We start from the raw sequence: 60,948 nt of genomic DNA on the forward strand, positions 1-60,948 counted from the left end.
CAGGATGTTTCGCAGCAGATGCATGATGAGTCACATTCAGTGAAGCAGCACTGAGAGTGGAGAATGCTCATGAAATGCAGTTTATATACACTCATAAGAGTTTGTCACTTCCCTTCCACAGAAATTAAATTCTATTTCTCAAGGTTTATGACAAAATCTACAACTAGAACTAAACAATCTTAGGTAAAAGACTAGGGTTTTTTTTCCCTTGAACTTTCACATGCAACACTTTTTGTATAGCACTTTTGAAACTTTGAAAATTTCCAACCGTTGGAACCAAATCCTATTTCAACCGTACCACTGGCAAATCTGAACTCTGTGCAAATGCTAACTCCTACATAACTGAACCTACATAAATGTTAACAGCCACAAAATCTAATATCCATAATTCCCTCTATCTTGACTAATGTCCCTGTCCCAACTAAAAAGAATCAGTCCCATAGCATGATGCTGCCATCAATGTGCTTCAGTGTGGTTATGTTGTAGAATTATGCATTATATTAAGCATTACACTTGGTACACATTTTGCCACATTTTTTTGAGGTGTTTAGGCAGGCCTGGATTTTTGTGTGTTTATGTATGTGTGAAAGGGGTTCTGTCTAGTCACCCTACCCCATAGTCTGGACATGCTAGGAGTCACAATCACTTGCCAGATGTTATGTTATTTCCAGGCTCACTGATTTTCAAGGGACATCTTGTTTGTGGAAATGTCACTCTGGTGCCCTATTTTCTCCACTTGTTAATGAATGGCTTTTATAATGTTTTTTTTGTGCATCTAATGTTTTGGAAGTGTTTTGTGCCCCTTTTCTTTTACTACAATGAGATCAGCTATATACAGCACCAAGAAGATGTCAAGAAATCATAGCAGATCCTTATTTGGGATTAATCAGAATCATTTCATTTATTTTATTTATAAGTTTGAGGATTGAGTGACATTGAACTTACTGGATTGAGGTTCAAGAAAACAACAAGTTTTCCATGCATTTTAGTCCTCCATGCAATGGAGCTATTGCAGCAGAGCATGATCCAAACAGATGGTGAAGGTCTAGCAGTTAGTACCAGTGATTAATGACTGCCTACTTATTGTTTCTAAATCATACTGCATTTGCTTTTCTGCGCAGAAAACTTGCAGACATCACAGTCCTTTGGACTGCAGCTGCTACGAACTCAATAGACTCAGAAATGCTTAAAAGAGATTCAGAAATGCTTCCCATTCTCATATTCATAAGTTGCTCATAAGTTCATAAGATCCTGTTTACACAATTGCACTTTTTTTTTTTACTACATAATGGTCTTGTGGGTGCTGGCTTCTACAGGGTTTCTGCTTGATACCTGGGGCACTGCCTTATTTCCACATCCATGCCAGGCCAGAAATGATCTTTAATTTTTTCTGCTGTGTTTCGTGCCCCCAGGCTAGAGGAGCTGAGTGGGCCAAGTGCATGACGGTGGGTCCATGTGCAGGGAACTACGCACATGGACCCACACCGTCCATTAGCTCTTCTTCACTTCCCCGGCTGCACCTGCTCCATCCTGACTGCTGAAAACTTTGCCACCTTTTACAACAAGAAGATTGAGGAAATCTGCCAGACCATCAATTATGCCCCAATTATTCTTACATTACACAGCCAGGACTTCTCTACTCCTTCATTGTTGCATCTGTAAGAAGAAGATTTTGCAAATCTTGCAATCCAATCCCTTTGACATCTGCTCCATGCAGACTCTCCACTCATTAGGATCAGTACTTGGTCCTCTCTTTTTCTCTCTCTATATTCACTCTCTTGGCCAGATTGTATCCTCACATGGGTTCTCTCTCTGTACAACATCAGAAAAATACGGCCATTTTTGTCCACACAAGTTGCTCAGGTGCTTGTTCAGTCATTTCGAGACTGGACTACTGCAATTCTATACTGGCAGATCTACCTCTGAATGCAATTCGACCTCTGCAAATGATCTAAAATGCAGCTGCATGACATGTTTTCAACCTTCAAAACACTGACGTAATTATTGACAGAGACTTCAAAGCACTGATGTAAGTCACATGGTATAAGAGCATCTGTCAAATGTCAGAAATGTAAATGGCCAATAGGAGGGCAACCGGCAGCATAGGAATGACGTTAATGAGTAGAGGCCAACTCCCTGCAGGGAGGTTTTGGATCCGGGCCTGTGCGACAGGAACCTTGAGGATGTCGCCATGCATGCTAAGGACACCATGATGGTCCCTGCTGGTTCAGAGCATCCAGCCATATGGGGTGACTGTGCTCCCCATATCCAGAATTTTTGTAACTTGGTGGCCGTGGAGCTTCACTACAGCAATGGGAGCCTTTGTTGGGCTGGCATTGTGGAGAACAGAACCAGTGAGACACTGCAGCCCTGGGTGCTGAAGTAGTGCCTTTTCTTCCAAACTGTGTGGGATATGGGTACTGATTATCTCCTATGGGTGGCTATGCCTATCACCACAGTAATATACACTTATACACTTATAGAAGGCAAATTATCATTACTATCGGTGACACGCAGATGAGGATGGGTCCCCTTTTGAGTTTGGTTTCTCTCAGGTTTGGGCTGGTTTTAATATTTCAGACACAAAAATATTAATTAAGTCTAATAAAATTCCACAAACAAAGGCGAACAGTACATGCATATGGTATTATGTACAGTACTATTTCAACTGAAAGCTGTATTGCAAGATTGCAATAGGGAAAGTGGGATGTACACACCATGGTAAACTTGTTTACCACAAAGTCTAAACAAAAGACAAAAATTATGTTTTCCTTTTCTGAAACAAAAATATTTTATGCTAGATTCAGGATTTTGTGTGGTTTTGAGACATTTTGCTGAAATCTGGCAACCCTGTTTGCCAAACACTCCTGTTATTTTGAACAGAGTATGCCCAAAAATGTTCAAGATGCTAGATTATATGTTAGATATCTGTGTTCTCAACTGCCTACTACAGGGTAGTAGGTACCTATGTAGTTGCCTATGTCATTAGTTAATTGTGCTAGTCTGTAAATTTATTTTTTAGGCTATATAGTTATTAATTTTGTTCTATATAACCTTAATCTATTTTTCTAAGCTACTTCTTTTGTTGTACATGTTTTGAAGCATGTTTAACTGTTTGCTTTTCACAAATGCTGCAATTTTTGGTCACATTTTGTAATGCTGCCGGAATGTTTGTTTAATGTCCTGTGTGATCGTTGTGTAATCATTTGTTTTAAAACTTGCTCATACAAATTTACTCACACATGCTATAGTGCTAAGAGAATTTAATAACGAGGACTGAACTGAACAGACAGTTACATGAAACTGTTATGAAGCATTGAATTCAAGTTGAATTAAATATGTGTATTTTAACACAGATTCCCCCAACTGTGGACCTCAACTGAGTCCCAGCAGGCACATTGATATCAATTTGATGTCAAATATTAGTCAAGACTTGATCAAGATGCTGTATAACATTATTTTAAATTCAGTTTGGAAGGCAATTTCTTCCAGTGGTAATTGGTTTAAAATAGGAAGTTAATCCTACACTGAAATTGGTTTATTATATATGTAGGCCAAAATGTTTGAAGTTCTATTTACATCAAATCAATGTTATGTTTTAGACGTGAAATCGATGTCATATTGACATCACATTGACATCAATAATTCAGCTGTTTAGCACTTTTTTCTTAAGGCCTCATCATTTGGCATCTGCTGACTTTCCCGTTAATCTCAGTAATTTAAAAAACAACAACAAAAATATTTCGGACTGGTTATTATTTTTTTATTTTTAATGATACCATAATGCTGTGTAATTACAATACTGAAATTACTATATTTTTTGTAATAATGTATTGCCAGTTAATTAATTTACAGTAAGTAGGCCTAATTTTTCACAGTGGAAAAAACCTTGACATTTCTTGTCTGAATAACAATAACAGGTATCCCTCCAAATTTGAAATAAATCGAATATTTATTTATTTTTATTATTCCATGGAATTATTCCTTTTCGCATTGACAAATGCTTTCTCTGCAGTTCACTGCCACACCTGTAGATGGCGCTTTGCAACGGGGGAGGGGTGACGAGATCCAATTGAAGACTCCAGAATCAATCCTAACAATCCCTTCCCTTTCTCATTAACGTGAACTTTTATCAGGCTCACTGACTCACGCTGTCTTTTTATCATGTTGGTAAATGTGTTGACAACTCATAAAAATGTAGAATATAAATTATTTTGGGCAACTTTTAAACGTTTTAATGAAATATGACTCTGTGCAAGGATGTTTGGTACTTTTTGTCTCTTTGTGCTATTTTCCAACGTTTTAATATCCTGTATTAGTTTAGCTTGCTGTGGCTTATGTGAACAGAATCATTTTAATTTTACCTTTTGTGTTCAGACTAAAGAACACAAAAGGTCTATATGTGTGACACTGTGATGGACTAATTCCTAATTAGGAATAAAGCTGGTATAGACAATGGGTGTGTTTGGACTAAAAAAGTGTCCAAAAGGGCCAAATATGTGATAAATAAAATATTAATTACTTTTGTGTCATTATTTTGGTGTTCAAAATAAGACGTCAATATGTGGATGTCAAGTTGATTGACGTCAATTTGATTTGCATTTTTGACTTGTTTTTTGACGTATTTTTGACATAAATTTTTGACATTTTTTGGCATCAATTTGATGTCAATTCGACATCAAATTGCCCACTGTGGTGATTTCAAGAATACAAAAAATGTGCAAAACATTTAAACCTAGCCTTAAACGTACCATATAGATCTAAAAACAAACATTTTATAAAGACCAGGCTGTCCTCCTCACTAGTGCAAGTAACACATAGAAAGCAGCGTTTTTGGGATAAGTGTCTGTAACTGTAATATAGTAACTGCATAAAGAATTCTTAATCTTTTATTTGTCTAGACTAGCATGTTAGGCTTTTTCTATGCATTAATAATTACTGTTCCAAATAACTTTGCAGTCTAAAGTTTGTTTCATCCCCACAACAAAAAAGCAAAGTTATTATGAGCCAGTTAATTTTAGGTACTTACATACTACAAAGCAATTTTAAATCTGAAACCTATTTATAGAAAATTTATTTATTTAATCTATTTATTTCTCTAGACCAAGATGGCTTTATTAAATATTTCACTCATATTATCATTAAATGGATCTCAAACTGAACACTACAGGAAAACTGATGAGAATTGGAAAAATGTGATGTAAGAGGCACTATAAGAGTGTAAGAAGGTGTATGTAGATAAGATGAATAGAAAATCATAATTTCTTATATGAAATAAGAATAAACTAGTGGGCAGTTGCATTTTGTTTGCAAAAGCTACAGCACTGGTACTATACTATATGATACTATTGTCTTGTATTTAATCAAACCAATCATTAATGGTACTGCAATAAGGAAATTATGAAAAGTTCATAAAAAACATCCCAGCCAAAATAATTAAATGTTTATTGATTTTATACACAACAATGTTAAATGACTAAAGAGCTCTGTTTCATTAAATATTTCACTGTCATCATTATTAAATGGATCTCAAACTGAACACTGCAGGTAAAAACTAAACATAAACTTATAATAGCTGAACAGAGAAACTATAAAAAGTTGCAATAAACTCTAAGCAAAGTGTGCCCAGGTGGCTGCTTTTGCAAAAATCTTTCTAATATCTGAAATTCAAGGGGTAAAACCCCATCAGATTACATCAAGAGCAGAACTTTTTGCATACAGTTATTTATAAAAGCATTTGAAATACACTGGTAGGGTAACACTGGTAATATAAGAGTGACTACTTCAACGACAGTAGAGTCTGTTAACACGTAGAATGTCATTGCGGCTCATTTCAGTGGCACGTCCAATGGAAACGTTATTGTCTGGAATAGGGAGGATGGTCGGCTCCCTGTTCTTGGAGAAAACAAACCTGGACCAACACAGTGTGGCATGAAAACAGTGAGATATGGAAATTGAAAAAAAACAAACAAAAAAAAAAAACAAACAAACCATAATTAATTTGTATAATGCTTTACCTTGAATAGTGCATGACAGAATTGTAGTCATATGGCGTGTTCAAATTGTTGGTTTTGATCTTCTTAAAATTGTGCTCTTTTCCTGTAAATACATTAATCATTTAATTGTTATTGTGTTTTTTCTTTTGTCTTCTTTGACTGACAGAACAAAGGCCTTTAGCCTGAAGTGTCTTTTTAAAAATTTATATATTTTAATGTTTTTCACTTTCAAGAGAAAATTTTTTGTGTTTAAATATTGATATTTCAAAGTCAAGTGTACAGTGGAAGTAATCTGACTTTATTAACAAGAAATAAGAAGTGAAAGTCCTGCTCTGCGCACCAGGAATAACATTTTGGAGGAGGATTTTGACATGCTCATCACGGTCACTACGAGTCTGCTCATGACGAAAGCCCAGAGCATGCAGAAGCTCATGCTGGATGATGTGATAGTAAACACAGCCATTGCGTTGTAGGGAAAGAACCTGCCTTCTACCCCTACGACCCACTGAAGAGTAGCACCTGTATAGCAATGAATAAGTGCTTAAGACTGCATTTGTTATATGAGAGTTGGATGGCAGTTATAGCAAATGTTTGACAATATGTTTCTTAAAAATAGTAATTGATATTAGGATTATTGACATACCCCTGCCTTGAGACTATATGTATGTAGTCTTTTTCGTTGGTGCGACGTACAAACTGGACACAGGTGGAATTTTTGAAGGATCTCATCGCACGCTTGATAACACATCTTTCAGAGAATGCTTTCAGAAAGAGAGAAGGTTGTTAAAGCTAGTTAATGGACCAAGCTCACATGTTACTTAGAAACCAGATAAGAAGTCATGCTCACCATACTGTCTGGAAATGACGTAGGGCACTTTAACCTTTCCATTCCTGCCCCTGGGCCACTTGCACCCACGACAAGTACATGGATCTGCATTTTGGAGCCCAGGGTACTCCGCTATGTCACCATGTGTAATGATCAAACCATCCTTCAGCTTTCCTATCCAGTAAAATACAATTGTGTACACTGAGATTTGTAGTACATGCATTATTTATTTATTTTTTTTAAATCTTAGGAAAATGTCTACAGTCTGTTTTATAATGACAGACTGAACACTGTAAGCTAGAAAGGAATTCAAAGAGCTAGCTAAGTTCAGATAAATACAACACAGCCAGTCAACTGTCACTGAGATACCTTACTTTTATTAGCATTATACCTGTAAAATGTACTGCAGTCGTTTACAAACAAAGTTTAGGCCATCATTGGAAAAGCCCAAGAATTATGCTGTACATGTTATTTCATTTCAAATAGCAGACAAAAATGCATCTTTGTACCGTAGTAAAATGTATTACTTATTTTCAGTACCATATTTGCAAAATTTTGTAATATATATGAAAAACATGGGGAGTCCAAAACCTTTTGACTGGTAGTGTATATTTCACATGCAAGTAAATATTAGCAAAACCACACAAAAAAGACACTTCTTGAACTTGTCAGAAGATTTGTCAGACAACTGTTTTTCACAAAATATTGCTGATCTGTAAGTGAAATCTGTCACTGTTACATCACAATGCTAAAGAATTTACTTGCGGTGCCTTTCCACTGCATTAATTCACAACCAGTTACTCTGTTATATCACTCTTTGCCAGGTTACCACATAAACAGATACAACATATAATACAATATATAATACCTCAATCATCAGCCTTATTTTTAAGGAAGTCATAAAGTTAAGTGCATTTTTTCTAAACCTTACCAGCATTCTTGTTGGCTCTTTCAATTATAGAAGATACAGAGAAATAATCAGGGTCATTCATGTTATCTGAAATGAACATGGTGAACTTAGTTAAAAAACATCTTTAAGATATAGATGAATTAAGAATCTGAATCAAGTAGCATCTTACCAGTCTCTTCAAAGTTCACGTTAACCATTGTCTGTTTGATAAATGTTCAAAATGTCTGTGAGCTATAAAAATAAATAAGCAATATGTCACTTGCAATTGTTAACATTTCTTTTAGCTCACCTTTATGGCACGGATTTGAAATAGACTGATGCTGAGCAGAAACAGGATGTTTTGTAGCAGATGCATGATGATGAGAGTCACATTCAGTGAAGCAGCAGAATGAGAATGCTCATGAAGAACAGTTTATATACACTCATAAGAGTTTGTCACTTCCCTATCACAGAATTAGATTCTATAAGGAACTAAACAATCTTACTTAAAAGAATAGGGTTTTTTTTGCTTGACCTTTTACATGCAACACTTTTTTTTAAAGCACTTTTGAAGCTTCTTTGAAAATTTCCATCCGTTTGAAACAAATCCTATTCCAACCGTACCACTGGCAAATATGAACTCTGTGCAAATGCTAACAGCTAACAGCTAACAGCATTAATGCATTACCCATAACATGTGATTTAATCTTCATCCAAATTATAATAACAGACAAATACATTCTGCATGAATAAAACACAAATAGTCACATTTCATAAAATGTACACAGTCTAGGTTTTTTTTTTTTCATTTATTTTTTTTAAAAACATGTGTAAAACAAGCCAGAAAATGCATACAAGGACTTGAAATGCTTGGAATGACAGATGCAAAAAATATATATATTTTAACACTTATTTTTACAAAGCTTCCCAATATTTGGCCTGTAGTTTATAATGTTTAATTTAGGAAAAAGCACTATCAATAATGAAGTCCATTTACATTCTAATTATAGTTTAAATAATTTAAATTATAGTTATATCCTCACATAGAACACTGCTGCAAGACACATTACAATGTAATGTTTCATTTATTTTTATTTCTTTACAGAGCTGCATTCTCAAAGAATGGTCAGCCCCCATGGAGTCCATCACTAACAGCAATGTAGCAATCAGCTTGACCAGAGATATGACATCAACAGGCTCTATGAGTGCTGTAATTACCAATACTTTGTTTTATTTTTTATACCATTTATATGAACCTTTCAGTAATAATACTGTATTTGCCCCATATTTATCTTATGTTAGCAATTATGCTTAAAGACAAAAAGATAAAATATCAATAAAACAACAAGTCTGTTTTTATTCCTCAGGAACATGAGAACATTTAACGCTTGTGGTCTGTTCTGTGGCAAATACCCGAGGACGTATATTGTATATCATACTCAAAGCAAATGGGAGCTCTGACTGATTTACTCTTATTACGTGATAATAAAAAATAAATAAACCACTGAAATAAAATAATACACAAATATTAAAGCCTTGATCATTCTGAAAGGTATACATGTACAAACATATTTCTAATTCACAGGGAGTTTAAATGATTGTCTGTTATAACTTATGCACTTCAGTGCAGATGCATTGGTTTCCAGAGATAAATCAGATTTAAATAGCTTTTTTGTTTCAACTGCATAAACGAATGTGTTTGTGACAACTTCACTGCATCACCGCAACCCAGCCACCAGAGTGAGCCTTCACCTGAGTATTGAGACAGGCTGCACATCGAAGGGCACTGCCTGATTCTGTCCCATCTTAACCAGAAAGTTCTTTATACTGGATAACATTTTGCAAAACCCGGTTTTCATATTAATAAATTAATAAGCAATCCAAACGTATTGCCATTGACATTTACAGGCAGGGTTGGTTTGGCCTACGAAACATTTACACACCACACTTCTAAAAGATTTATAAATGAGGTGCACTTGACTATGTCTGTATATTGTTCCTCATATACACAGTAGATATAAAAAGTCTTTTTCTGTTACATAGGTTTTTGAGATATAAATAAATAATATATAATAACCTGATTGTACAAATGTGCACACAACAAATACTAAGTACCTTTTGCATGTTATAAAGCAATCAGTATTATTGAGTAAGTATCTACCAACTGATTCCACATTATTGCACTTTTCTGGCAAAAATACTCCAAATTTAATAAACTGTAAGCATTTTTCAATTAAATTCAATTGAATATAGTTCTTTTAACAATGGACATCGTTTTAAAGCAGTTTTACAGACATATAAAAATGTAGAAATAAACATTACACAGTTTAAAGCTAAATTTATATTTGTCCCTAATGAGCAAGCCTGAGGCAATGGTGGCAAGGAAAAACTCCCTGAGATGATATGAGGAAGAAACTTTGATTTGGATCCCATCCTCCTCTGGATGACACCGGATAGCTTTTATGAATAATCTCATTTCTACAACTATATATAGTCAAGTGGAATTGTGTAACCAGTTCACCCAATGTTGTTCTTTGGGTGACAAGCTATAGAATAATGCATTATATTAAGCATCACACCTTGGTCTCAACAGACCATAACACATTTTGCCACCTTGTGTTGAGGTGATTTAGGCAGGCCTGGATTTTGTGTGTGTGTGTGTGTGTGTGTGTGTGTGTATGTATGAAAGGGGTTCTGTCTAGTCACCCTACTCCATAGCCTGCACATGTGAAGAATGCGATGGAATGTTGTCACATTCTTGAAGTAACTATCATTTGCCAGATGTTACTACAGCTCCTGCAGTATTTGGAAAGTATTTTTTGCCCCTTTCCTTTTCTACAATGATATCATCCTCCATGCAGTGGAGCTTCTGGAGACTTTAAGATAAACTATAATAAATTAAAAATGCTTCTGATGCTCAAACTCATAAGTTGCTCATAAGTTCATAAGATCCTGTTTACACATTTGCATTTGTAGCGTTATCAGGTGCACCATCCCATCTTCGCCACTGAGGTGGGAGCCCTCGCCTGCTTTTTAGAACTTCTGGATCACTCAGCCACTGCTTGGTTCATGGACATATATACCACACACACACACACACACACACACACACACACACACTCCCCTATCCACGTCCCAATCTAGGAAACAGCTGAGAAAACCGCAGATTATGGCAGAAGAACGTCAGCAATGGCTGGCCCTGCACCTCTGCCTTTATTTCAGGCAACAGGGTTATAAAGCCACCCAGGATAATCTTGTCCACAGCCCTCCACTGGTTCGCCAAATGTCAAGAACGATGTTGTACAACTATAGTCCAAACATCCAAGAGCATATTGCCACTGAATTCCACCACCTGATGAGGATGTTTAGTAAAGTACAGACCACCAAGTTACACAGGCCTTGGGATTGCACTGTCAACTTGTTGCCCATCAGCACTGCTCCCAAGAGCCGGGCCTATCCTCTCTCCCTTCCAGAGATTAAAGCCATGGAAGAATACATTGAAAAAGCCTAAGCGAATGGATTCCACATCCTTTCACTTCCCTAAGGCTTAAACGCCATCACAGGGAAGCACCCTTATGGCGCTTGACCCCTCAACACTGAACACTGAAAGCCAAGATCTTTACCAAGCTCGACCTCAGGAGCACATACAACCTCATCAGAATCAGAGAAGGGGACGAATGGAAGACAGCATTCATTACCACCAGGGTATGAATATTTTGTAATGCCATATGAGCTATCCAACATACCAACGGTGTTCCTCATTCAGTACATTAAGGAGGCTAATATGCTGAACCCTCGCCAGGCCAGATAGGCTTTATCCTTCACTAGATTTCATTTCCTAGTCATTTACAAAAACTCCAAGGCTGGTGTTTGTCCAGGAGACATGACTCCTTTGACCATTACCCATCCTGCTGCCACCGCTGATCACTTACCAGTTCTTCCCTCAAGCCATCAGGCTCCTCAACACCCAGGACTGAACTGTACAAACTCTCTCTCTCTCTCTCTCTCTCACACACACACACACACACACACCCAGGACTGAAATGCACAAAACTCTCTGTCTCTCTCTCTCTCACACACACACACACACTCTCTCTCTCTCCTGTGTGAACAAACTTATATTGTTCATTACCTTTTGCACTACCTCGATGTTGATATTTCACCCGCTGCTCTATTTATGTTTATTTCTATTTGTACTACCTCAACCTCTGCTACTGCTACAGTTTTGCACAATACATGTTGTCAGGCCACTATACATATATATATATATATATATATGTTATAACAGAGCTTCCCAATCTTCAGAGGGGTAAGGCCCCCCAAATACATAGCAAAAGCTCCACGACCCCCCCTCCCAACCTCTTTGTTTAAAAAATATATAGATTAATAGTATAAAGATTTTTTTATATATATATATTTGTATATTAGATATATTTAATAAAGCAGATTGTCTCTTTGCACAAAATTATCAACATTTATTAACCAGTTTGTAAGAATTTCATGTTAATTATGAGAACTACCATAAAATGTAATATTTTTATATGCTGGTGAAAGTAAGATGATGTAAACATTCTTTACAAATATGTTTAAATCCATAACACTACATACTGTCTGCATACTATTTACAATTATGTTGCATCAAAATGTGTAACAGAAGCTACTGTACATAGTTCACAAATCTATTGTAATGAAATACATAACTATGTTTAAAAAAAACCCATAAAAACATCTACATTTAAACTGAGTAAGGATGTAAACTTTGTTAGTTTTAGTAAAAAACAGTCCCACAATCTGATCAGCAGTCTGATCACACATGGAAAACACAGCCGTTGCGTTCTAGGAAAGAACCTGCCTTCCACCCCTGCGACCCACTGAAGAGTAGCACCTGTATAGCAAAGAATAAGTTCATAAGACTGCATTTGTTATACATGAGAGCAGGAGAGCAGCCAATGTTTGACAAAATGTTTCTGAAAAATATTAAATTATATTAGGATTGCTGACATTCCCCTGGTCTGAGAGTATATGAAAGAAGTCTTCTTCACTGTTGCAAGGTACAAACTGGACACAGGTTGACTTTTGGAAGGAGTCCAGCACATGTTTGATAACACATCTTTCAGAGAATGCTTCAGAAAGAAAGAAGGTTGTTAAAGCTAGTTAATGGAGCTCTGACACATGGTTCTTTGAGCGCAGGTAAGAAGTGATATCATACTGGCTGGAAATGACGTAGGGCACTTTAACCTTCCCATTCTTGCCCCTGGGCCACTTGCACCCATGAGAAGTACATGGATCTGCCTTCTGGAGCCCAGGTCACACCGCTATGTCACCATGTTTAATGAACAAACCATCCTTCAGCTTTCCTGTCCAGTAAAACACATTTGTATACACTGAGATTTGTAGTATATGCATTATTAAAAACATTCTTAAGAAAATGTCTACAACCTGTTTTACTAAACTAATGGAAGACTGAACACTGTAAGCTAGAAATGAATTCAGAGAGCTAGCCATACAGTTACTTTAATAAGAAATCTTACTTTCAAAATGTATCAATTTAAAATATGTCCCATGTCCTGAACATTTACCTTCCATGAAAAAAGAACTAGCAGTTGTTACATTAATTAGTGAATAGGAATCTATCTATCTATCTATCTATCTATCTATCTATCTATCTATCTATCTATCTATCTATCTATCTATCTATCTATCTATCTATCTATCTATCATTGAGGTGGTTGGTTTGGCCTACAAAACATTTTCACACCACACTTCTAAAAGATTTATAAATGAGGTGCATCACATTTAAAAAAATGAAGTTAATACATTTACTACATTCACTTTTTTTGGCAAATGTTTTGGGACAACCCTCCAAATCATTGAATTCAGGTGTTGTTTTTCAGGGCCTGGGCTTGGCCATTTAGTTCCAGTGAAAGGAATTCTTAATGCTTCAGCATACCAAGACATTTTGGACAATTTAATGCTTCCAACTTTGTGGGAACAGTTTAGGGAGGACCCCTTCCTGTTCCAACATTACTGTACACCAGAGCACAAAGCAAGGTCCATAAAGACATGGATGAGTACTTTGTAAGCTATTTGTGTACAATGGCTTCAGCACCAAGAAGATGTCAAGAAATCATGCAGAAACAGATTTTGCTTTGGGGTTAATCAGAATCATTTTATTTATTTTATTTATAATTCTATGGATTAAGTGATATTGAACTTACAGGGCTGACAGGATAGTATTCAGAGGAAAAGGTTAGCCAAGAAGAAGTGGGACATGGACAGAGAGGTCAAAGAGAATAGACAGGAATACAAGGAGTTACAGCGCAGAGTGAAGAGGGAGGTGTCTAAGGCCAAGCAGAAGGCGTATGATGAGTTGTACACTAGGTTAGACACTAGAGAAGGAGAGAAGGACTTGTACAGGTTAGCTAGGCAGAGGAAGAGCTGATGAATAAGGAAAATGAGAGGGAAAAAAGAGTAGAAGGGGTGAACTCTGTGGAACAGAAAGTAGATAAGATTAGAAAGGATGAAGTCAGGAAGGCTTTGAAGAGGATGAAAAGTGGAAAGGCAGTTGGTCCTGGTCTGGAAGTGTCTAGGAGAGGCGGCAGTGGAATTTTTAACTAGTTTGTTTAACAGGGTTTTAGAAAGTGAGAAGATGCCTGAGGAATGGAGAAGTGTATTAGTGCCTATCTTTAAGAATAAGGGTGATGTGCAGAGTTGCAGCAACTATAGGGGGATAAAGTTGATGAGCCATACAATGAAGCTATGGGAAAGAATAGTGGAAGCTAGGTTAAGGAAGGTAGTTTAAATTTGTGAGCAGCAGTATGGCTTCATACCCAGAAAGAGCACAACAGATGCAATTTTTGCTCTGAGAATGTTGATGGAGAAGTAGATGGTCAGAGAGAGTTGCACTGTGTGTCTGTAGACTTGGAGAAAGCGTTTGACAGGGTGCCAAGAGAAGAGCTGTAGTACTGAATGAGGAAGTCAGGAGTAGCAGAGAAGTATGTCAGAGTGGTGCAGGACATGTATAAGAGGAGCAGGACAGTGGTACCTGACCACTGTCCTGCTCCTCTCATACATGTCCTGCACCACTCTGACAGTGCTTCAGTGCTGTAGGTCAGACAGAGGAGTTCAAAGTGGAGGTGGGACTGCATCAGGGATCGGCTCTGAGCCCCTTCCTGTTTGCTATGGTGATGGACCAGTTATCAGAGGAGGTCAGACAGGAGTCTCCTTGGACAATGATGTTTGCAGATGACATTGTGATCTATAGTGAGAGCAGGGAGCAGGTGGAGGAAAACCTGGAGAGGTGGAGGTTTGCGCTGGAGAGAAGAGGAATGAAACTCAGTTGTAGTAAGACTGAGTACGTGTGTGAATGAAAGGGAGGGAAGTGGAACGGTAAGATTACAGGGTGAAGAGGTGAAGAAGGTACAGGAGTTTAAGGACTTGGGGTCAACAGTCCAAAGTAATGGAGAGTGTGGGAAAGAGGTAAAGAAGCGAGTGCAGGCAGGTTGGAATGGGTGGAGAAAGGTGTTGGGAGTTCTGTGTGATAGAAAATTTCAGCAAGAATCAAGGGGAAGGTGTACAAGACAGTGGTGAGACCGACCATGCTGTATGGTTTAGAGGCAGTGTCACTGAGGAAGAGACAGGAATCAGAGCTGGAGGTAGCAGAGCTGAAGATGTTGAGGTTCTCTTTGTGAGTGACACGGTTGGACAGGATTAGGAACGAGTACATGAGGGACAGCTCATGTTGGACGTTTGGGAGACAAAGTTAGGAAGGACAGATTAAGATGGTTTGGACATGTTCAGAGGAGGGAGAGTATGAGAATGTTGGACATGGAGCTGCCAGGAAGGAGGCAAAGAGGAAGGCCAAAGAGGAGGTATATGGATGTAATAAGTGAGGATATGAAGCTAGTGGGTGTAAGTGTTGAGGATGCAGAAGATAGGGATAGGTGGAGAGAGATGATTCACTGTGGCGACCCCTGAAGGGACAAGCCGAAAGAGGAAGAACTTACAGGGCTGAAGTTCAAGAAAACAAGAAGTTTTCCATGTATTTTCATCCTCCATGCAGTGGAGCTACTGGTGCACAGTCTGATTCAAAAACAGACAATAAAGGCCTAGGTAGTATCAGTGGTTGAGGACTGCCTACTTGATGGCTAAATACTATTTCTCAGTCATACTGCACTTGCTTTCCTGCACAGATAGCTTGCAGACATCACAATCCTTAGGATTGCAGCTGTTTTACAAGCTGTTTTGCACCACAGTCATCACAAGTGAACAGTTTAACTCAATAGACTTTAAGATAAACTATACTGAATTTAGAAATACTTTCAATGCTCATACTCATAAGTTGCTCATGAGTCATACGATCCTGTTTATACAATGACACACAATGTTTTTAAACACTAATGCTGTGCAGCAAAGAATGAAAACTAATTTCAAATAACTGCTTAAAGTCTATAAATTAAATTTCCAGTTTCAATTTTTATGTTACTCTTATTTACTCTAAAGTAAATAAAATTGGTGTACCATTATAGTTGCCATTAGCAAGGACTGTATTGACATTGAATTGAAGTGATAAAATATCGATTATTTAATTATTACAACTTATGCACTGGTTTAATTGCATTGGTGTAATGGTCTATTTACTGGATTCTTCTTCAGATTTACATTTTTAACTGATTACCATCATGATTACAATCTCAGTAAATAAATAGGATTTCTAAACAAAAACAACAGCCACTACTACAGATCAGTGCAATCCATTCTTTATTTATGGAAGGAAATTTACAAGAGAAATGATTAGCAGCTACTGTGTAGAATTTGTAATCTTGAAAGAATTTGGTCATTTAAAACAAAACACTGTATTTTCAAAATTCCAGGTTTATAATTTAGGATTACTGTGACATTTGAACATTTTATTTTGTTAATTTAGCAATATTTGTTATATATGTGACTAAAAACAAATGAATGTTTCTTGATCTGTGGATTGATATTCTTACAATTTACATATAAGAATAATAAACAAAGCAACTACATGATTTGGAAACCTAGCAGAAGACATGTTAGAATTTGGAAAAAACCTGATATAAGAGGCACTATGAGTAAGAGTGTGTGTAAGAAGGTGTATGTAGATGTTGAGAGGAACAGAAGATGATCTTTGCTTTTATGAAGTGGGCAGCTAGGTTTTGTTTGCAAAAGAGTAAAGCAGTGTTACTATACTATATGATACTATTCTGTGTTTAACCAATCAGAATTCATGGTACTGCTATAAGGAAACTATACATTTCTCTAGATGATGATCTGAGGTATATGGGTATCTTTCTTGTGTGCTGCAGGTGAGGCAGAGCAAGTGCACACGTAGATGCAGCAGTAATGCGAGTTGCATTGTTCACAGGTAAAATCTATATAGAGCATATCAAAGCCAAAATATCCCAGTCTGTCTGGTTTACAAATCAAACAGTTAAATGTTTAGTGATTTTATGCACAACAATGTTAAAAGACTGATGAGCTCTGTTTCATTAAATATGTCACTATCATCATTGTTAAATTGACCTCAAACTGAACACTGCAGGTAAAAACTGAAAAGAAACCCATAATAGCAGAACAGAGAAACTATCAAAGTTGCAATACACTCTAAGCAAAGTGTGCCCAGGTGGCTGCTTTTGCACAATTTTTTTCTAATATCTGAAATTTCAAGGGAAAATCCCATCAGATTACATCAGAACTTTTTCAAAGTTTTTGCATACAGTTCTTAAAAGTATTTTAAAAGCATTTGAAATGTACTGGTGATGTCAAGAGGGGCTAATTCAACTGCAGTAGAGTCTGTTAACACGTAGAATGTCATTGCGGCTCATTTCAGTGGCACGTCCAATGGGAACGTTATTGTCTGGAATAGGGAGGATGGTCGGTTGCCTGTTCCTGGAGAAAGCAAACCTGGACCAACACAGTGTGGCAACAGAACCGTGAGATATGGAAATTGAAAACTTTAAATAAATAAATAAATAAATAAATAATTTGTATAATGCTTTACCTTGAATAGTGCATGACAGAATTGTAGTCATATGGTGTGTTCAAATTGTTGGTGTTGACCTTATCAAAATTGTGCTCTTGTCCTGTGAATACATTAATCATATAATTGTTTTTGTGTTGTTGCTTTTTTTGTCTTAAAAATTACATTAAAATTACCTAAAGCACCTTTTTAAACATTTATATAATTTAATGTTTTTCATTTTCCAATTCCAAGAGAAAATATTTAGTGTTCATTTATTTCAAAGTGTACAATGGATGCAAACCAACTTTATTAACAAGAAATAAGAAGTGAAAGTCTCTGCTCTGCTCACCAGAAATAACATTTTGGAGGAGGATTCTGACATGATTGTCACGGTCACTACGAGTCTGCTCATGATTAAAGCCCAGAGCATGCAGAAGCTCATGCTGGATGATGTGATGAAAAACACAGCCGTTGCGGTCTATGGAAAGAACCTGCCTTCTACCCCTACGACCCACTGAAGAGTAGCACCTGTAAAGCAAAGAATAAGTGCATAAGTCTGCATTCACTATATAAGAGCTGGATGGCAGTTTAAGAGCTAGAAGGCCAATGTTTGAACAAATGTTTCTGAAAAATGATAATTGATATAAGGGTTGCTGACATACCCCTGGTCTGAGAGTATATGAATGAAGTCTTCTTCGTTGGTACGAGGTACGAACTGGACACAGGTTGACATTTTGAAGGAATCCAGAGCACGCTCGATAACACGTCTTTCAGAGAGTGCTGTCAGGAAAAAAGAAGGTTGTTAAAGCTAGTTAATGGAGCTCTGACACGTTACTTTGAAAGCAGGTCAGAAGTGATACTCACCATACTGCCTTGAAATGACGAAGGGCACATTAATTTTTCCATCCCCGCCTCTGGGCCACTTGCACTGGCGAGAAGTACATGGATCTGCATTCTGGAGCCCAGGATTCACCGCTATGTCACCATGTGTAATGATCAAACCAGCCTTCAGCATTCCTGTCCAGTAAAACACATTTGTGTACACTGTGATTGGTTGTACATGCATTATTTAAAAAATGGATGGAAGACTGATGGAACACTGTTCTTTCAATGAATTCTTTCAAAATGTGTCAATTTAAAATATGTCCCATGACCAATGAAATTAGTTCTAGTGAACATGCACCTTCCATATAAAAAAAAGAACTAGCAGTTGTTCAATAGAAATAAGACAGTTATCAGTGGATATTGTATGTTTCATATACCTTGTTGTTAAATTTTATTAATAACTGTTAACAGTATCTCTTATAGTTCTTATAGTAACTAAATACTTACAAAATCACACAGAAATAAAAAATACATTTGTTGAAAGGTATGTCTGACAAAATATTGCTACTTAATCTGTAAGTGAAATCTATCACTGATATATCTCACTGCTAAAGAATTTACTTGCTGTGTCTTTAGTTTTGAATAGAAATTAACAGACTTGATTGGATTATATAACTAGCCTCTTTCTAATGTATTAATTCTAACCCAACTGATTCCACCGTTACAACTATGTCACTTTTTGCCAGGTTACCACATAAACAGATGGCTTATTTTTAAACAGGGATAGGCAGCCATGGTGTCAAGTGAATCTTACCAGCATTCTTGTTGGCTCTTTCAATTATAGAAGATACAGAGAAATAATCAGGGTCATTCCTGTAATCTGAAATGAACATGGTGAAATTAGTTAAAAAACATCTGTAAAATATAGATGAATCAAGAATCTGAATCAAGTAGCATCTTACCAGTCTCCTCATAGTTCACGTTAACCAATGCCTGGAAATGACAAATGATAAATGTTCAAAATGTCTGTGAGCTGTACTTATGCTGGTGCCAAATAAAAAAACAATATATCACTTGAAATACATGTTTTTAAGGATTTACTCAGATTTAGTCATAATTTATTTTATGTTGTTCATATTTTTTTAGTTCACCTTTATGGCACGGCTCTGAACAAGACTGATGCTGAACAGAAACAGGATGTTTTGCAGCAGATGCATGATGAGAGTCACATTCAGTGAAGCAGCACTGAGAGTGGAGAATGCTCATGAAGTGCAGTTTAAATACACTCATGAGAGTTTATCACTTCCCTTTTCACCAAACGCAGACTCTATTTCTCAAGTGTTATGGCAATTCAAAAAATGGAACTGGACAATCTTACGTAAAAGAGTAGGTTTTTTCTAGACATTTGACATGCAACATTGAAAACATTGTTGAAGCTTCTTTAAACATTTCCAACCATTGGAACCTAATCTTATCCAATCATACCATTGACAAATCCATACCCTATGCAAATCTAAATTTCAGTTCAGTGAACCTCAGTAAAAACATCCCAACAATCTACCTGCTTTGATGCATTAATTACCCATAACATGTAAATTAATCTTCATCTAAATCCTAATATCCTGCAAATATATTCTGCATGAATAAAACAATAAATGCTCACATTTCATTAAACGTTCACAGTCTAGGTTTTAAAAAATATGTAATCCTCCAATCTGGCAACTTTTTCAAGGTTTATTGCACTTTCCTATTAAAAGGTCTAATTGCTGACAGTGTCTGCTTTTCTATTCATGTGAATCAATAGTGTAATTAGTGAGCTATAAAACATAGTCAAAGGTATGTTGATACCTTGTTAAATTCATAATAAATTTTTTAAAGATCAAGTTGTTCAAACTTCAGCAGATTGGAGATATAGAAAACTGACCCTTTCTAGTTTCCACATGACATTTTGTGTGCAACTAGATTAGGCCTGGACAAAGTACTGACCTCCAACACCAATTCAATTATATAGATCAGAGCTAAAATCTCCTAATCACTCTGTTATATACAGTAAAAGTGCAATGCTTAGAATGATATGTGCAGAATTTGAAGGGGGGAAAAAAAACCCAGCAGAAACAGTGTCAATGTACCGTCCAGGACCCCTGCCCTACCACGGTACAGGTAACAATCATGGACAAGGATACAAACACAAGGATCCCTATTTATAGGGGTAGACATTAGGTCTAATGGGATACAGGTGACACAATCAGGATTAGAACAATGGGAAGGGCGTAACAAAAGACACACAAAGAAGCAGGCTTCCAGGGTTCACCTGCAAGCACCCTCTCTGGGCCTGGCAGGGAACTGTCCAGCTGTTCCTGACAGTCAGTTAATTGGTTTTCTAGTGGATATTTGATGAGTTATTGTTCATTATCCTTTTAAAAATAGGAACAAGCACTATCGATAATCAAGTCCATTTAAATTCTAATTGTAGTTAAATTAATTTAAATTATAAATCTATATTCTCACCTACAACACTGCTGAAAGACACATTGCAAATTAATGATTTCATTGTCAGCCTACATGTATTTCATTTATTTTTCATTTTTTCAGAACTGCAAAGAATGGTCAGCCCACCATGGAGCCCATCACTAACAGCAATATAGCAATCGGCCTGGCCAGAGATATGAGCCAAAATGACATTGTTAGAATCAACAGGCTCTAGGAGTGCTGTAAGTACTCTGATCTAGCGATCTGTAGAATGCTCACCCCAGCGAACTGTTTATTATTGCCAGAGATTTCAACCATGCAAATCTTAAATCAGTGGCCCATAAATTCCATCAACATGATTTTATTTACACAAACATTTCCGGTGCATACTTGCTATGGTGATGGACCAGTTGTCAGAGGAGGTCAGGCAGGAGTCTCCTTGGACAATGATGTTTGCAGATGACATCTGTTGTGAGAGCTGTTATCTGTTGTGAGAGCAGGGAGCAGGTTGAGGAAAACCTGGAGAGGAGAGGAATGAAAGTCAGTTGTAGTAAGACTGAGTACATGTGTGTGAATGAAAGGGAGGGAAGTGGAACAGTAAGATTACAGGGTGAAGAGATGAAGAAGGTACAGGAGTTTAAGTAGTCCAGAGTAATGGAGAGTGTGGAAATGAGGTAAAGAAGCAAGTACAGGCAGGTTGGAATGGGTGGAGAAAGGTTTCGGGAGTTCTGTGTGAAAAATATTGGCAAGAATCAAAGGGAAGGTATACAAGACAGTGGTGAGACCGACCATGCTGTATGGTTTAGAGGCAGTGTCACTGAGGAAGAGACAGGAGTCAGAACTGGAGGTAGCAGAGCTGAAGATGTTGAGGTTCTCTTTGGGAGTGACACGGTTGGACAGGATTAGGAATGAGTACATCAGAGAGACAGCTCATGTTGGACGTTTGGGGGCCAGATTAAGATGGTTTGGACATGTTCAGAGGAGGGAGAGTGAGTATACTGGTAGGAGAATGTTGGACATGGAGCTGCCAGGCCGGAGGCAAAGAGGAAGGCCAAAGAGGAGGTATATGGATGTAATAAATGAGGATATGAAGCTAGAGGGTGCAAGTGTTGAGAATGCAGAAGATAGGGATAGGTGGAGAGAGATGATTCACTGTGGCGACCCCTGAAGGGAAAAGCCGAAAGAAGAAGAAGAAGATTCCCGGTGCATACTGTGCTGAGCCCCGTTCCCACCTCAGCAAGTGTCAACAACTTACTTTTAGCCTTTAGCTCAGTGTTGTTTTGCAGCTCTGTTTTCTTTTACATAACACTAGGGTCCTGGAGAAACGTTGTTTCATTTCACTGTGTACTGCCTCAGCTATATATAGTTGAAATGACAATAAAAGCTTCTTGACTTGATTTGACTGTTTTATTATTTTTTTTATTCCACTTATTTCAACCTTTCAGTAATAATACTGTACTTGTCCCATATTTATTGGTTAGCAATTATCCTTAAATACTGAAAGATAAAATGTCTGTAAAAAATCATCCATAAGTCTGTTTTTATTTCTCAGGAACATGAGAAGATTTAACAATTGATGGCTGTGCTGTGATAAATATCCAAGGATGTGTATCGCACTCAAAGCAAACTGACTGACTATCAAAGCTCTGACTAATTTTTTATGTGATCATAAAAAATTAAAATAAACCACTGAAATAAAATAATGCACAAAAAATATTTAATTAAATATTAAAATATTATTATCATTCTGAATGATATACTGTCTTATGATATATGAATCAATATATGAATCAATATATATATATATATATATATATATATATATATATATATATATATATATATATATATATATATATATATATATATATGCAGATCTTTTCCACAAGACATGTTTTAGGGAAAAAAGTAAAAGAAATAACATATCTGCTTGTACAAGTGTGCATAACCCCGGACTAATACTTTCATAAAGCATGTTAGAAAGCATGAAAACTCTTATTGAGTAAGTACAGTATCTACCAACATGTTCCACATTATTGCACTCTTCTTGCAAATATACTCCAGATCAGTTACATTTTATTTGTATAGTGCTTCAACAATGGACATAGTCTCAAAGCAGTCATACATAGAAATAAAAATTTAGAATTAAAAATGACAAAGTATAAAATTAAATTTATATTGATCCCTAATGAGCAAGCCTGGGGCAATGGTGGCAAGGAAAAACTCCCTGAGACATTATGAGGAAGAAACCTTGGTTCGAAATAGATCCCATCTTCATCTGGGTAACACCAGAGAGTGATTATAAATAATCTCCTTTCTACAAATATATAGAGTCAAGTGGAATTGGGTAACCAGGAAATTTCAAGTAGCTTATAATTTCTGATTTCTGTATAGATTTAACACTAATTCCTTCCTGCAAAAGCCATCAAATCTATTGTGCACATCCAGGTTTTGTCACATTGTTTTGAGGTGACTTTGGAAAGCCTGGATTTGTGTGTGTGTGTGTGTGTGTATGTGAAACGTATTCTGTCTAGTCACCCTACCACATACTCTGGACATTTGAAGAATCCAGTGGATGGAGTAACTATCACTTTTGTCAGATGTTACTGCAGCTTCTGCCATGTTGCTGTAAGCCTCTTTCCAGGCTCCTTGATAAATTTTGGATGTTTGGAGGGACGTCCTGTTCTTGGAAGTGTCACTGTGGTGCCACATTTTCTCCCACTTGTTGATGATTGCTTTTATAATGTTTACTGATGCATCTAATGTCCTGGAACTAATGTCCTTTTTACTAAATAATATACTGTTATAGAAGGGAAATTATTATTACTATTGGTGTTATCCAGATGGATTCCCTTTTGAGTCTGGTTCTTCTCAAGGTTAGGCTAATTTGAATGTTTCAGAATATTTAACTCAAAATTTACACAAGCAAAGGGAAACAGTACATGCATGTAGTATTATGCACAGAACCATTTCAACTGAAAGCTATATTGCAAAATTGCAATAAAGAAAGGGGGGAGTGGAATGTCAGTCTATCAGAAAGGATCAAGGAAGGTTTATTGTCATTCCAAAACAAGTGTACATGAAAGGGAATGGAATTTAGTACTGAGGTCCCAGTGAAAGCAGCCACAGATTTACAACTTCTATAAACATAAATATAAAAATCTGTAAATATATAACCATAAAAATATAACATAGAAAGACAGGACTAGAGCAAACAGCACAATGGGAAACAGTACAATGATTAAATAATAAAAGTGTACATTTCTTGTTTTGCACACAAGGAATGTAGTGTAGCAGTTATTGCACACTCTGTGGTGTGGCAGAGATTGCACATGAAAAGTCTGTGGTGTATGTTGTTATCACACATGAGAAGTCAGAGTGTAAGGGTCATTACACATTGCACATGTAAAGAGCTTGTGAACCTCAGTGCTTCTGAATAGAATAAATATGTATGCACCATGGTATACTTGTTCACATAGGCTGACCCAGAATAATTGTATTTCCTTTTTTAATAGCAGATTCTTTAGGCAAGTTTCAGGTTTTTCTGTGGTTTTAAGAGTTGGGCTAGAAGTTTTTGCTGAACCTTGGCAACCCTTGTTAATGTTGAACAGTGTATGTCAGAAAAAACTGCTAGATTATATGCGAGATGACTGTGTTGTCACGTGTCAACAGTGTTACTCTAATTCTCTATTTCAGTAGATAGTAGCTTATGTCATTAGTTAAGTGTGCTAGTCTGTAAACTTATTTTTCAGGCTTTATAATTAATAATTTATTTCTAAATCAACTTGATCTATGGTTCTGAACTACTCCTGCTGCCATCGGTTGTACAGTTTTAAACATGTTTAACTGTTTGCTTTTCACAAATGCTGCACTGATACTATCAGTTATCAGTTATTATCTTGAAAGAATTTGGTCATTTTAAAACAAAACACTGTATTTTCAAAAATTCCAGGTTTATAATTTAGAATTACTGTGACATTTGAACATTTTACATTGTACTTTGTCTGTGTTATGTGTAGCACCTTTGGTCTAGGAGGAACATTGTTTCGTTCCACTGTGTACTGCATCAGCTATGGTTGAAGTGACAATAAAGCTTCTTTGACTTGACTTTATTTTGTTAATTTAGCAATATTTGTAACATATGTGACTAAAAACAAATGAATGTTTCTTGATTTGTGGATTGTTATTCTTACAATTTACATATAAGTATAATAAACAAAGCAACTACATGATTTGGAAACCTAGCAGAAGACATGTTAGAATTTGGAAAAAACCTGATGTAAGAGGCACTATGAGTAAGAGTGTGTGTAAGAAGGTGTATGTAGATGTTGAGAGGAACAGAAGATGATCTTTGCTTTTATGAAGTGGGCAGCTAGGTTTTGTTTGCAAAAGAGTAAAGCAGTGTTACTATACTACATGATACTATTCTGTGTTTAACCAATCAGAATTCATGGTACTGCTATAAGGAAACTATACATTTCTCTAGATGATGATCTGAGGTATATAGGTATCTTTGTTGTGTGTTGCAGGTGAGGCAGAGCAAGTGCACACGTAGATGCAGCAGTAATGTGAGTGGCATTGTTCACAGGTAAAATCTATATAGAGCATATCAAAGCCAAAATATCCCAGTCTGTCTGGTTTACAAATCAAACAGTTAAATTTTTATACACAACAATGTTAAATGACTGATGAGCTCTGTTTCATTAAATATGTCACTATCATAATTGTTAAATTGACCTCAAACTGAACACCGCAGATAAAAACTGAAAAGAAACCCATAATAGCAGAACAGAGAAACTATCAAAGTTGCAATACACTCTAAGCAAAGTGTGCCCAGGTGGCTGCTTTTGCACAATTTTTTTCTAATATCTGAAATTTCAAGGGAAAATCCCATCAGATTACATCAGAACTTTTTCAAAGTTTTTGCATACAGTTCTTAAAAGTATTTTAAAAGCATTTGAAATATACTGGTGATGTCAAGAGGGGCTAATTCAACTGCAGTAGAGTCTGTTAACACGTAGAATGTCATTGCGGCTCATTTCAGTGGCACGTCCAATGGGAACGTCATTGTCTGGAATAGGGAGGATGGTCGGCTCCCTGTTCCTGGAGAAAGCAAACCTGGACCAACACAGTGTGGCAACAGAACAGTGAGATATGGAAATTGAAAACTTTAAAAACATAAAAATAAAAAAAAATATTAATTTGTATAATGCTTTACCTTGAATAGTGCATGACAGAATTGTAGTCATATGGCGTGTTCAAATTGTTGGTGTTGACCTTATCAAAATTGTGCTCTTGTCCTGTGAATACATTAATCATATAATTGTTTTTGTGTTGTTTCTTTTGTCTTCTTGAATGACAGAACAAAGGGCATTAAAATTACCTAAAGCAGCTTTTTAAACATTTATATATTTTAATATTCTTCATTTTTCAATTTCAAGAGAAAATGTTTAGTGTTTAAATATTGATATTTCAAGCAAACTGACTTTATTAACAAGAAATAAGAAGTGAAAGTCCTGTTCTGCTCACCAGGAATAACATTTTGGAGGAGGATTCTGACATGATCATCACGGTCACTACGAGTCTGCTCATGATGAAAGCCCAGAGCATGCAGAAGCTCATGCTGGATGGTGTGATGAAAAACACAGCCATTGCGTTGAATGGAAAGAACCTGCCTTCCACCCCTACGACCCACTGAAGAGTAGCACCTGTAAAGCAAAGTATAAGTGCATAAGACTGCATTCATTATATGAAAGCTGGATGGCAGTTTAAGAGCTAGAAGGCCAATGTTTGAACAAATGTTTCTGAAAAATGATAATTGATATAAGGGTTGCTGACATACCCCTGGTCTGAGAGTATATGAATGAAGTCTTCTTCGTTGGTACGAGGTACAAACTGGACACAGGTTGAATTTTTGAAGGAATCCAGAGCACGCTCGATAACACGTCTTTCAGAGAGTGCTGTCAGGAAAAAAGAAGGTTGTTAAATAATGGAGCTCTGACACACTACTTTGAAAGCAGATCAGAAGTGATGCTCACCATACTGCCTGGAAATGAGGAAGGGCACATTAATTTTTCCATCCCCGCCACTGGGCCACTTGCACTGGCGAGAAGTACATGGATCTGCATTCTGGAGCCCAGGATACACCGCTATGTCACCATGTGTAATGATCAAACCACCCTTCAGCATTCCTGTCCAGTAAAACACAATTGTGTACACTGAGATTTGTTGACTGCAAGCTCTCTGAGGAGAAAGGAATTTAGAAAGCTAGCTCTACAGTTCCTTCAATAAAATCTTTCAAACTGTGTCAATTTAAAATATGTCCCATGACCAATGAAATTAGTTCTAGTGAACATGCACCTTCCTTAAAAAAAAGAACTAGCAGTTGTTCAGTAGAAATAAGACAGTTATCAGTGGATATTGTATGTTTCATATACCTTGTTGTTAAATTTTATTAATAACTGTTAACAGTATCTCTTATAGTTCTTATAGTAAGTAAATACTTACAAAATCACATAAATAAAAAATACATTTGTTGAAAGGTATGTCTGACAAAATATTGCTGCTTAATCTGTAAGTGAAATCTATCACTGATATATCTCACTGCTAAAGAATTTACTTGCTGTGTTTTTAGTTTTGAATAGAAATTAACAGACTTGATTGGATTATATAACTAGCCTCTTTCTAATGTATTAATTCTAACCCAACTGATTCCACTGTTACAACTATGTCACTTTTTGCCAGGTTACCACATAAACAGATGGCTTATTTTTAAACAGGGATAGGCAGCCATGGTGTCAAGTGAATCTTACCAGCATTCTTGTTGGCTCTTTCAATTATAGAAGATACAGAGAAATAATCAGGGTCATTCCTGTAATCTGAAATGAACATGGTGAAATTAGTTAAAAAACATCTGTAAAATATAGATGAATCAAGAATCTGAATCAAGTAGCATCTTACCAGTCTCCTCATAGTTCACGTTAACCAATGCCTGGAAATGACAAATGATAAATGTTCAAAATGTCTGTGAGCTGTACTTATGCTGGTGCCAAATAAAAAAACAATATATCACTTGAAATACATGTTTTTAAGGATTTACTCAGATTTAGTCATAATGTATTTTATGTTGTTCATATTTTTTTAGCTCACCTTTATGGCACGGCTCTGAACAAGACTGATGCTGAGCAGAAACAGGATGTTTTGCAGCAGATGCATGATGAGAGTCACATTCAGTGAAGCAGCACTGAGAGTGGAGAATGCTCATGAAGTGCAGTTTAAATACACTCATGAGAGTTTATCACTTCCCTTTTCACCAAATGCAGACTCTATTTCTCAAGTGTTATGGCAATCCAAAAAATGGAACTGGACAATCTTACGTAAAAGAGTAGGTTTTTTCTAGACATTTGACATGCAACATTAAAAACATTGTTGAAGCTTCTTTAAACATTTCCAACCATTGGAACCTAATCATAGTCCAATCATACCATTGACAAATCCATACCCTATGCAAATCTTAATTCCAGTTCAGTGAACCTCAGTAAAAACATCCCAACAATCTACCTGCTTTGATGCATTAATTACCCATAACATGTAAATTAATCTTCATCTAAATCCTAATATCCTTCAAATACATTCTGCAAGAATAAAACAATAAATGCTCACATTTCATTAAACGTTCACAGTCTAGGTTTTAAAAAATATGTAATCCTCCAATCTGGCAACTTTTTCAAGGTTTATTGCACTATCCTATTAAAAGGTTTAGTTGCTGACAGTGTCTGCTTTTCTATTCATGTGAATCAATAGTGTAATTAGTGAGATATAAAACATAGTCAAAGGTATGTTGATACCTTGTTAAATTCATAATAAATTTTTCAAGATCTTGTTCAAACTTCAGCAGATTGGAGATATAGAAAACTGACCCTTTCCCGTTTCCACATGACATTTTGTGTGCAACTAGATTAGGCCTGGACAAAGTACTGACCTCTAACACCAATTCAATTATATAGATCAGAGCTAAAATCTCCTAATCACTCTGTTATATACAGTAAAAGTGCAATGCTTAGAATGATAGGTGCAGAATGAGGAGGTCAGGCAAGAGCCTCCTTGGACAATGATGTTTGCAGATGACATTGTTATCTGTTGTGAGAGCAGGGAGCAGGTGGAGGAAAACCTGGAGAGGAGAGGAATGAAAGTCAGTCGTAGTAAGACTGAGTACATGTGTGTGAATGAAAGGGAGGGAAGTGGAACAGTAAGATTACAGGGTGAAGAGGTGAAGAACGTACAGGAGTTTAAGTACTTGGGTTCAACAGTCCAGGGTAATGGAGAGTGTGGAAAAGAGGTAAAGAAGTGAGTGCAGGCAGGTTGGAATGGGTGGAGAAAGGTGTCGGGAGTTCTGTGTGATAGAAAAATATTGGCGAGAATCAAAGGGAAGGTGTACAAGACAGTGGTGAGACCATGCTGTATGGTTTAAAGACCATGAGGAAGAGACAGTAGTCAGAGCTGGAGGTGTCAGAGCTGGAGGTGTCAGAGCTGGAGGTAGCAGAGCTGAAGATGTTGAGGTTCTCTTTGGGAGTGACACGGTTGGACAGGATTAGGAACGAGTACATCAGAGGCACAGCTCATGTTCGACGTTTGGGGGACAAAGTTAGGGAGGACAGATTAAGTTGGTTTGGACATGTTCAGAGGAGGGAGAGTGAGTATACTGGTAGGAGAATGTTGGACATGGAGCTGCCAGGCCGGAGGCAAAGAGGAAGGTTGAAGAGGAGGTATATGGATGTAATAAATGAGGATATAAAGGTGGCTAGAGGGCTAGAGGGTACAAGTGTTGAGAATGCAGAAGATAGGGATAGGTGGAGAGAGATGATTCACTGTGGCGACCCCTGAAGGGAAAAGCCGAAAGAAGAAGAAGAAGATTCCCGGTGCATACTGTGCTGGGCCCCGTTCCCACCTCAGCAAGTGTCAACAACTTACTTTTAGCCTTTAGCTCAGTGTTGTTATGCAGCTCTGTGTTCTTTTACGTAACACTAGGGTCCTGGAGAAACGTTGTTTCATTTCACTGTGTACTGCGTCAGCTATATATAGTTGAAATGACAATAAAAGCTTCTTGACTTGATTTGACTGTTTTATTATTATTTTTATTCCACTTATTTCAACCTTTCAGTAATAATACTGTACTTGTCCCATATTTATTGGTTAGCAATTATCCTTAAATACTGAAAGATAAAATGTCTGTAAAAATCATCCATAAGTCTGTTTTTATTTCTCAGGAACATGAGAAGATTTAACAATTGATGGCTGTGCTGTGATAAATATCCAAGGATGTGTATCGCACTCAAAGCAAACTGACTGACTATCAAAGCTCTGACTAATTTTTTATGTGATCATAAAAAAAATTAAAATAAACCACTGAAATAAAATAATGCACAAAAAATATTTAATTAAATATTAAAATATTATTATCATTCTGAATGATATACTGTCCATTATATCTTATGATATATGAATCAATATATGAATCAATATATATATATATATATATATATATATATATATATATATATATATATATATATATATATATATATATATATATATATATATACTGTGTATACAGGTTTGTGATACAGGTTTCTGTAACACAAATTTGGTTAAATCATGTCAGATCTTTTCCACAAGACATGTTTTAGGGAAAAAAGTAAAAGAAATAACATATCTGCTTGTACAAGTGTGCATAACCCCTGACTAATACTTTCATAAAGCATGTTAGAAAGCATGAAAACTCTTATTGAGTAAGTACAGTATCTACCAACATGTTCCACATTATTGCACTCTTCTTGCAAATATACTCCAGATCAGTTACATTTTATTTGTATAGTGCTTCAACAATGGACATAGTCTCAAAGCAGTCATACATAGAAATAAAAATTTAGAATTAAAAATGACAAAGTATAAAATTAAATTTATATTGATCCCTAATGAGCAAGCCTGAGGCAATGGTGGCAAGGAAAAACTCCCTGAGACATTATGAGGAAGAAACCTTGGTTCGAAATAGATCCCATCTTCATCTGGGTAACACCAGAGAGTGATTATAAATAATCTCCTTTCTACAAATATATAGAGTCAAGTGGAATTGGGTAACCAGGAAATTTCAAGTAGCTTATAATTTCTGATTTCTGTATAGATTTAACACTAATTCCTTCCTGCCAAAGCCATCAAATCTATTGTGCACATTCAGGTTTTGTCACATTGTTTTGAGGTGATTTTGGAAAGCCTGGATTTGTGTGTGTGTGTGTGTGTGTGTGTGTATGTGAAAGGTATTCTGTCTAGTCACCCTACCACATACTCTGGACATTTGAAGAATCCAGTGGATGGAGTAACTATCACTTTTGTCAGATGTTACTGCAGCTTCTGCCATGTTGCTGTAAGCCTCTTTCCAGGCTCCTTGATAAATTTTGGATGTTTGGAGGGACGTCCTGTTCTTGGAAGTGTCACTGTGGTGCCACATTTTCTCCCACTTGTTGATGATTGCTTTTATAATGTTTACTGATGCATCTAATGTCCTGGAACGTATTTTGTGCCCCTTTCCTTATCTACAGTGAGCTCAGCTATATACTTTGTAAGCTGTTTGTGAACAATGGCTTCTGAACCAAGAGGATCATACAGAAAAAATCATACAGAAACAGCAGATCTTTATTTGGGTTTAATCAGAATTATTTCATCAGAAATACTTACGATGATCATATTCAAAATCTGCATATTAGTTCCTGTTTACACAACTGCACTTTTTTTTTTACTAAATAATATACTGTTATAGAAGGGAAATTATTATTACTATTGGCGTCATCCAGATGGATTCCCTTTTGAGTCTGATTCTTCTCAAGGCTAATTTGAATGTTTCAGAATATTTAACTCTAATAAATTTACACAAGCAAAGGGAAACAGTACATGCATGTAGTATTATGCACAGAACCATTTCAACTGAAAGCTATATTGCAAAATTGCAATAAAGAAAGGGGGGAGTGGAATGTCAGTCTATCAGAAAGGATCAAGGAAGGTTTATTGTCATTCCAAAACAAGTATACATGAAAGGGAACGGAATTTAGTACTGAGGTCCCAGTGAAAGCAGCCACAGATTTACAACTTCTATAAACATAAATATAAAAATATATAAATATATAACCATAAAAATATAACATAGAAAGACAGGACTAGAGCAAACAGCACAATGGGAAACAGTACAATGATTAAATAATAAAAGTGTACATTTCTTGTTTTGCACACAAGGAATGTAGTGTAGCAGTTATTGCACACAGAAGAGTCTGTGGTGTGGCAGAGATTGCACATGAAAAGTCTGTGGTGTATGTTGTTATCACACATGAGAAGTCAGAGTGTAAGGGTATTATTGCACATGTAAAAAGCTTGTGAACCTCAGTGCTTCTGGATAGAATAAATATGTATGCACCATGGTATACTTGTTTACCACACATAGGCTGACCCAGAATATTTGTATTTCATTTTTTTAGTAGCAGTTTCTTTAGGCAAGTTTCAGGTTTTTCTGTGGTTTTAAGAGTTGGGCTAGAGGTTTTTGCTGAACCTTGGCAACTCTTGTTAATGTTGAACAGTGTATGTCAGAAAAATATCTACATTATTATATCTGAATTCTATTCTAGATTATATGCGAGATAACTGTGTTGTCAAGTGTCAACAGTTTTACTATTACAGTGTTACTCTAATTCTCTATTTCAGTAGATAGTAGCTAATGTCATTAGTTAAGTGTGCTAGTCTGTAAACTTATTTTTCAGGCTTTATAATTAATAATTTATTTCTAAATCAACTTGATCTATGGTTCTGAACTACTCCTGCTGCCATCGGTTGTACAGTTTTAAACATGTTTAACTGTTTGCTTTTCACAAATGCTGCAATTTTTTGGTCACATTTTGTAATGTTGCTGTTTAATGTCCTGTGTGGTCATTAGTCGTTGTGTAATCTTAAGTTCTAAAACTTAAGGACTGAACTGAACAGATACAGAACTTATATGAAGTATTGAATTAAATTCAAGTTGAATTAAATATGTGTATTTTTACACAGGTAGCCCACAGCTGTGGAACTCAATTGGTGGAGTGATGCAAATTTCAAGTATACACCTCAGAAGAAATGTGCAATTTTATAAAGCAATATCCAAATATTCAAACACTTTCACACAGATGTAAAGCTAGTCTGAACTCTGAAGAGCTGTATAGCCAGGGCGCTGGGGTGCCGCCCCCTTAAAGTTAGCCAGAGAATAATGCTACTTTAACACGTCAAACAATAATTATATATTTTAATAAAGAAATAAGATAATTTAATCACACTATTCCTCTGTTAGTCATATTATCACTAATTTAAAACAAACAAACAAAAAAAACTCATTTGTGTGTGTGTGTATGTGTATTTGCGTGGGGCACTAAACAAAAGATTGTGTATGTGGTTATGTAAATTTTTGTGACTTGAGGCTGAGCTCTGATTGGCTTGTTTCAAATTTTCTTCGTGGCGCCCCGAACCCACCCACTTTTGTTGTTAGCAAATCAATATTGTTCTTATATATTTGGCCTCGTGATTGGACCATTCTCAACGAGTCTCATTACCGCTCAGCAGATTGTCAGTTAACAGGCAGGTACTGATTAACGTGGAAGTAAGCGAAATATCTTGAGATGAAAGAAAATTCGGTTCTATCTTTACAAAATACCCTTTCACAAGGTGTTCGGATGAAGAAAAGAAAAGGATCAAGGAGCTTGGACCAGATCGACCCAATTAGCAAATTCAGCAGCAGTCAAGTGATTAGGCAACTTTCCAGTGTGTGTGTGTCTGTGTTTTAATGTTTATCTTCATTACTGATAATAAACCCACATTGAACTCAAATTCAATGATTCATAGCACATTTATTGCATGCTTTAACAGTTGACTTTAACAGTTGACTTTTTCAATATTTTATCTTAGCAGTAATGAAACATAATCACCTGATGAATGGTTATTTACTAACAGTTTGATTTTAAGTCTGTTTGTGACCGGTGGCCAGTTGCACATGCAGGCAGACTTTATTGCTTAGTCCTGCAACTCTTCTACCTTTTTTTTTTTAGATTAACACGTTAGTCTGTTTCTATGTATTAATAATAATTACTGTTCTAAATAACTATTTGCAGTCTAAAGTTTGTTTAATCCCCACAAAAAAAAGTAACAACATTTTCTTTTTATTTTACATAATTACATAATGCAAACATAAGTGACTAAAAGAAATTAATGTTCCTTGAACTGTGGAGGATTTTTTTTTATTCTTACAATTTACAAATTAAAAAGTATAACAATTAAAGCTACTACATGATTAGGAAACCTAGTAGAAATGCTAGAAATTGGAAGATGATCGTTGCTTTTATGAAGAGGGCAACTGGGTTTTGTTTGCAAAAGGTAAAGCCCTGATACTATACTATATGATACTCCTATTCTGTCTTTAACCAATCCGAATTTATGGTACTGCTATAAGGAAACTATACATTTCTCTAGACTTTGATGATGATCTGAGATATATGAGTATACTTCTTTGGTGTTGCAGCCTGGTCAGCAGCAATACTAGTGGCATTGTTAAGGTAACATCTATAGACAGGTAGGCATATAGTTTTTAAAATATTTATAAAATCTGCTATAAATTCACTGGTCATGTTAAGTGTGACTCCTTAAACTGCAGCAGAGTCTGTTAACACGTAGAATGTCATTTCAGTGGCATGTCCAATGGGAACATTATTGTCTGGAATAGGGAGGATGGTCGGTTGCCTGTTCCTAGGGAAAGCAAAGCTGGACCAACACAGTGTGGCATCAAAACTGTGAGATATGGAAATAAGAAAAACAACTATAATTAATTAGTATAATGCTTTACCTTTAATAGTGCATGACAGAATTGTAGTCATATGGCGTGTTCAAATTGTTGGTGTTGACCTTATCAAAATTGTGCTCTTGTCCTGTGAATACATTAATCATGTAATTGTTATTGTCTTTTTTCTTTAGTCTTCTTTGACTGACAGATCAAAGGCCTTTAAAATTACCTATAGCACCATTTTAAACATTTATATATTTGAATGTTCTGCATATTTGAATATCAAGATAAAATGTTTAGAGTTCAAAAAATTCATTAACAAGAAATAAGAAGTGAAAGTCCTGCTCTGCTCACCAGGGATAACATTTTGGAGGAGGACTCTGACATGCTCATCACGGTCACTACGAGTCTGCTCATGATGAAAGCCCAGAGCATGCAGAAGCTCATGCTGGATGATGTGATGAAAAACACAGCCATTGCATTCTAGTGAAAGAACCTGCCTTCCACCTCTGTGACCCACTGAATAGTAGCACCTGTATAGCATCATAAGACTGTATTTATTATGCATGACAGCTGGATGGCAGTTGAAGCATATGATTGACAAAATGGTTCTGAATATTGTAATTGATATTAGGATTGCTGACATACCCCTGGTCTGAGAGAATATGAATGAAGTCCTCTTCGTTGGTGCGACATACAACAGGTTGAATTTCTGAAGGATTTCAGTGCACTCTTGATAAGACGGCTTTCAGAGAATGCTTTCAGAAAAAGAGAAGGTTGTTAAAGCTAGTTAATGGAGCTCTGACACATTACTCTGGGACCAGATAAGAAGTGATGCTCACCATACTGGCTGGAAATGACATAGGGCACTTTAACCTTCCCATTCCTGCCCCTGGGCCACTTGCACTGACGAGAAGTACATGGATCTGCATTCTGGAGCCCAGGGTACACCGCTATATTGCCATGTGTAATGATCAAACCATCCTTCAGCTTTCCTGTCCAGTAAAACACAATTGTGTACTCTGAGATTTGTAGTACATGCATTCCTGAAAAAAATTCTTAAGAATTCTTAAGAAGCCTGTTTTACTAAACTAATGGAAGACTGAACACTGTAAGCTAGAAAGGAATTCAAAGAGCCCTACAGTTACTTTAATGAAAAATCTTACTTTCAAAATTTATCAGTTTAAAATAAGTCTCATGACATTAACATTCACCTTCCATCAAAAAAGAACTAGCAGTTATTATATTAATTAGTGAATAGGAATCAGAAAGTTATTAGTGGAAATCTCTCTCTATATATAATATAGTACAGATACCTACAATACATAATACTTCAATAATACCATTAATCATCAGCATTATTTTAAAATAAGGCCTAGGAAGCCATGAATTTGCATTTTTTAAACTTACCATCATTCTTGTTGGCTCTTTCAATTATAGAAGATACAGAGAAATAATCAGGTTCATTGTTTTTATCTGAAATGAACATTTAGTTAAAATTAGTTAAAAAACATCTTTAAAATATAGATGAATCAAGAATCTGAATCAAGTCTACCAGTTTCCTCATAGTTCACATTAACCAATGCCTGGAAATGACCAAGGGCCTGTTTGATAAATGTTCAAAATGTCTGTGAGTTGTACTTATGCAGGTGCCAAATAAACAGCAATATATCAATATATATAATCTATATTTATCAATATATTGAAATACATTTTTTAAGGATTTACTCAGTTTTAGCCATATTTTATGCTGTTAAAATTTCTTTTAGCTCACCTATGGCACGGCTATGAACAAGACTGATACTGAACAAAAACAGGATGTTTTGCAGCAGATGCATGATGGGAGTCATATTCAGTGAAGCAGCAATGAGCATGGAGAAAGTGCAGTTTAAATACACTCAGAAAAGTTCATCACTTCCCTTTTCACCAAACTCAGACTAACTTTCTCAAAGATTATGGCAATCCAAAAATGGAACTAAACAATCTTACATAAAAGACTAGGGTTTTTTCCTAGAAATTTCACATGCAATACGTGAAACATTGTTGAAGCTTCTTTGATAATTTCCAACCATTTACAACCTAATCATATTCCAAGATTTCCACTGGCAAATCCATACCCTATGCAAATCTTAATTCCAGTTCAGTGAACCTCAGTAAATGCTAACTTCCCAATAATCTCCCTGCACAGTCTAGGTTTTAAAAAAATATGTAATCCTCAATTTTAGCAAGTCTATTAAAGTCTGACACTTTCCTACAAAAAGGTCTAGTTGCTGACAGTGTCTACTTTTCTATTCATGTGTATGAATAGTGTAATTAGTGAGCTATGCAACATAGGCAAACAAATGTTGAAACCTTGTTAAATTCATAAAACAAGCAGAATGCAGATATAGAAAACTGACAAGAAAGAATTTGATTAGGCCTGGAAAAAGTACTAACCGCAACTCTTTCTTTCACTGCTGGGAAAGTTTGGGGTAATTATTTTATTTTATTATCTCCTCTACACAGAAAGTGTGTTTCTTTATATATTAATTATATAGATCAGAGCTAAAATGTCCTCTCTAAAAATGGCCAGTGTATTTAAACACTAATGTTGTGCAGCAAAGAGTGCTTCAAAACTAATTTCAAATAACTGCTTAAAGTCTGTAAATTAAATTTCCAGTTTCAATTTTTATGTTACTCTTATTTACTCTAAAGTAAATAAAATTGGTGTACCATTATAGTTGCCATTAGCAAGGACTGTATTGACATTGAATTGAAGTGATAAAATATCGATTATTTAATTATTACAACTTATGCACTGGTTTAATTGCATTGGTGTAATGGTCTATTTACTGGATTCTTCTTCAGATTTACGTTTTTAACTGATTACCATCATGATTACAATCTCAGTGAATAAAGAGGATTTTTAAACAAAAACAACAGCCACTACTACAGATCAGTGCAATCCATTCTTTATTTATGGAAGGAAATTTACAAGAGAAATGATTAGCAGCTACTGTGTAGAATTTGTAATCTTGAAAGAATTTGGTCATTTTAAAACAAAACACTGTATTTTCAAAATTCCAGGTTTATAATTTAGAATTACTGTGACATTTGAACATTTTACATTGTACTTTGTCTGTGTTATGTGTAGCACCTTTGGTCTAGGAGGAACATTGTTTCGTTCCACTGTGTACTGCATCAGCTATGGTTGAAGTGACAATAAAGCTTCTTTGACTTGACTTTATTTTGTTAATTTAGCAATATTTGTTATATATGTGACTAAAAACAAATGAATGTTTCTTGATTTTTGGATTGTTATTCTTACAATTTACATATAAGTATAATAAACAAAGCAACTACATGATTTGGAAACCTAGCAGAAGACATGTTAGAATTTGGAAAAAACCTGATGTAAGAGGCACTATGAGTAAGAGTGTGTGTAAGAAGGTGTATGTAGATGTTGAGAGGAACAGAAGATGATCTTTGCTTTTATGAAGTGGGCAGCTAGGTTTTGTTTGCAAAAGAGTAAAGCAGTGTTACTATACTATATGATACTATTCTGTGTTTAACCAATCAGAATTCATGGTACTGCTATAAGGAAACTATACATTTCTCTAGATGATGATCTGAGGTATATGGGTATCTTTCTTGTGTGCTGCAGGTGAGGCAGAGCAAGTGCACACGTAGATGCAGCAGTAATGCGAGTTGCATTGTTCACAGGTAAAATCTATATAGAGCATATCAAAGCCAAAATATCCCAGTCTGTCTGGTTTACAAATCAAACAGTTAAATGTTTAGTGATTTTATGCACAACAATGTTAAAAGACTGATGAGCTCTGTTTCATTAAATATGTCACTATCATCATTGTTAAATTGACCTCAAACTGAACACTGCAGGTAAAAACTTAAAAGAAACCCATAATAGCAGAACAGAGAAACTATCAAAGTTGCAATACACTCTAAGCAAAGTGTGCCCAGGTGGCTGCTTTTGCACAATTTTTTTCTAATATCTGAAATTTCAAGGGAAAATCACAACAGATTACATCAGAACTTTTTCAAAGTTTTTGCATACAGTTCTTAAAAGTATTTTAAAAGCATTTGAAATATACTGGTGATGTCAAGAGGGGCTAATTCAACTGCAGTAGAGTCTGTTAACACGTAGAATGTCATTGCGGCTCATTTCAGTGGCACGTCCAATGGGAACGTCATTGTCTGGAATAGGGAGGATGGTCGGTTGCCTGTTCCTGGAGAAAGCAAACCTGGACCAACACAGTGTGGCAACAGAACCGTGAGATATGGAAATTGAAAACTTTAAAAACATAAAAATAAAAAAAAAATAATTAATTTGTATAATGCTTTACCTTGAATAGTGCATGACAGAATTGTAGTCATATGGCGTGTTCAAATTGTTGGTGTTGACCTTATCAAAATTGTGCTCTTGTCCTGTGAATACATTAATCATATAATTGTTTTTGTGTTGTTTCTTTTGTCTTCTTGAATGACAGAACAAAGGGCATTAAATTTACCTAAAGCACCTTTTTAAACATTTATATATTTTAATATTCTTCATTTTTCAATTCCAAGAGAAAATGTTTAGTGTTTAAATATTGATATTTCAAGCAAACTGACTTTATTAACAAGAAATAAGAAGTGAAAGTCCTGCTCTGCTCACCAGGAATAACATTTTCGAGGAGGATTCTGACATGATCATCACGGTCACTACGAGTCTGCTCATGATGAAAGCCCAAAGCATGCAGAAGCTCATGCTGGATGATGTGATGAAAAACACAGCCATCGCGTTGAATGGAAAGAACCTGCCTTCCACCCCTACGACCCACTGAAGAGTAGCACCTGTAAAGCAAAGAATAAGTGGCAGTGTGGCAGAATGGCAGTTTAAGAGCTAGAAGGCCAATGTTTACATGAAACGTTTACATGAATGTTTACTGAAAAATGGTAATTGATATAAGGGTTGCTGACATACCCCTGGTCTGAGAGTATATGAATGAAGTCTTCTTGGTTGGTACGAGGTACAAACTGGACACAGGTTGAATTTTTGAAGGAATCTAGAGCACGCTCGATAACACGTCTTTCAGAGAATGCTGTCAGGAAAAAAGAAGGTTGTTAAAGCTAGTTAATGGAGCTCTGACACGTTACTTTGAAAGCAGGTCAGAAGTGATGCTCACCATACTGCCTGGAAATGAGGAAGGGCACATTAATTTTTCCATCCTCGCCACTGGGCCACTTGCACCGGCGAGAAGTACATGGATCTGCATTCTGGAGCCCAGGATACACCGCTATGTCACCATGTGTAATGATCAACCCACCCTTCAGCATTCCTGTCCAGTAAAACACAATTGTGTACACTGAGATTTGTTGTACATGTATTTTTTTTTTTTTTAAATCTTAGGAAAATGGATGGAAGACTGCAAGCTCTCTGTTAGAAAGGAATTTAGAAAGCTAGCTCTACAGTTCCTTCAATAAAATCTTTCAAACTGTATCAATTTAAAATATGTCCCATGACCAATGAAATTAGTTCTAGTGAACATGCACCTTCCATATAAAAAAAAGAACTAGCAGTTGTTCAATAGAAATAAGACAGTTATCAGTGGATATTGTATGTTTCATATACCTTGTTGTTAAATTTTATTAATAATTGTTAACAGTATCTCTTATAGTTCTTATAGTAACTAAATACTTACAAAATCTCACAGAAATAAAAAAATACATTTGTTGAAAGGTATGTCTGACAAAATATTGCTCCTTAATTTGTAAGTGAAATCTATCACTGATATATCTCACTGCTAAAGAATTTACTTGCTGTGTCTTTAGTTTTGAATAGCACTAAACAGACTTGATTGGATTATATAACTAGCCTTTTTCTAATGTATTAATTCTAACCCAACTGATTCCACTGTTACAACTATGCCACTTTTTGCCAGGTTACCACATAAACAGATGGCCACAATTGTACCAACAATATATGCTGCCTTCATCAGCTTTATTTTTAAACAGGGATAGGCAGCCATGGCGTCAAGTGAATCTTACCAGCATTCTTGTTGGCTCTTTCAATTATAGAAGATACAGAGAAATAATCAGGGTCATTCCTGTAATCTGAAATGAACATGGTGAAATTAGATGAATCAAGAAATATAGATGAAATATAGATGAATCAAGAATCTGAATCAAGTAGCAACTTACCAGTCTCCTCATAGTTCACGTTAACCAATGCCTGGAAATGACTAAGGGCCTGTTTGATAAATGTTCAAAATGTCTCTGAGGTGTACTAATGCAGGTGCCAAATAAACAGCAATATATCACTTGAAATACATGTTTTTAAGGATTTACTCAGATTTAGTTGTAAAGTATTTTATGTTGTTAAAATTTCTTTTAGCTCACCTTTATGGCACGGCTCTGAACAAGACTGATACTGAGCAGAAACAGGATGTTTTGCAGCAGATGCATGATGAGAGTCAGATTCAGTGAAGCAGCACTGAGAGTGGAGAATGCTCATGAAGTGCAGTTTAAATACACTCATGAGAGTTTATCACTTCCCTTTTCACCAAATGCAGACTCTATTTCTCAAGTGTTATGGCAATCCAAAAAATGGAACTGGACAATCTTACGTAAAAGAGTTTTTTCTAGACATTTGACATTTGACATTGAAAACATTGTTGAAGCTTCTTTATACATTTTCAACCATTGGAACCTAATCATATTCCAAGAATACTACTGGCAAATCCATACCCTATGCAAATCTTAATTTCAGTTCAGTGAACCTCGGTAAACACTGCATGAATGAAATTCTGCATGAATAAAACAAAAATGGTGAACGTTCACAGTCTAGGTTTTAAAAATATATGTAATCTTCCAATCTGGCAACTTTAAGGATTATTAAAGTCCTGCACTTTCCTATTAAAAAGGTCTAGTTGCTGACAGTGTCTGCTTTTCTATTCATGTGAATCAATAGTGTGACCAGTGAGCTATGCAACATAGTCAAAGGTATGTTGATACCTTGTTAAATTCATAATACATTTTTTAAAGATCTTGTGGTTCAAACTTCAGCAGATTGGATACAGAAAACTGACCCTTTCCAGTTTCCACATGACATTTTTTGTGCAACTAGACTAGGCCTGGACAAAGTACTGACCTCCAACACCATTAGGAGAGTTTGGAGTAATTATTTCCTTACATTTCTGCTACTTTACACAGTGTATTAAGTCAATTATATAGATCAGAGCTAAAATCTCCTAATTACTTTGTTATATACAGTAAAAGTGCTTATCATTGGTATGCTACATACATTACAGGCAAAATACAGGAAGCCTAAAAGCCTGCAGTTAATGATTTTTAAATTTGATTTTCTCAGTAATCAATTTATCTTTGAAACAAATACATGCAAGAACTTAAAATGCTTAGAATGATAGGTGCAGAATTTGAAAAAAAAAACAGGTTAATTGGTTTTCTAGTGGATATTTGAGTTATTGTTCATTATCCTTTTAAAAATAGGAACAAGCACTATCAATAATCAAGTCCATTAAAATTCTAATTGTAGTTAAATTAATTTAAATTATAAATATATAACCTCACCTACAAGACTGCTGAAAGTCACATTGCAAATTAATGATTTCATTGTCAGCCTACATGTATTTCATTTATTTTTTCAGAACTGCAAAGAATGGTCAGTCCATCACTAACAGCAATATAACAATCGGCCTGGCCAGAGAGATGAGCCAAAATGACATTGTTAGAATCAACAGGCTCTAGGAGTGCTGCAAGTACTCTGATCTAGCGATCTGTAGAATGCTCACCCGGGCGGACTGTTTATTATTGCCAGAGATTTCAACCATGCAAATCTTAAATCAGTGGCCCATAAATTTTACCAACATTTGGACTTTGCAACAAGATGGGCGAACATGCTGGATTTTATTTACACAAACATTCCCGGTGTGTACCATGCTGAGCCCCGTCCCCACCTCCGCTACTCAGACCAATCTCTGTTATGCTAATTCCAACATACAGACTGCTAGTCAGATGCTGTAAAATGGTTCTGAAACAGGTGAAAACCTTGACGACAGGAGCCACCTCTGCTCTTCAGGACTGTTTTGAGTGCACTGACTGGCACATGAAGGCTGCAACCAATGGCGACTCTATCAACTCTTCAGAGCAGGGGAAAAGACGGCCTTGAGAAGAGCAAAGGCAAAACTGTCCTGAGCCATCAGAGAGGCAAAGCATGGACATGCTCAGAGAATCCATGGCCACTTCAGGGACACCTGGTGCATGTGGCAGTGCATCCAGGTGATCACGAACTAGAAGACAACTTCACCTGTGACAGTAATGCCTCCCTCCGAGATGAGATGAACAACTTCTACTCTCTGTTTGAGAAGCATTAGGTATGAGGCACATCAAGACAAAGTCAACAGCATTGTGGATGACCCCCACATACCTCTCTATCACAGACATTTACACCACACACTGTATCCACAAAGTCAACAGCATTGTGGATGACCCCACGGACATTTCAAACTGCCACCAACTGTTGCTATACAGAAGTATGTATGTTTGCAAGAACGCTCTTTATTTACAATTCTCCTATTTTTCACATTGCGCTGTATAACATTATACAGAATGTATACTAGTCTGCACTATTTTGTGTATTTTGTGTATCTGTCCTGTACTGTTTTGTCTTTTTGTCTTGTACTGTTTGCACTAGGTTGCACACGTTGTATTTTATGTGGCTACGACAACTTACTTTTAGCCTTTAGCTCTCTGGTGTTATGCAGCTCTGTGTTCTTTTATGTAGCACCACGGTTCTGGAGAAACTTTGTTTCATTTCACTGTGTATTGTGTCAGCTATATGTGGTTGAAATGACAATAAAAGCTTCTTGACTTGATTTGACTGTTTTATCATTTTAAGTCTTCATTTTAATCCTTCATGATGACTCAGTCGTTTCCAAAAAGATTTTTGGATTAGTGAGAAGGTGCTACCAGTGTCAACAATGGCAATGACATAGCTGTCTCTGAGAATAATGGGAAGGGCAATGTTCTTAAAATCACGATGGGCTGGTAAAGCAGCACAACTCGGTTCCCACCCTGGGGTAATTTGCATTGAGGTTCTTGAACAGCAAATGTTTTCTTCTTCTGCTCTTCCCCATTAACCTGATTCCAATATCTTTTGGACTCATCAAAGTCTCTTCCAATTTGGGTCCCAATCCTGACTAACTCTCTCACATCTTTAACAGTTCCACATAGCAAACTAGCGAGTTGCGGATTGCAATTCCTCAGGATTGCCTGAACCACTTATTTTTTCCAATCACAGACACAAAGCCCGATACTGAAATGCAAAGTCTCTGAAACTTTCCTTTGCACCTTGTTTCCTCTTGAGCAGCTTCCTGGCCGCTACATCCTTATAGTCCTCACTTAAGAACAAGTGCAGGAATCTCTCCTTGAACTGCTCCCAGTTGGCCACGCTTTCTCTCTCTGCCATCCACCAGTCTTTGGCGGTTCCTTTAAGTACAGCTGCAAGTGAGGCAAAGATTTCTCCATCACTGAGAGGTCGAACAGCAAAATATTCCTCACAGTGCTCAATGAACACAACTGGGTCATCATCAAGAGTGGTGCTGAAACTAGTGAAATCAAGTTTTACAGGAGGGATATACTGCACTGAAGACTGACTGCTCGGGTTGTAAACAGGGCTGGACTGCAGGCTATATGTCATATTGGATAACATTAACTAGAGGGTTAGGATTTGGAACTACTGGGGTAGATGAAGATGGTCTTAGCTCTTGAAATTGTTGCTTCAGTTTTCAATCTCTTCTTTTCAGACAATCTACCATTGATTGACCCAAGTCCTTGACTAACATTTCCAACTGTTGTTTCACCCTCTTGCACTTACGCTGAACATGGTATGACATCCTATCTTCTATCTTTTTACATTGCTTGATAAATTCATCACAGAAAACTGCCTCACTGAATTGATTTTCTAATGCTGTGATTCAGGGATGGAACTAGTGAACAAGGATTATGGTTTAACTCCTCATTCATCTCCAGTGGTGGGGGTGCGGATGGAAAAGAAGGATCATTCTCAGAAACATTATCCACAGCCCTTCCATTCTCTTCATTCGAATCAATATACAGGTCACTGAAGGTGTTTATCATCTCTCTTACTGGATCCCATCTAGTAGTGAAAGACTCTGAGTTGAAATCTACACTAGGTACGACCTCATCCCCATCCATTGCAGATGATGATTGTGTTACTTGAAAAAAACTGACAGAAAACACTTAGGTTAAGGATCTTGTTGGCCTGAGGGTCCCTGTTTGGGCACCAATCTGTAACGGTCTCCCCACTAACTTGGTGTGGAGACAAGCTACACAAATTTGAGGGAGGGACTCACCGACCAGATTACTAATCAACCCTTGTGATCAATTTTAAATGCATAATCTCAGATCCACGTACAGCAAAAGCACAAGTTTATATGAGAGCATACACAAAACATTATCATAAACAAAAACGAAAACATAACCACTGCAACACAAAAGCCCAAAAGATAACCATTGCAACACAAAAACCCAAAGGCATACCCATGCATTTCAGGCATTGCTGTTTGAAAATGAGTTGAAATAAAGAAAGCCTAATCTGTCCATTGTCGTATTGTCCATCCAGTAATCCGAATGTCCAGCAGATCAATTTCTGTTGCAGCCAGCATGGGCTGAAGTAGGGGCCTATCCACTGCCACCCTGTTCTGCTCCTTTTTCGTAGACTGAAAAACCTTTAAGTCTTTAGAGCAAACATAACCAGACCCTCTCAAAGTAAAAAAACAGCCACTGAAGGAAGAAAGTGCATAGAGTCCATTTGACTAGACTTGAAACCTGAAAGGTTTTCCAGTCAGGACTCCCAACCTCTGGGTAAGCACTCGAGAAGACAATATTTCCCTCTTCCCCCAAACCATACTCATCTTCTTCTCTCCGTTTACCTGGCTATATACAAGAGGGGGAATACAGCATATAGCCCCCTAGAGCGTAGTAGTGACACAGCAATTAAAAGTCTCAGTAACCACGTTCTAGGTGGTTACAGTCTCAAAGCAGTCAAACATAGATATAAAAATTTAGAATTAAAAATTACAAAGTATAAAATTAAATTTATATTGATCCCTAATGAGTAAACCTGAGGCAATGGTGGCAAGGAAAAACTCCCTGAGACATTATGAGGAAGAAACCTTGGTTCGAAATAGATCCCATCTTCATCTGGGTAACACCAGAGAGTGATTATAAATAATGTCCTTTCAACAAATATATAGAGTCAAGTGGAATTGTGTAACCAGGAAATTTCAAGTAGATTATAATTTCTGATTTCTTTATAGATTTAACACTAATTCCTTCCTGCCAAAGCCATCCATCTATTTTACACAAGCCATTTCTTTGTTGACTTGGATTTGTGCTTTCGGTGAATTTTTTCTGACAAAGGCATGCAGGTTTTCTCACATTGTTTGGGGTCTAGTCACCCTACCACATAGTCTGGACACGTGATGGATCCAATGGATTGTTGTCACATGCATGGAGTAACTATCACTTTTGTCAGATGTTACTGCAGCTTCTGCTGTGTTGCTGTAAGCCTCTTTTCAGGCTCCCTGATGAATTTTCTTTGTGTCCTTTTGGTCATGATTGGAGGGACGTCCTGTTCTTGGAAATGTCGCTGTGGTGCCACATTTTTTCCACTTGTTGATGATTGCTTTTATAATGTTTACTGATGCATCTAATGTTCTGGAACATATTTTGTGCCCCTTTCCTTATCTACAATGAGCTCAGCTATATACTTTGTAAGCTGTTTGTGAACAATGGCTTCTGCAACAAGATGTCAAAAAAAATCATACAGAAACAGATCTTTAGCAGATCTTTATTTAGGGTTAATCAGAATTATTTCATATTCATATTCATCATATTCATATTCAATTATTTCATGCAATTTTTTTAAATAAATAATATATTGTTATTGAAGGGAAATCATTAATACTTTTGGTGTCATCCAGATAGGTTCCCTTTTGAGTCTGGTTCTTCTCAAGGTTGGGCTAATTTGAATATTTCAGACTCAACAAAATTATTTAACTGTAATACATTTCCAACAGGCAATGTCAAAAACTACATGCATATAGTATTATGCACAGAAGCATTTCAACTGAAAGCTATATTGCAAAATTGCAATAAAGAAAGGGGGGAGTGGAATGTCAGTCTATCAGAAAGGACCAAGAAAGGTTTATTGTCATTCCAGAACAAGTGGTACATAAAAAGGAACAAAATTTAGTACTGAGGTCCCAGTGAAAGCAGCCAAAGATTTACAACTTATAAGTTTAAATATATCTTGTCTAGTCTTTGTTATATTTTTAAAATATATATACGATAAAAATATAACATATAAAGACTAGACAAGAGCAAACAGCACAAATTGAAACAGTAAACAGTACAAAGATTAAATAATAAAAGTGTACATTTCTTGTTTTGCACACAAGGAATGTAGTGTAGCAGTTATTGCACACAGAAGAGTATGTGGTGTGGCAGAGATTGCACATGAAAAGTCTGTGGTGTATGTTGTTATTGCACATAAGAAATCAGAGTGTAAGGGTATTATTTCACATGTAAAGAGCTTGTGAACCTCAGTGCTTCTCATGCACCATGGTATACTTGTTAACCACACATAGGCTGACCCAGAATAATGGTATTTCCTTTTTCTAATAGCAATTTTTTTAGGTTTCAGGTTTTTCTGTGGTTTTAAGTGTTGGGCTAGAAGTTTTTGCTGAACCTTGGCAACCCTGGTTAATGTTGAACAGCGTATGTCTAAAACTGTTCAGATAACTGTGTTGTCAAGTGCTTATTACAGGGTTGCTCTAATTATCTATTTCAGTAGATAGTAGCTTATGTCATTAGTTAAGTGTGCTAGTCTGTACATTTATTTTACAGGCTATATAATTAATAATTTATTTCTAAATCACCTTAATCTATTGTTCCGAGCTACTCCTGCTGCCATCGGTTGTACAGTTTTGAAACATGTTTAACTGCTTGCTTTTCACAAATGCTGCAATGTTTTGGTCACATTTTGTAACGTTGCTGTAATGTTTGTTTAATGTCCTGTGTGGTCATTAGTCGTTGTGTAATCTTAAGTTCTAAAACTTGCATTCACAAATTTGCACACACATGCTACAGTCCTACAAGAATTTGATATTAAGGACTGAACTAAACAGTTACAGAACTTATATTCCAGTTATGGATCATATATGTAGTATTGAATTAAATTCAAGTTGAATTAAATAAGTGTATTTTTACACAGGTAGCCCACAGCTGTGGAACTCAGTTGCTGGAGTGATGCAAATTTTAAGTATACACCTCAAAAAAAATGCACAAAACATTTAAACCTAGCCTCAAAAGTAACAAATACATCTAACAACAACCATTTTATAAGGGTTAGGGTTAAAACAAATTTCCAGATTTCCAGCCTGTTTATCCTCACACTATAGATTAGCTGTGTTAGAGTAGATAGTCTTTGAGACAGTGTTACAGCACCCCATGCGTTCATACTTTTACACAAATGTATAGTTAGTCTGAAGAGCTGTATAGTGTTTCAAATAGTATGTTGAGGTCTGGGTCTGTTCTGCAGGTTGGCCTACAAAGAATGGTGCAACTCACCTGGTTCATAAACTTGATTTATACAACCTGTGGTTACCTACACATGCAGGGAGACTTTATTGCCGAGTCCTGCAACTCTCCTACCTTTTTTGATGAGGTTGTGTCCTTCTGTATGGGTTGATGAGAAAGTTTCCAGGCCTTCCTCCTCATTAGCACCTGGATCCAGGGTTTTTGGGATAAGTATCTGTATCTGTAATATAATAACTGCATAAAGACTTTTTAGTATTTAATTTGTCTAGATTAATACATCTGTTTCTATGTATTATTAATAGGTACTGTTCCAAATAAATAAAGTTTGTTTCATCCCCACAAAAAAAGGTAACATCATTATTTTTTAATTTTAGATAATTACATACTGCAAATAGAAACAATTATACATTTAGAGATCTATAAAAAGGTTACAGATCAGCGTGTTTACCATAGTACAGTGGAGTTTTTCCATTAATTATAGATCATCCTAATTGACAAATAAGGATCAGAGCTAACAGAGACCACAAAGCTTGTGGTCTCTGTTAGCTCAGAAGAGGACTGGCTAATGAGACAGTTTAGATTTCCAAGAGCCATTGTCTTGAAACTACAGCTGTATTGAAACAGCTAGTTGATCAGATTTCGAGTTGGCATCACTGGGGCCATCTAGCAGGCATATGATTATGTCAGCAATTTCCCGTCCTTTGATTGGATAGTTGGAGTAGTCACAGGCAGCGACCTGCCCATATACAGTGTTTCTATATTCGCTGTGTCTCATTTCGGATGCTGCCTCCTCCAGAGATTGCAGTTTGCTGCATTCGTCATCAAGAATGACTTTTTGAGAAAAGTAACAGTAATAAAACGGACTATTCCTTGTGAGGTGTGAAATACTGTAGACTAATTTCGTTTTTACTTTGTTATTTAATGGTTGATTAGTATCTACTGCCGTTGCCTCCAGGGGCGATTCTAGAATTTTCAGGTTAGGTTTGACTAACATGGTAGGATATATATATATATTTCACACCTAGGCCTTCACTGGTGTCCTTCCTGAATTAATCCACCTCTATACCATCATTAGGACCCCCTGACATTTTCTACTCAGCCCTCCTAAAATTCAGCGATTCTCCATAAACTGTACACAAATTCGTGATCACCTCAGTCCCCTTTAAATTTCATATGAAAACGGCGGCAGACTTCGGCTCCTCCCCGTCTTTCAGTGCGTTCTTCAATCCGCAGACCACGGCGTCGCAGAGCGAAGATCAGAGGACAAGTGTGTGTGTGTGTGTGTGTGTGTGTGTGTGTGAGATCAGGAAAACTCGTATTTGGCTTGTTCAGTACTCAAATGTTATACACATCTATGCAATACAGTGGAATGCTGCAATAAGTTTACCATCCTACCCTATTAGTCAAATCTTTATTTTATTTCATTTATTTATATATTTTTTACTATTATACCCTCATTGGGGGCTGAGCCCCCCTTAAATGAAAATTCTAGAATCACCCCTGAATGCCACAGCTATAGATACTAATCACCTGTTAAATAACAAAGTAAAAACAAAATTAGTCTACAGTATTTCACACCTCACAAGGAATAGTCTGTTTTATTACAGTTACTTTTCTCAAAAAGACATTCTTGATGCCTTATGCAGCAAACTGCAATCTCCGGAGGACGCAGCATCCGAAATGAGACACAGCGAAAATAGAAACAATGTATATGGGCGGGTCGCTGCCTCTGACTACTCCAACTATCCAATCAAAGGATGGGAAATTGCTGATGTAATCGTATGCCTGCTAGATGGCCACGGTGACGCTAACTCGAAATCTGATTGGTTAATGGAACAGTTTCATTGCCACTTATTTTAAGCTCCGGGCGCCTGCACTTTTAATTCTGCAGGCCTTACGGCCGCACAAACCATGATGTTAGCCACTGGCTGAAATATGATTGGATAAATACTCTTATCATAAATATACACTACTGGAAGCAGCGCAACCGAGAGAAAAGCTATGAAATATAGAGAATAGACTATCGGGAATAATTTAATACACATTCATGGAAAATATATTAAATATATTGAAATGCAAGACAGTGATTCAGATCACTGCTGTTTAGGCCAGCAGAGAAGGCCTTGCTGGCCCTGACAGTCCGCCACTGATATAACATTGCATTTCACCCTTTGCATTTAACCATGCATTTCACACCTAAGCCTTCACTGGTGTCCTTCCTGAATTAATCCACCTCTACACCATCATTATGATGCCAAATGACGTTAAATAGCAAAGTAAAAAAGAAACTTGGCTACAGTATTTCACACCTCACAAGGAATAGTCAATTCTATTACAGTCCGCCTTGAAAATGCATTTGTAAGGATGTCCGCAACCAAATCGATTTCTTCTCCTCTGTCAGCCATTGTGAGTTAAAATATATATATTTTATTTAGTTTGTGTGGTTTGCTGCCGCTGACTACTCCAATTATCCAATCAAAGGACAGGAAATTGCTGACGTAATTGTATGCCTGCCAAATGGCCCCAGTGATGCCAACTTGAAATCTGATTGGTTAATGTAACAATTTCATTGCCACTTATTTTAAGCCAGGACACCTGCACTATTGATTCTGAAGGCCTTAAGGCAGATTTCGTTCACCCTGGCAACACATGATGTCAGCCACTGGCTGAAATATGATTGGATAAATACTCTTATCATAAATATACACTACTGGAAGCAGCACAACCAAGAGAAAAGCTATGAAATGTAGAGAATAGACTATTGGGAATAATTTAATACACATTCATGGAAAAATATATTAAATGTATTAAAATGCAAGTCAGTGGTTCAGATCACTGCTGTTTAGGCCAGCAGAGAAGGCCTTGCTGGCCCTGACTGCCCACCACTGTATGCATATACAGTATATATATGTTTGCCTTGCATTCTTTATTCATGGAAGGGAATTTACAGGAAAAATAGCCACTGTGTATAGTATTTGTAATCTTGAAAGAATTTGATCATTGTAAAGCCAAACACTGTATTTCTTAAACTCCAGGTTTAGGATTTAGAAGTACTTTGACATTTGATCATTTTTATAGTAGTACTTGTAACATAAGTGACTAAAAGATATGAATGTTCCTTGAACTGTGGAGAATTTTTTTTTATTATTCTTACAATTTAAATATAAAAAAGTATAACAATCAAAGCTACTACGTGATTAGGAAACCTAGTAGAAGAAATGTTAGAAATTGGAAAATGTGGATGTTAAGAGAAACAGAAGATGATCTTTGCTTTTATGAAGTAGGTAACTGGGTTTTGTTTGCAAAAGGTAAAGCACTGATACTATTATATGATACGATTCTGTGTTTAACCAATCAGAATTTATGGTATTGCTATAAGGAAAATATACATTTCTCTAGACTTTGATGATGATCTGAGATATATGAGTATACTTCTTGTGTGTTTCAGCCTGGTCAGCCACAATGCTAGTGGCATTGTTAAGGTAACATCTATAGATAGCATGTCAAAGCCAAAACATCACAGTCTGTCTGGTTTCCAAATCAAACAGTTATGTTTATTGATTTTATGCACAACAATGTTAAATGACTCATGAGCTCTGTTTCATTAAATATGTCACTATCATCATCATTAAATGGATCTCAAACTGAACACTGTTGGAAAAAACTGAAAATAAACTCATAATAGCAGAACAGAGAAACTATCAAAAGTTGCAATAAACTCTAAGCAAAGTGTGCCCAGGTGGCTGCTTTTGCAAATATTTTTCTAATATCTGAAATTTGAGGGGAAAACCCCATCAGATTACATCAAGAGCAGAACCTTCTAAAACTTTTTGCATACAGTTTTTAAAATATAAAAAAAATTTTTTAAACGCATTTGAAATGCACTGCTGATGATAAGTGTGACTCCTTCAACTGCAGTAGAATCTGTTAACATGTAGAATGTCATTGCGGCTCATTTCAGTGGCACGTCCAATGGGAACGTCATTGTCTGGAATAGGGAGGATGGTCGGTTGCCTGTTCCTGGAGAAAGCAAACCTGGACCAACACAGTGTGGCATCAAAACAGTGAGATATGGAAATAAAAAAACAACTGTTTTAGTATAATGCTTTACCTTGAATAGTGCATGACAGAATTGTAGTCATATGGCGTGTTCAAATTGTTGGTGCTGACCTTATCAAAATTGTGCTCTTGTCCTGTGAATACATTAATCATATAATTGTTATTGTCTTTTTTCTTTTATCTTCTTTTACTGACAGAACAAAGGACTTTAAAATTATCTATAGCACCTTTTTAAACATTTATATATTTGAATGTTCTGCATATTTGAATATCAAGAGATAATGTTTAGAGTTCAAAAAATTCATTAACAAGAAATAAGAAGTGAAAATCCTGTTCTGCTCACCAGGAATAACATTTTGGAGGAGGACTCTGACATGCTCGTCACGGTCACTACGAGTCTGCTCATGATGAAAGCCCAGAGCATGCAGAAGCTCATGCTGGATGATGTGATGAAAAACACAGCCATTGCGGTCTATGGAAAGAACCTGCCTTCCACCTCTGCGACCCACTGAAGAGTAGCACCTGTATAGCAAAGAATAAGTGCATAAGTCTGCATTCATTATATAAGAGCTGGATGGCAGTTAAAGCAAATGATTGACAAAATGTTTCTGAATAATAATAATTGATATTAGGATTGCTGACATACCCCTGGTCTGAGAGTATATGAATGAAGTCTTCTTGGTTGGTGCGACGTACGAACCGGACACAGGTTGAATTTCTGAAGGATTTCAGTGCACTCTTGATTAGACGGCTTTCAGAGAATGCTTTCAGAAACAGAGAAGGTTGTTAAAGCTAGTTAATGGAGCTCTGGCATATATTGCTCTGGAACCAGATAAGAAGTGATATTCACCATACTGCCTGGAAATGACATAGGGCACTTTAACCTTCCCATTCCTGCCCCTGGGCCACTTGCACCGACGAGAAGTACATGGATCTGCATTCTGGAGCCCAGGGTACACTGCTATGTCACCATGTATAATGATCAAACCATCCTTCAGCTTTCCTGTCCAGTAAAACACAATTGTGTACACTGAGATTTGTAGTACATGCATTATTTTTAAAAAAATTCTCAAGAAAATGTCTACAACCTGTTTTACTAAACTGTTGGAAGACTGAACACTTTAAGCTAGAAATGAATTCAGAGAGCTAGCCCTACAGTTAGTTTAATGAAAAATCTTACTTTCAAAATGTATCAATTTAAAATTTGAATTAGCAAATTAGAGAATTGAGTCTATTTTCTAAGGAAGATCTGATCTTTCAATTTCAGTGCAACAAGATGCTGAAGATCTTCTACCAGTCTGTGATGGCAAGCATCATTTACTGTGTTGTGGTCTGCTTTGCAGAATCAGTGCCAGGGATTTTAGCAGTATTAACAAGCTAATTCACGAGGCTGGATCTATCATTGGACACAAACTAGAGTCAGTGAGGAACAGGAGGTCACTGAACAAACTGCTCTCCATCATAGACAATCCATCTACCCTACTCTGCAACAGACTACAGAGTCTGCTGAGCTCATTCTCTAAAGACTGATTCAGATTCATAATCACAGAAAGTGTTACAGGAGGTCATTCGCAATACCACTGTACAACAGCTCACTGTGGGTGGGAGGTCATAACACTCACATTTCACTACTACAACCATTAGCATTATTATATTGTAGAATCTCCTTATTTATTATCTACTGGCAGTTTGCATAAACATTTACAGCATTTGGCAGATGCCCTTATCCAGAGTGACCTCCATTTATCTCATTTATACAACTGAGGGTTAAGGGTCTGGCTCAAGGGCCAAGCAGCAGTAACTTAGTGGTCCTGGGATTCAAACTCTCAACCTTCCGATCAGTAGTCCAAAGCCTTAACAACTGAGCTACCACTGCCGGAATTCACAGGCGTACTGTGATGTAAATTCTGATGTAAATAAGGTTAAATCAATACTTTGCTTAATTTAACTTACTGTATTCTGTTTAAGGTCTAGTCTTATATGTAGATGCATTGTATCTTGTTACTGACTAAGCTGCTGTAACACAAGAATTTTCCTCATGGGATCAATAATTTATATCTATCTATTTATAAACAGGGCCAGGAAGCCATGAAGTCAAGTGCACCTTACCAGCATTCTTGTTGGCTCTTTCAATTATAGAAGATACAGAGAAATAATCATCATTGATGTCACTGATGTTATCTAAAATGAACATGGTGAAATTACTTAACAAAAAAAGTAAATTGTAAATGAATTAAGAATCTGAATTAAGTAGCATCTTACCAGTTTCCTCAGAGTTCACATTAACCAACGCCTGTTTGATAAATGTTCAAATTTCCTGTGAGCTGTACTTATGCATGTGCCAAATAAAAAGCATGCATTTTATGTTGTTAAATTCAACAAATTTATGTTGTTAATTTCTTTTAGCTCACCTTCATGGCACGGCTCTGAACAAGACTGATGATGAGCAGAAACAGGATGTTTTGCAGCAGATGCATGATGAGAGTCAGATTCAGTGAAGCAGCACTGAGAGTGGAGAATGCTCATGAAGCGAAGTTTAAATACACTCAGAAAAGTTTATCACCTCCCTTTCACACTTAGCTTCAGTTTTTCAAGGTTTATGGCAAAAAATAGAATTAAACAATCTTACGTAAAAGACTAGTTTTTTTCCCTTGATGTGAAAACATGCAATACATTTGTAAAGCACTTTTGAAGCTTCCCTTTGAAAATTTCCAACGGTTGGAACCTAATCCTCTTCCAACCATACCACTGGCAAATATGAACCCTGTGCTAACCATATGACTACCCTGAACCTACATACATGGAGGTCCCCCAATGTTGGACATTGGAGTATGTCACTTTCCTGATAAAAAGGTCTAGTTGCCTATAGAGTCTGCTTTTCTTAACATCTATTCATGTGAATCAATAGCGTGATCAGTGAACTATGTAACATAGGCAAAGGTATGTAGATACCTTGTTAAATTTATAATACAATAAAAAAAGAAAAACATGTGTTTCAGACTTCATTGATTTTATGCAGTGGTGGGAAGTAACTGTACTTAAGTTTCTTTTTCCAGTATCTGTACTTTACTTAAGTATAAAAAAATGTTGAAACTTTCTACTTTCTACTCCACCACATCTCTTAACTGGTATAAAAAACACAGTTGTCCAATTGCAGCACAGCAAGCAAACCAAGGTACGTATGACATAGGTAGCTTTTTGGTTTCATTAAATGCAGAGAGCACAAACAATAGAGTAAGATTAAAATTTCAGTGTCACAGCCTGAAATACTGTAAACCAGGATGGAAGAAAACCCTGACCCCATCCTGTCACCTGTACACCCATGGCCTGGCCTGCAGTAGTTGTTTCAAGTTGTAGAACAGAAGAAAGAGTCTTTCATATTCAGATGCCTGCTCTGCCTGCCTCAGTAACATACAGTTTCTTCTTACAAGAATTCTCGATCCAATTTGAGAAAACATGTAGAGGTGAGCAGGTCCTGTGATAATCATAATGCCAATTTTCTATAATATAATATTTCATAAGATATTCTATGATCTAATGTTAGCTTAGACAACAAAGGATTTTATTGTGTATGTGAAAAAATCTGTCATTATCTTAATTATGTCATTATGCTTTAGTCAGCTAAGTAAGCTAAAGTAATCAGTAACTCTTGAGCAGTAGCCTATGCTAACTTTACAAATGTTATACAGCAACCCAATAACCCAATAGGTCAATTGTTATTGTTTATATAGTGTTGCTCACCAATATTATTGACTGTGCTGAATTTCAATTATTTTCTTCTGAATCTGCATAGCAGCAAGATTCTGTTAAAGTAAATCTGCTTCGATCTTTGCTGTCATTTGTTTAAAATTAATTTCCCAGGTCACAGGCGTACCCAATGAGTTACCAAGTCAGACTGTCTCTATGTAGTACTTACAATTTTCTTCTGATGTAATGTTTTTGTTTTCATTTTTAGGTTCTTTATGTAGGAAACAATTTACAAGCCACAGACGCTTTATATAATGGCCCTTTTTTGTTGTGTAACGCCCATGCACAAATACCTGTGCCCTGTAAACAGTGACACACACACACACAAATATGACATTTCAACATCTGGATGGTAAAGAGTTTTATAAGGTTTTAATTTTTTACTATGTGAAGTAATAAATAAATATAAATCTTAACAGGAAAACTTCATTATTCTCAAATCCTGCTATGTTACAGACACCTATGTCCCCCTTGCGTGTCTTGACTGCTCAAAACAATGTTGACTGAGATCTGTATCATGTTTATTTCTCAGACCTTGTATTAACAGGCATGTGTGAGTAGAGTGACAGTTTCTTCTCAAATAAAGTGAATAGTTAATTACAAAAAATGGCAACATTAGAGCTAGGATAAATGTAGTATGTTTTCACTTAAGTACATTTGGTTACATGCACTTTTGTACTTTAGCTCAAGTAGAAATTTAAATGGAAAACTTCTACATTCATTTTAACTAGGGTATCACTATTTTCACTCAAGTACAAAAGATGTGTACTTCACCAACTACTCAATTTATTCACTTTCTGATGAATGGGTGACTCTTGAGTGAATAGGGATTTTGCAGATTTCCCCCATCAGTTAATAATTTTAATTGACACAATGATGACAGAAAAACTAGTATCAAGTTCAAGTATCAAGGATGTAAGTTTTCTTGTGGAGATTTATCGCAAAGGTGACTGTCACTGTCACTCTGTTCCCATTCAATACCAGTGCATGACAATTTCATATTATACCACAGTTAGTTCTTGTCCACTACTCTGATTTGACAAGCAGTGTCCCAAAAGTGCTGATAGCAATGGTTCATTACATTGGAACAATTACTTCTCTTACTGTGAGCTGTCAGTCAGTCTCTATGTTGTCATGGTAATATACAATGCTCTATTTGGCCACATTGTGACTGAAATGTCATTTACTCATTTAATAAGACCTTTTTTAAGGAAGTGCTGTATAAAAGCAATATCACAGTTTAAATCATTCACATGATATTGCCTAAATGTCTCTTAACATCATACTCCTTACGGAAAAAAACAGCCACACTTCCAAATGAACTCAGTGAAAAAATGTTCATTTTGACAAAAAAAAATTTTTTCCCCCACAGAGAAATTTTTTTTTTACAAAAAACTTCTTGTCTTGGATATAATTATTTCCTGTAAACATATAGAAAAAAAAATTAATTTAGTGACTGTTCAACTCCCATCAGTTGAACAATTTTGAAACTCTTCCTTTTAACAATTTGTGTTTTAGTAACAACAAAATTTCTGGTCATGTTTTGTAATGCTGCAGTAGCAGGTGTTTATTTTCCTGTGTGGTCATTAGTTGTTGTCTAATCCTAACGGTTTTCAAGCTTCACACAGCCATCTATGTTGGCTTCAGGTCTGTCTTTGTTGCCACATATGATCCACACCATCCTAACACTGGTGTTGAAGCTGCAAGCTGGTCCAGTTGATTTGTTGATCCCTTTATTGCTTGTATATCAGGAGTCCAAGCAGTTCCTCTGGTGGTGCAAAGAGGTTTGAAAAAGTGAAACTGTGTTGTGATTTTATGATATCCTTAAAATTCACTTTGAATTTGACTGACTGCAAATTCATAGACTAAACCCAGGGTGACTCTTGTAATTACTGAAGCTACCCCACACGCAGTCTGTGTAATCAAATTAATGCATTGTGTCTGTACAAGTTCAATGACTGCAATTTTTTAAGTTCTGGCTTGTTTGAAGATCCATCATGCATTTGCCCTCTGAGTTGAGACAGCTTTTTAACTGCATCATGACATCACACTCCGTATGTCACTGTTCATATATTGTAAATAATATCTCTGCCCAATTTCTCCCTTTTTATTTTTGCTAGTTACTGAACTTTTATCATTAAGTATCTTACATGAGATTTAAAGATATAAGATTTAACTTACATCCAGATTTAAAAGGAATATTTTTTATTTTTTATTATTTTTACATATTATATATGTTTTTTTAATATTTTATTAATTAAAAATATTGTAACTAGACAAAACCTTAATTTTAATGGAAAGATCACTAATTCGAAAATAATTTTTAAGTCCTGGCTTCAAAGGGATCTGAGCTTGGTTGGTAGAGTCTTCATATCCAAACCGTATGTGGATGTTTATTAATGACAAATTAATCAAAGAAATCAATAAGCTTTTAATAAGGGAATAAGGGATAAATATAAATTGACTTTAAACTCATCATTTTTATTCTGGACTTTTATCCACCTCCAAGCCATAAGAGGGAACTCTTCCCTGAGTACTAACCACTTCTAGGTTACACTACCACTTCTGGCCTAGTCTGCATTAAAACCAATTTTAAACCTGCATTTAAAAGGTTTTGTTAACATACAATGCGAAGTATTGTCCCAACAGCATTACCAAGCTTTGTATTTTGTTCTGCAGTGATTTCTCTTGCATATGACATTGTTCTATGTTTTTTTATTTTTTCGGCTTTGGATCGTGTTATTGGTTTGTTTCCATTGCTGACTGATCTTTTGGCTTTTGTTACTGTTTTTGCATCTGCCTGTTGAATTGGATTACTAAGTTCTTTAATAAAACTCTGTGTTTCAACTATTGAAGTGTCAGCCCCCACATTACAGAATACTTCTCCAAATACAAATCCAGAGGCAGTATCCTCCCTCGATTAGCCGATCAGTGTCATGGATTTCTGCACCAGTGTGAGATTTTCTTTAATCACCAGCCTGACGCCTATGGAAAGGAGGCAACCCGGTGTGTGTTCCTAACATCTCTACTCAACGGGAGAGCATTGGTTGCCCCACTGTTTCCTCCACTGCCCTCAGCACAGCTTACCCTGTCGAACCACCTCCATAGAAAGCCTGGAAGTTACCCATGCTGTTGACATTTCACAGGAATACAGTTATCTGAGAAGGGTTTTCAGTAGGAGCAGGTGGCCAAACTTCCCCCACATAGGGCCTGGGACTGTGTGATAGTGCTCTTGCCAAATACCTCCCCACCCAAGAGTTGCATCTACCCTCTCTCCCTTCCCAAAATCCAAGCCATGGAACCGTACATTGAGGAAGCACTAGAAGCCAGCTTCCTTTATCCCTTAACCTGACCTGCAGCAGCTAGCTTCTTCTTTGCTGAGAAGAAAGACAGTGGTTTGCAGCCTTGCATTGACTACCAGGGACTCAACTCTATCACAGTCTGCTATACTTACCCGTTCTGTTGGTCCCCCCAGCCCTAGAACAGCTCGGAGAGCCACAACTCTTCAGCAAACCCAACCTACACAGTGCCTACAATCTGATATGAAAAAGGGATAAGTGGAAGACAGTGTTCCTGACCACAAGAGGACATTATGAGTCATGCTGTACAGGCTTATGAAGGCACCAGAAGTAAGGCACCATGAAGTCCTTCATTAATGAAATATTCAAAGACCTCCTCAATCATTGTGTCATTATTTATATTGATGACATTCTTGTCTATTCTAAAACCTTTGAGGCCCATGAGTCACATGGGCCTCAAAGGTTTTAGAATGTACCTGCTGTGGATGGCTGAGTCCAGTGGAGCAGAGAGCGCTCATGTCCTCCTCCAATGGGCGATTCGTTGACAGTGGCTACAGGCTGACCAACAAAGACAACCTCACCCTCCCTACTGCATCTGGCTATCCACCTGAGTCCCTGATATATAGGATCCTTTTAAAATTATTCCACCAACTAAACCTGGTCACGTAGCAATAACAGCAATAACAGAACATATGATTTAACTCTGATGTCTTTAACACCAGTCTGTAAAATTTTATGAACACAGAACACTAAATAAAATCCCTGCATATGACATAGTAGGCCTGAGTTACACTATATGTTTCCCAGTCAACCTTATTCCTCTTCTTATTAGGATCCTTCATTAAAGAACAATTTAATTAACATAAAATCCAACAGTGTATTATTTAACCGTAGTCACGGGGTGTAACATCCATTTACTTTTTCTCTCTTTGCATAACTTAGCTTTAGATATCCCACTTTACTTACAACCATATTTCGTAATTAGGGCATCCTGAAAATGATTCAAATATATTTACACGATTTTAACAATTTTATTTTTATTTTATCATAGTTGTATCAATCTTTTTTTTTGTTGCTGGAAGGGCTAAGTAAAAAAAAAAGTTTGACTTTGACTTATCAGGCCATAAAAGGTTTAACTGTCCCAATTTACCTGATGTTCTAATATACCTTCATTCACCATATATTTTACAGCTAGTTTTTTTTGAACATACACTATATTGCCAAAAGTATTCGCTCACCTGCCTTGACTCGCATATGAACTTAAGTGACATCCCATTCCTAATCCATAGGGTTCAATATGACGTCGGTCCACCCTTTGCAGCTATAACAGCTTCAACTCTTCTGGGAAGGCTGTCCACAAGGTTTAGGAGTGTGTTTATGGGAATTT

The 60,948-nt window shown here is 36.5% G+C and overlaps 6 protein-coding genes and 1 pseudogene across 7 annotated transcripts in view; all 7 read right to left on the bottom strand.

The window, feature by feature from the left end:
- Positions 1–62, bottom strand: part of LOC131347755 (low choriolytic enzyme-like) — a 2,905-nt gene extending 2,843 nt beyond the window's left edge. Inside the window, exon 1 of the mRNA XM_058382118.1 lies at positions 1–62. This exon is cut by the window's left edge and continues 42 nt beyond it. Coding sequence (XP_058238101.1) covers positions 1–24 — 24 coding nt within the window. The 5' untranslated portion in view covers positions 25–62.
- Positions 63–5,451: 5,389 nt separating this feature from the next.
- On the bottom strand, positions 5,452–8,115 carry LOC131347756 (high choriolytic enzyme 1-like). Its single transcript, XM_058382121.1, has 8 exons — positions 8,022–8,115; positions 7,902–7,932; positions 7,754–7,819; positions 6,844–6,996; positions 6,640–6,757; positions 6,337–6,515; positions 6,018–6,099; positions 5,452–5,911 (listed from the first exon to the last, which is right to left on the bottom strand). Exons 1-8 carry the CDS (start codon positions 8,085–8,087, stop codon positions 5,785–5,787), a joined length of 822 nt encoding a protein of 273 aa, XP_058238104.1. The 5' UTR covers positions 8,088–8,115; the 3' UTR covers positions 5,452–5,784.
- An 8,572-nt stretch (positions 8,116–16,687) lies between these two features.
- LOC131347369 (high choriolytic enzyme 1-like) lies at positions 16,688–19,768 on the bottom strand. Its single transcript, XM_058381379.1, has 8 exons — positions 19,673–19,768; positions 19,484–19,514; positions 19,336–19,401; positions 18,561–18,713; positions 18,359–18,476; positions 18,046–18,224; positions 17,736–17,817; positions 16,688–17,638 (listed from the first exon to the last, which is right to left on the bottom strand). The coding sequence occupies exons 1-8, from the start codon at positions 19,736–19,738 to the stop codon at positions 17,512–17,514; spliced, it is 822 nt and encodes a 273-aa protein (XP_058237362.1). The 5' UTR covers positions 19,739–19,768; the 3' UTR covers positions 16,688–17,511.
- Positions 19,769–24,883: 5,115 nt separating this feature from the next.
- On the bottom strand, positions 24,884–28,265 carry LOC131347321 (high choriolytic enzyme 1-like). Its single transcript, XM_058381297.1, has 8 exons — positions 28,140–28,265; positions 27,951–27,981; positions 27,803–27,868; positions 27,029–27,181; positions 26,833–26,950; positions 26,520–26,698; positions 26,209–26,290; positions 24,884–26,108 (listed from the first exon to the last, which is right to left on the bottom strand). Exons 1-8 carry the CDS (start codon positions 28,203–28,205, stop codon positions 25,982–25,984), a joined length of 822 nt encoding a protein of 273 aa, XP_058237280.1. The 5' UTR covers positions 28,206–28,265; the 3' UTR covers positions 24,884–25,981.
- A 5,745-nt stretch (positions 28,266–34,010) lies between these two features.
- LOC131347373 (high choriolytic enzyme 2-like) lies at positions 34,011–36,671 on the bottom strand (annotated as a pseudogene).
- Positions 36,672–37,768: 1,097 nt separating this feature from the next.
- LOC131347766 (high choriolytic enzyme 1-like) lies at positions 37,769–41,331 on the bottom strand. 2 transcript variants are annotated; one of them, XM_058382138.1, is made up of 8 exons: positions 41,212–41,331; positions 41,014–41,062; positions 40,861–40,926; positions 39,999–40,151; positions 39,797–39,914; positions 39,488–39,666; positions 39,177–39,258; positions 37,769–39,074 (listed from the first exon to the last, which is right to left on the bottom strand). In XM_058382138.1, exons 1-8 carry the CDS (start codon positions 41,275–41,277, stop codon positions 38,948–38,950), a joined length of 840 nt encoding a protein of 279 aa, XP_058238121.1. In that variant the 5' UTR covers positions 41,278–41,331; the 3' UTR covers positions 37,769–38,947. The 2 variants fall into 2 exon arrangements, with proteins under 2 accessions (XP_058238121.1, XP_058238122.1); XM_058382139.1 differs by having other exon boundaries at positions 41,014–41,044; positions 41,212–41,292.
- A 10,828-nt stretch (positions 41,332–52,159) lies between these two features.
- On the bottom strand, positions 52,160–59,390 carry LOC131347374 (high choriolytic enzyme 1-like). The gene is made up of 9 exons (XM_058381383.1): positions 59,350–59,390; positions 54,927–55,020; positions 54,778–54,808; positions 54,625–54,696; positions 53,366–53,518; positions 53,162–53,279; positions 52,859–53,037; positions 52,568–52,649; positions 52,160–52,491 (listed from the first exon to the last, which is right to left on the bottom strand). The coding sequence occupies exons 1-9, from the start codon at positions 59,388–59,390 to the stop codon at positions 52,365–52,367; spliced, it is 897 nt and encodes a 298-aa protein (XP_058237366.1). The 3' UTR covers positions 52,160–52,364.
- Positions 59,391–60,948: the final 1,558 nt, after the last annotated feature.

Source organism: Hemibagrus wyckioides, linkage group LG27 (genome assembly GCF_019097595.1).
Source record: "Hemibagrus wyckioides isolate EC202008001 linkage group LG27, SWU_Hwy_1.0, whole genome shotgun sequence".
NCBI lineage: Eukaryota > Metazoa > Chordata > Actinopteri > Siluriformes > Bagridae > Hemibagrus > Hemibagrus wyckioides.

Excerpts from the sequence above, each read along its gene's own strand:
- LOC131347369 (XM_058381379.1), bottom strand. The coding sequence starts at position 19,738 with ATGCATCTGCTGCAAAACATCCTGTTTCTGTTCAGCATCAGTCTTGTT. Across the intron at positions 18,714-19,335 it reads AAGAGCCAACAAGAATGCTG|GAATGCTGAAGGCTGGTTTG; the intron begins GTAAGATTCACT and ends TTTACTGGACAG. Across the intron at positions 17,639-17,735 it reads TCTGTCATGCACTATTCAAG|GTTTGCTTTCTCCAGGAACA; the intron begins GTAAAGCATTAT and ends GTGTTGGTCCAG.
- LOC131347374 (XM_058381383.1), bottom strand. The coding sequence starts at position 59,390 with ATGGGTAACTTCCAGGCTTTCTATGGAGGTGGTTCGACAGG. Across the intron at positions 54,697-54,777 it reads TGTGAACTCTGAGGAAACTG|ATAACATCAGTGACATCAAT; the intron begins GTAAGATGCTAC and ends TGTTCATTTTAG. Across the intron at positions 52,650-52,858 it reads CCTCCAAAATGTTATTCCTG|GACAAGAGCACAATTTTGAT; the intron begins GTGAGCAGAACA and ends ATGTATTCACAG.
- LOC131347756 (XM_058382121.1), bottom strand. The coding sequence starts at position 8,087 with ATGCATCTGCTACAAAACATCCTGTTTCTGCTCAGCATCAGTCTATTT. Across the intron at positions 6,516-6,639 it reads CATATAGTCTCAAGGCAGGG|GTGCTACTCTTCAGTGGGTC; the intron begins GTATGTCAATAA and ends ATTGCTATACAG. Across the intron at positions 5,912-6,017 it reads TCTGTCATGCACTATTCAAG|GTTTGTTTTCTCCAAGAACA; the intron begins GTAAAGCATTAT and ends GTGTTGGTCCAG.
- LOC131347766 (XM_058382138.1), bottom strand. The coding sequence starts at position 41,277 with ATGCATCTGCTGCAAAACATCCTGTTTCTGCTCAGTATCAGTCTTGTT. Across the intron at positions 39,915-39,998 it reads CCTCATTTCCAGGCAGTATG|CATTCTCTGAAAGACGTGTT; the intron begins GTGAGCATCACT and ends TTTTCCTGACAG. Across the intron at positions 39,259-39,487 it reads CCTCGAAAATGTTATTCCTG|GACAAGAGCACAATTTTGAT; the intron begins GTGAGCAGAGCA and ends ATGTATTCACAG.
- LOC131347321 (XM_058381297.1), bottom strand. The coding sequence starts at position 28,205 with ATGCATCTGCTGCAAAACATCCTGTTTCTGCTCAGCATCAGTCTTGTT. Across the intron at positions 26,951-27,028 it reads CCTCATTTCCAGGCAGTATG|CACTCTCTGAAAGACGTGTT; the intron begins GTGAGCATCACT and ends TTTTCCTGACAG. Across the intron at positions 26,109-26,208 it reads TCTGTCATGCACTATTCAAG|GTTTGCTTTCTCCAGGAACA; the intron begins GTAAAGCATTAT and ends GTGTTGGTCCAG.